The 72,089-nt window shown below is 37.0% G+C and overlaps 1 protein-coding gene and 2 pseudogenes across 1 annotated transcript; all 3 read right to left on the bottom strand.

The window, feature by feature from the left end:
* Positions 1 to 11,880: 11,880 nt before the first annotated feature.
* Positions 11,881 to 38,631, bottom strand: LOC131659378 (F-box/LRR-repeat protein At4g14103-like; annotated as a pseudogene).
* A 6,745-nt stretch (positions 38,632 to 45,376) lies between these two features.
* LOC131659379 (F-box/LRR-repeat protein At4g14103-like) lies at positions 45,377 to 46,680 on the bottom strand (annotated as a pseudogene).
* A 24,079-nt stretch (positions 46,681 to 70,759) lies between these two features.
* LOC131659380 (uncharacterized) lies at positions 70,760 to 71,413 on the bottom strand. Its single transcript, XM_058928582.1, has one exon. It carries the CDS (start codon positions 71,411 to 71,413, stop codon positions 70,760 to 70,762), a length of 654 nt encoding a protein of 217 aa, XP_058784565.1.
* Positions 71,414 to 72,089: the final 676 nt, after the last annotated feature.

Genomic DNA, 72,089 nt, shown 5'->3' on the forward strand with positions numbered 1-72,089 from the left:
TCAGCTATACCAAAAGCGTATGATCAAAGCCTTCAATAAAAAAGTCAAAAGTCAAGCATACCAAACTGGTGGCTTGGTTGTCAAACGCATCATCTTACCACAAGGTGATCCCAGAGGCAAATGGACTCCCACCTACAAGGGACCATTCATAATCAAGAAAATATTCTCCGGCGGCGCCATGTTGCTTACCACCATGGATGGTGAGGATTTCCCACACCCTGTGAATGCTGACATAGTCAAAAAATACTTCGCTTAAAAAGAAAAAAAGTAGCTCGCTAAGTTGAAAACCTGAAAGGGCAACTTAGGCAAAAAATGAGCGTCTCGGTGGATTGAAAACTCGAAAGGGCGGTCCAGGCAAAAATTAGAGACTAAACAAATACTATCCCGATAGGCTGAAAACCTGAAAGGGCAGCCTAGGCAAAAGTTAGGGAATGAAGCATACAACTATGTTCCGTTCAGCTGCCTACTCACCATCAAGATTCAACATCTCAAAGACACCGATCAGTCCAATCACTTTCTTCCAACAAGTGAGGGATGAGATGCTCGAAGACAGATTGGCAATAGCAGAATTGAAACTTGACTGGATCATTTTCACATAGCTATTTATCTTCATAAATATTTTCCAAAGCTTTCTGACAATTTCCTACTTCTAGGATTGTTGTCTCCCTGTGCTAATCAGCCTATCATGGCTCTTTTTCAAAAATCAATGCAGCTTAGGCTCAAAAATCACTATTTTCACTTTTTCTGTTTTAAATACGTAAACGTCCCAATGATAATTCTGAATGAACATGTGCATTTGAATATGATTCATGTTTACCAGGAAAAACAGGAATAGCATTCAGGAAATGTCCCAATTATCTGGACATCATCCCATCAGAAGAAAATCCCCAAGAGAAACATTTCTCAGCAAATTCCTCAAAAAGATTTTCTCTTCAAAAGAAGTCTTATCCCCCAGCAGGGTTGTTCCAGATTGCTATCTTCAGAAGGTTTGATCCCTGCACCCGGACTTGGCCAGATAGTGCATCGGAGGATTATGCATCTTCCTCATTCCCATTTGAAAGGGCATCAGAACTTCCAGCTACCTTTCATTCCCAAGTGATAGTCAAAGATCCTTCAACAGAGTACCATGGTTCTCAAAGAATTTCCCCAGCCGAGGATACTCAAACAAGACAAAAGATCATCAACAATCACAATATAGTCATATCCAGATGACTGACGGAAATTTATTTTCCCAAATAAAAGCTTGACGTCACATTCATACATCACACATTCATATTCACATTCATACATCATGCATCATGTGCATATTCATACGCATATTCATACACAACATCACATGCATAATTCTCCGGGAATATCTTACATTACATGCATCATAAACATTGCATATCACTAACTTGATTTTTCAGGTAGACGGATATCTTCAACAAAGATATTCTCAATCACATGCAGTGTTCACCTGAATTCCATGAACGGTTCTCTCAGATATAATCAAGCCGAAGATTCATTCTGATCACTTATCAACTCAAAAACAAACATCGCAGATCTAAAGTTGATACCTCAGACGGTTCAAGAACGATCTAACATTGCAGATCTAAGTTGATACCTCAGACGGTTCCAGAACGATCTAACATCGAAGATCTAAAGTTCATACCTCAGACGGTTCCAGAACGATCTAACATCGCAGATCTAAGTTGATACCTCAGACGGTTCCAGAACGATCTAACATTGCAGATCTAAAGTTGATACCTCAGACGGTTCCAAAACGATTTAACATTGCAGATCTAAGTTGATACCTCAGACGGTTCCAGAACGATCTAACATCGCAGATTTAAGTTGATACCTCAGACGGTTCCAGAACGATCTAACATCGCAAATCTAAGTTGATACCTCAGACGGTTCCAAAACGATCTAACATCGCAGATTTAAAGTTGATACCTCAGACGGTTCCAGAACGATCTAACATCGCAGATCTAAGTTGATACCTCAGACGGTTCCAGAACGATCTAACATTGCAGATCTAAAGTTGATACCTCAGACGGTTCCAGAACGATCTAACATTGAAGATCTAAAGTCGATACCTCAGACGGTTCAAGAATGATCTAACATCAAAGATCTAAAGCTGATACCTCAAACGGTTCCACAATGATCAACTTTCAAAATCTAAAGCAGGAAAAACTTTGGACAAGTTCCGTAGCAATCATCCTCTTAGACTTAAAGCGGTAACCTTGGACGGTTCCGAAACAGTCAACACAAAGACTTTCAAATCCTTCATCCAGATATAATCAATGGATTCATTCTGATGAACAAACCATCAACCCATTTACCAGGTGGCATCTGAAAGCCCATCTCAGGTAATGTTTCAATCTGCCAACAACATTTCGCAGACGACATTCAAATGCAACTTCCAATATCTCTTCTGATCAAGGTAAGTGCAAATTTTCAGGGCATCTAAATATTCAATCATCTTCTACCTTCAGATTTTAGACAATCTCTTCAGGTTTAAGAAGATTGAATAGGGGCAACTGTTATACCCCAAAATTTGCCCGCATCTTTTTTCAAGAAAACTCCAATCTGAAAATTAAGAGTCTCATATAATCATGGATTTTTATTTCAACAAATATCCTGACATTTGAAATACTTAGTTTTTAGAATTTTTCTTATACAGTAATTTGGCTTGCAGTTGAATTTATTCTTACGCAAACGCCAAATACTGTTTATTACTTCACACATGCTATTTATTTATTTACAGATATATAGTACTGACACAATTGGTACAGAGTTAAAATCTTTTTGCAGGCGCAGAATCAGGAAACTCAGACTGTACTGGTAACAGTATATTAGTTATTTATTATGTATGTGTTTTTAACAAGTCATGTAAATAAACTTTCATTTTTCACATAAAACAAAAACAAAAACAACAAAAAAAAAAAGAAAATTAACTTTGACTGTTGATTTTTCACTCTAACTGCTACGTCAATACCTGAACAGTCAATTGACAGCCAAACTGCTGGCAGTACAATTCTCAGTGTTTTGTACCATCAATCAAATCAATCTTTTACAATTCAAAATTCCAAGATTTTTGTTCTAGAAGTCTTCTGAATATCACGCGATTAGCAGAGACTCAACACTGCACAAAAATCAGGTACGCTTAACTATCTCCTACACAAACAGTCCCTGACTAGGGTTTTCTTGTTTTTACAGGAGAAACAAGTTTTTGAGACCTCAAATGGATTTCATGCACATCCATATATCTCAAAGTACCATCATACAAATTTTCAAACTTCAATTCACTCAGACGCACCGTCAGCAGCTCAAACAGTCAACAGACGACCCGTTTGACCAAAAAGTCAACAGACAGTCAAAAATGAATTTTTTTTGTCAAAGTCCATATTTTGTTAAAGGATTCATCATTTGATCATTGGATGATCATAATTCATCAAGGAAAGATCAAAAATCAACAAAACCCTAAGATTCAAAATTAGGGTTTTTGCCTGAAAAGTCAACTCAACTTTGACTGGTCATAACTCTCTCATCCTTCATCCAAAAAATTCAAACCAAAGCTCATTTTGAAGGAAATTCAATTATCTTTCAAATGCAATTGATCCCATGGTCATTGCATTCACCATTTGAAAAATATGACCAAAGACATTACAGGTCATTTTCAAAGTCAACAAAAAGACACTTTTTTCAAAAGGACACACAAGGAGCATCAAATATCATTTTGACATGAGACCAAAGACATTGGTTAGAGGACTCTTTGAGGTTTCCAAAAAGTGGAAGAACTCCTTCATATGACAAAAATTGAGGGATTTACACCTTGTTGAAGTTGGCTAAATTTTGGGAAAATACATGAAATCAACATTGCTCAAAAATGTGTTTTTTCCAAATGGGGCCAAGTTTTCATGGTTCAAACATCATTTCCATAATATAATGGGCCTCCCACGACCAAGACAAAGCCCACATCATTTTTATCCATTTTTGATTTAATTTTATCACATATAAGATTAAATTTAAAAAGGAAAATGGAAGGATAATGCATAGCTTGAATTCCAAGCATGACTCATCAAGAGAATCATTCAACTCTGTCCCAAGCCAAAGTACAGCAGAGGGAGAGAAGAAAATCAAGCCATAATGGCTTAAATGCCAAGCTACACATGTGGAAAAAGTCAAAAATTCAACAAAGCACTTATTGCTTTCTAGCTTAGATTTTAAGCACTTCAATGCTTATATATAGGCTAGCATACTTCAGTAATGGAGAGACAAGTTCAGAAACAAAGCCTTGCTTGTAACACACTTGTAATCACTTGAAACTTTTCAAAGAAATCTCAAATTCGAATTTTGAATTCCAGTCACTTTCCATACAAACTAAACATTCTAATACCTTCCTCAAACATCACTGAACATATCTCAATCATTTCCAAGTCTTGAAACCTCATAAATCGAGCTACCTAGGCCACGGTTTGTTCAAACTAAAACTAACTTATATCTCATAACACACGCATATCTAGCAAGATGTAGACATATATTTGAACTTAGTGTGGTGTGTAGATCGTTTCTGGACATTTAATTAAGGTTTGGTTGCTTATATACGAAGTTACCATTTTAGGGTTCATACTCTCCAAATTAGGGCTTTCTGAAATAAGCAAAATTAAACGTTCTAAGTGGTACCATTGAATTCGTATGGACTAGACGAATTGAATGGGCATGTCGCGCCAAATTTATAAACACGTTTACCCCTATTCGCTATTTTGCAGGTTTAAGCATCACTTATTATAGCGTTTTTTTTACAAAAGCGCTGTTAAAGGTGTTGTCTGGAGGTTGAAGACGAAGACGTGTCTTCCCCCCATTGGTTCAGACGCGCGCGTGTTTTTTTAAATTTGTCTCTGATTCTGTGCTTTGCAGGTGTAACTTTTACCACGTGCCTCAATATCTGGGCCATTTGATCTCATTTAATGACTCATCCAACGCATCAGAATGAATCCCCATACCATGGACTCTCAGATTAACCACACATGATCATGTATCCTTTTATTTTCTATTTTATTTTAATTTTCTTTGCAAAATTAATTAAAAATAGTTTTAAAAATCCAAAAAATACACAAAAAAATATTTTTAGACTTCTAAAATAACATATTATTTTCTGAAATAAAAATATTTTATTTTTCTTCAAAATTTCAATATTTTGCATAATTAATTAGTATATATTTATATGTTTGCTTTTTAATTATTCTAACCAATCAAAAAATCATAAAAAAAAATTGTTCTTTATATTAAATACTGTTTATATGTTATAAACTAATTTTGTACATATTTAGGATAATTTTCTCTTTAAGTTTTAATTATTTGTATAATTATTTGCAAATTATGTTTTAATTAGCTAAATCAATTTCAAATCAATTTCAAAAATTCCAAAAAAATTAGTTTTGTTTTAAAATTAATTGACAAATATTTTGTACATTTTTAAACTTAATTTCTAGGTTTAAATTTATTTTCATCTTTTTTCTTCATTTTAATTTAATTAATCATGCATTAATTATAATTAAAATCAATCATAAAAAATCCAAAAAACATGCCTTTTATTTTTCTTGCAATTTAAATTCCTAGATAAATGTATAGGATGTCAAAATCATGTAAATAGGCTAGTTTACATTTCCTGCACAATCGATGTAATAGCGTAGATTTACTTTCCGCACTTTACATTTCCGCATTTTAATTTCCAGCAAATATAAACTGCGTGTATGTCAAAGATAAAATTGAACCGTTAGATCACTAACTTCAAAGATAAAATATCTGAATCCAAACACAATCACACTTGCACCTTTTAAGGTAATCCCTTCTCATTCTTTTCAAAATCAAAGTCAAAATTCTGCTGTTTCGAGTACAAAATCGAACCTTTTGTTTGTATCCGGTGAAAGGATAGATTTTTAAAGGAAATAGGATAAAGACCTTACAACTCAGGGTAGACCTCCTAGTTTGCTTGCTCAAATCAAAACAAACAAAATTCTCATACACTGTAGTTTTTCAAAACAAAACTTTCCAAAAAGACAATATTTTGTATACATCCAAACACGGATCATTACAAAGTTAACGTTCTTTTCAAAACATCTTTCGAAAGATAAACAAACATTTTGTATACATCCGCACAAGGATCATTACAAATTCAATTTACAAAGGTATTTGAAACCACATATGAGCATTCTAAAGCAATTGAAAAGTAATCGAAAAACAAGTGAGCTAAGCAAACTTAAGAGCCCATGGATAACCATGGATACAAAGGGTGCTAACACCTTCCCTTTGTATAACCTACCCCCTTACCCAGAATTTCTTAAAGTTCTTTTTTCTGTTTCTTTTATAAACCTTTCCTTAATTGGATAAAATAAAAGGTCGGTGGCGACTCTGTGAATTTTCAAAAATGCGAAAGCATAAGCGATAAAAAAGAGTCAGTTCACGTATCTCTCCCGCTCAGAGGTATGGCCCGAGAAAAAACGGAGGTCCACAGTAACTATCTTCCTTCGAATTTCAAACCTTCGAAGGATATTCTTCGCAAACGAAATCTTCAGCTAACAACAGGGTATTGCTGGTTACTCTGACCGATAGATTCGATCGTCGCGGGCAGCAAATGAAATGTGTTTTAGAAAATTTATTTTTTACCATCAACTCTCATAACCTATAAATTCAGTTATTACACGATGACGGATTCCATTAAGTTATATTTTTACCATCTCTTGTCTAATGCGACCAATAAATTCAGTCGGGTCGAGAAGAGAATTCAAACAAGGGTGAATATTAATTAATATTAATAAGTTAAATTAATTAAATTAATTAAATTAAATCAATTAAGTTCATCTCTCGTCAATGCGACTAATAATTATAATCGGATCGAGGAGAAAATAATATAAACAAACAATTAAACAATTTATTAAAATTATAAAATTAAATAATTAATCTTTATTTTATTTTCTACAGGGGGTGTGCATTGTTCAAGGCTAGTAATTTGGGGTGTGTGGATAGTAATGGGTTTGACCCATAAAGGTTGTGGTCCGTTATGATTGTATGTGGTGAGGGTATGCGTGTTGTGGTGGATTCGCTTAGATCTGGGCCGTTCGTTCCAATCTGATGGCTTGCATGTTGTCTTGTTTGAGGGAGTATGATAAGGGTTCTGCACCGAATCAAATCCAAATGCCAAACCATGTGGCCATCGGAGGGCCACATGGCAGTGATCAGGCGGATCACAAGGGAGACTAACCTCCCACTTTCTCCAATCCCACTCATTTTCCTCACTTCTTTCTCTCTCTTCATTTGCTCTCTCTCTAACCTCTCTCTAGTTCTCTATTCTATATCTAAAGGCAAACACAAAAAAACCCAGAAAAAAACACATAAACAGAATCAAACACGGTGTCCACCAAGAACACCCGCGACGGTGTTCAAGAACACGCGGTAGCTTCGACGAGTGTACGGCGGCCGGCACGGCGCCGCCGCCTCAAAATCTCATAAAATAAAAACAACAAAAAGCTAAGGATTGTTCGTTACCTCTTCGATCTCTCCTTCCTTCTTCGTTCTCTCTTCTAATTCTTCCTCTATGTTCGGTTGCAGGTTCGCCGGAAATGGAGAGGCGCGGTGGTAAGATGAAGATCGATGGCGCGGCGGAGAGATATGAAGATCGGCGTCGAGGAAGATTTTCCAGAAAAAAGTCACCGATTTCTTTTTGCTTCTCAATCTTTTCCTCCCCTTCTTCATCTAACTTCTTTTCAATTTATAGTTAGGTTTAGATTTAGAATAGGAAAAAATAGATGAGAGATTCAGATTTGATTTTCTGTAATATTGATTCTTTTTGCGTTTTCTAATATTAATGGAAATTATATGATTTCGTTTTAAGATTTGCTTCTGTTAAGAATTGATTCTTTTGCGTTTTGATTTGTTTTACTGAGATTTTGGTTTCGTTTGATTCACTGGGCCTGGGTGTTAATGGTTGGATTAGGGTTTGTGTGGCTGAAAGAGGGCGGCCGCCGCTGGGCTTGGGAAAAAGATTAATAGTCTTTTTGTGAAACCCTAATTTTGACCCATTGAGTAAGTCAACCTAATTAATTAATTAATTAAGAAAATCCAAATAAATATTATATTGAAATATAAACAATATTTAGTTAATCTTATTAATAAAATTAATGATAACACCTAATACTAACAATAATACTATCAACAAGTAATATTAATTAATATTAATATTAATATGATCTATTAACAATACAATGATGCTACTAATAAAATTGGTCACATGTTTTTTTTCTTCCTTTTTCGAATATATATATATATATATATATATATATATATATATATATATATATATATATATATATATATATATATATATATATATATATATATATATATATATATATATATATATATATATATATAATTGTAAAATTTAAAGAAAAAGAAGTATTAAAACAAAGTTTTTTTTCTACATGGGCTTAAGCTAACTGGGCTTGCCACACCCTTCCTATCTTTGAATGTACCCCCCTTTCTTTAGTTTAAAGGTTAATAAACCTTAATAATAACAATCCAAATAATCATCACACAAATATATAACGGTAGTGGAATATCTACAAAAATAAAAAAGAGAAATCATAAGATATATGGGCCATCAATTTGGGCCTAAGTGCCTGCTAATTACACACCTGAATTTTATTAAAGGTTTCATAAGAGGTTGGGTTTAACAATAGATATGTTAAACATCATGACTCTTAATTTTAATACCCTTACATAAATTAACAGGTGTAAATCGCATCGGGTAAATTTTGGGGTATGACACTGTGACCAAGTAATTTAGAGCGGTCCGTCAGATGAGTTTAGTGTGAAAAAGGTTAGAAGTTAATTAAGGATTAGAAATATGTCACATGAAAGTGTTGTTGAGAGGCTTTGAGCTTGTTTCCGGTTTGAAAGTCAACTTTCACAAAAGCAATTTTTTCGGAATTCATATTGGAGAGTGGCTTTCTTACTCGGCAACCTCTTTCCTTTCTTGCAAAAAAGGAACTTTTCCTTTTAAATTTCTTGGTGTGTGGGTGGGTGAAGGCGCTAACAAGAGGAGAGCGTGGAAGGAGGTAATTTCTAACATCAAAGCAAGATTGTCGATGTGGAAGGGGAGAAATATCTCCATAGGTGGAAGGGTCACTCTTATTGGTTCGGTGCTTAATGCAATCCCAATCTCCACTCTTTCTTTTTTTAAAGCTCCGAACAAAGTTATTCAAGAGATTAGAGGCCTACTTAGTAATTTCTTGTGAAAATGGAATGTGAACAAAAGAAGCATTCATTGGGTGAAGTGGGAGAATGTTTGTAAACCTAAGGAGAAAGGTGGGTTAGGAATTAGGGATGTTTGTGATATGAATAGATCCCTCCTTCTCAAATGGAAGTGGAGAATTTTGAAGGAGGACAAAGCCATTTGGAGTAGATTTCTTCTCTTGAGATATCAAAATCAGAAATTCAAAGTGTTAGCTTCTAGCGGGGAAGTTTTAAACCGTGATGATTCTAGTTGGTGGAGAGACATCATCCTTAACGATTTTAAAGAGGAGGATTCTGTTGGAGGCTTCAAAGGTTGGGTCAAATGTGAACTCAAAAGAGGTAATAACATTCTTTTTTGGCATAGTTGTTGGTTGGGTCATCAAACTCTTCGCGTTTCCTTCCCGCATTTGTTCGATCTTTCAACCAATAAACTTTCCAAAGTTAGTGATGTCTTCTCTTGGAATGATGGTGTCTTTAATTGGAACATTAACGGTCTATTCGAAATTGACGATTTCGTTCACTTGAATCCGGATTTCATTCATGACGCCTTAAATGGTACTCCGACGGTTTTTGTTCTTCAAGTAAGGGAGCTAAAAATGTTGCTAGAAGGAATAGTTCCGAACAATACGGAAGAAGACGACTTCCATTGGAAGCTAAACCCAAATGGTGTGTTCTCGGTTGCAAGTGTATCTAACTTGGTAGCTAATGCAATAGACATGGCTTGGTCAACCAATGTCATCAATTTGTTGGAAGCTATGTGGAAGGCTAAGATTCCGAAAAAGGTCAAAATCTTGTGTTGGAGATTTTTCATAGATAGACTTCCTCTAAAAGTCCTTTTGGCCCATAGAGGTGTCTCTAACTTCAACTCTATGGATTGTTTATTTTGCTCCAATCATCCGGAATCATCGGAACACCTCTTCTTTCAATGCCAAGTTTCGAAAGCGGTATGGGAAAGTATCTACACTTGATTGGGAGATGACTTGGAGTTTACCTTGGAGGAGTTCAAAAGTTTTGGTTACATCCAAGAAAAAGTGAGGAAATCCAACACTAGAGTTAAATTAAACTCAATTTGATTAGCTCTAATTTGGTGCATTTGAATAATGAGAAATGCCATTATTTTTTATAATGCTTCTTTTAGCTTTGAAGTGGTGATCTCCAACATTTTGTTCTTTTCTTGGAGATGGTTGTGTAATAGTGACTCTACTTCTAGGACTATTTTTTATGATTGGTACAAGTTACCTTTAAAATGTTTTAACTCTATTTAGAGTTCTTGTTGTAAGGATTGCACCCCTAGTGCGATATCTTATATCATTGCTTATTAAAAAAAAATTAAGGATTAGAAATGAGAGTACAATTAAAATTAAGAAGCTCCGAGAATTCATGAAAGGAGGAAATCTATCAACAAAGAGAAGTTGAAAGCTTAAGTAGGTACACAGACTGAACTGAAGCAAGTCAAGTGTTGACCTCAGATGGTGATACAATGAATGTTTCTTTCTTTATCGAAAGAAATTCGAGAACAAATTTCAATTTAAAGGGGAGAATGAAATATCCTATATCCTTTTAAATACTCTATTTGATGCATAGATGTCTTTCATTCACCTATATGTAGCCACATCATATGCAGCGAATATGCAATGCATCTAAACTCAGTATTGTAACAAATATATGATACTCAAATCAATGTCAGCCCAAATTAAATTAAGAAGGATCAACCACGTGAACACAAAATATATTCAAATATATAAATCCCTGAAACATAAAAAATCTATATAAAACATGCTATGTAGCTAGATGAAAGATTTCTCTCTTATGAGTGTTCTTGCTATAAGGACTCTAACTAATCCCAATCGGTGGCAAAACTTCTGCATCTTGATTCCTCTAGATTTTTATCCACTGTCCCCCTCTGCAAAACCCGGAATCTAAACTTAGAGGCATTATGTTGGCACATGAAACAAAAAATAAAAGCTTGCACCAATGAAAAGAAAATAAGAAGCAAGATTTCATAACTCGTCAACTTAACATTCTATCAAACATGTATGAGAGATAAAATATGTAAAGCAATTTGACATGATAATCAACATTATATAAAACCAATAAAAAAAAGGAACGAAATAAAATATGTAAAGCAATTTGACATGATAATCAACATTATATCAAACCAATAAAAAAAAGGAACGAAATAAAATAAGAGTTTTTAGTTTAGGGGACAGGACACTGTTGGTTATTTATCATAATTCATTGATATTTCTCATACATACGAAAGAATTTATATGCTCTGATAAACTTTACTTAATCTGTTCTCATAGTATTTAAATATATACTAGATTTCTATCCTATATTAACAGGGATGTCAAGAAAAATAATAATTATAGTAACCAATATACAAACTAAACAGTGGAGATAATCTAAGATATTCTAAGATGAGAAACAAATCCTATGAGATAATCTAAGATATTCTAAGATGAGAAACAAATCCTATGAGATAAACAAGAAAATGTGCAGGTCTGGGCAGGTCATCTCAGTGAAAATAAGCCAACAGTCATCTTATGGAATATGAGTTCATTGAAATAACCAGTAAATGCACATTTAGTATTTACCTTAATCGCTGTATGATATCGTCCTCTCTGCTGAAGGTGCATTTTGAAGCAAAAAGTTTACTATTTCATCTGATAATATAGGAGGGTTGTGCTTGTGCGCTTTTACTTTGAATGACTTCAAGTTATACAAAGAAGAGAACTCAAGTTTCAATAAATCAGGTACATTGGAGAGAACCTAAACAATGAGTGGTGACATAAAAAAATAAAGCAAAATAATAAAAATAGTGAAAACTAAAATAAAACTGGTAAAATATGCTTAAACCAAACATGGCCTAAAGTACCTGAAGAGTAGTTAAAGAGACCGTCAATGATTCAATATTAGAAAGTTCAACCAGCCAGTTGAGTAGAACCAAAGGAGTATCATTTAAAATTAACCACATGTCTACCTACATGAATATTTACATGTTTGATAGAAGAGAGATTGGTATTGCTCCTACTAAGTTTGTGAACAGGGGTGCCCTCAAAATCAAAGGTACTAAGACTTGGAGTATTAGATAACTCAATTTCGTGACGGATATAATATGACGATTTGATAGTTAAATTGACCAGTGTGGGACTTGATATGCAGAGCTTTTGTGCATCCAAAAGTTTACAATGGTCAATGATCAAACTATTTAACCTTTTGAATTTTGAAAAGGGCTCGAAACTGCCATCTTCATCGCTGCCACAAAAGGTAAAATGATGTAATGACAAATTGGTTAATGCAGGAAAATTCAGATAATTTGGATATAATGTTCCCCACCGACCATTTGTATGGCCAACAGACAGGTTTAAAGAAGTTAAAGTTTGACATGAACCAAAACAAGGAGGAAAATGTTCAACATAAGATTCAATATTGATTTGCAATTGTTGGACATTGTGTGAAAGTGCATATTTTAAAATTCTGTTGAGGACGTGAGGCTCGAGGATTCCCTTCCGTTTAAAATCGAGGACGTGCAGAGGTGTTGAGGCATCGCGGAGTGACAAAACTTGAGAGACGAATCCGGTGAAACTCTTGAGATGCTTAAAGTATGAAGAACAGAATGTTAGGGTTGTAAGATGCTTCCAGAGATGTTTCCATCTTGTCGATAGTATACAAGATTGAACTGCGGTTGTAGTTCTCAAGAAGGAGAGTATATGAAGGAGAACACAGTCTGGCAATTCACTGAGCCTGTCTCTATTTTTTTTCTTACGTGTTTGGCTTCTTGTATTCATTGTTGTCAATTGTGCCGCAGTAAAAATTTTGTGCTGCAACTTGTAAGTGATGATGATGAATAAGCAACTGTTAGGGTTTTAAACGACGAACCTGGTGGGATGGGCCAATGACTCTGATCTGGAGATATCTTCGGCATGGATTTATAAAATTAATTCTGGATATGTTAACAAATTTATAGAGTAATTTAAAATAAAATAAAAAAGTGTGTTATTAAAATTAATATAAAAATGTATTTACTTTTATTTAAATGGAATTTTTAACAATTTTAATATAAATATGTTACAATTTTTTTCACATTAATTCCTTTTGTTATTGTTTTCCATTAACTACACGTTGCTTTGGTTTTTCGTTAGGTTTGATTCCAGGAGAAAAACTTGCTTGGATACGAACATAAATCATGAGTGTTAGGAATAATCAATAAGAAAAGAGAAAATTTTAAATTTATTTAAAATTTAATTTTTTTTTTTTTAATTGGATTCATGGGGTGTTTGTGATTGAGTAGGAGAGAGAAACAAATATTTTTTATTTTTTAATTAATAAAAAATTGTGATTGGTTGTTTTTATAGTCACTTGTTATGTTTGTGCTCATGCAAGTATTTTTCTGATTCCAGATTTCCAAAATAGTTGCACTGAGATATGACACCTCGCATCGAAGGAAAACTCAAGAGAACAAACCCTAACATCTTATCTTCATCTTCCGCTGATGATTCACCTCCCACCCTTCCTTTTGATCTCATTCTAGAAATACTCTCAAGGTTACCGGTGAAGTCACTTCTCCAATTCCAATGCGTCTGCAAATCTTGGATATCATATCACTAATCTCTGGTCCAAAATTTGCAAAAAAAGCACCTTTCCCTGTCAAAGGTGCGCCGCCTCTACTGTGTAAGCTACGACAATCCCTCGTACCAGTTTATTTTAAATTCTTACTCACTTCAATCCATTTTCACAGACACAGACTATAACTTCACTAAATTCGAGTTTCCATTCAACATTATTTCTAAATTCCACTCACTTTACATTGTTGGCTCTTGTGACGGAATCTTATGTGTCGCTGATTATCGTTTTGCTAGCTATTTTAAACCTTTAGTTGTACTGTGGAATCCTTCTATTAGAAAATATAAGGAACTGCCCCCGTTTTGAAAACCCACCATTGGTCAATCAGCCTTTTGTGACACATGGTTTTGGCTATGATCGTGTGTCTCATGATTATAAAGTGGTTGTTCTTTACAAAGCCTTTAGTAGTGGTACTATTGAAGAAGACATAACTAATGGAAAGGGTTATACTTTGAGTACTGATTCTTGGAGAAGCATTCAACAGTTCCCTTTTGGCACTCTATGTGATTATCAACAGAGAATATAGGTAAGCGGTACAATTAATTGGTTGGCCTTTTTTAAACCGGGGTGTGAACTCTTTATTGTTTCTTTTGATTTAGGCAAAGAATCTTATCAAAAGATTTTGCCACATGAGCACGAAAGGATGTCTTGTTACTCAAAATTGTGCGTGTTGAGGGATTGGTTGTGCATAATTTCTGATCATGATGTTTGGGTCATGAAGGAATATGGATTTAAAGAGTTTTGGACTAAATTGTGAAGGATAGAAAAACACTTAGAAAGGGGGGGGATTGAATAAGTGTGACTTAAAATCTTGAGCGATAAAAATAAAATGCACAATTATTTTTATCCTGGTTCGCTGTTAACGAAGCTACTCCAGTCCACCCCCGCAGAGATGATTTACCTCAACTGAGGATTTAATCCACTAATCGCACGGATTACAATGGTTTTCCACTTAGCCGCAACTAAGTCTTCCAGAGTCTTCTGATCACAACCTGATCACTCCAGGAACAACTGCTTAGTTCACTCCTAAGACTTTTTCTAGAGTCTACTGATCAACACGATCACTCTAGGCTTAGTTCACTCCTAAGACTTTCTGCTCAGCCAACTGCCAAGACTTCCTGCTCAGCCAACTGCCAAGACTTCCTGCTCAGCCAACAGCTAAGACTTCCTAGAGTATACTGATCAACTGATCACTCTAGTTCCTTACAACTTAATGTAATCTATTCAAGAGTTTACAAATGCTTCTTAAAAGCGATAATCACAACTGTGATATTTCTCTTACAATTTAAGCTTAATCTCACTAAGATATTACAACAGCAATGTAGTGAGCTTTGATGAAGATGAAGATTCTGAGTTTAGATTTGAACAGCGTTTCAGCAAGTTTGATATGAGTTGTTTTGGTGCAGAATCGTTAACCTTGCTTCTCATCAGAACTTCATATTTATAGGCGTTGAGAAGATGACCGTTGAATGCATTTAATGCTTTGCGTGTTCCGTACAGCTTTGCATTTAATGTTATACGCTTTTGTCAACTACCTCGAGCCTTGTTCACGCTGTGTCTACTGACGTAGCCTTTAGTAGCTTTAACGTTCCTTTTGTCAGTCAGCGTAGTCTGCCACGTGTACTTCCTTCTGATCTGATGTTTGTGAATACGACGTTTGAATATCATCAGAGTCAAACAGCTTGGTGCATAGCATCTTCTGATCTTCTGACCTTGAAGTGCTTCTGAGCGTGATACCATCTTCTGATCTTCAGTGCTTCTGATCTCATGTTCTTCTGATGCTTCCATAGACCCATGTTCTGATTCTGCTTCGACCATCTTCTGATGTCTTGCCAGACCATGTTCTGATGTTGCATGCTGAACCATTTGAGACACATCTTCTGAGCGCTGAATTATGCGTACTCTTTATATATTTCCTGAAAGGGAAATTGCATTGGATTAGAGTACCATATTATCTTAAGCAAAATTCATATTATTGTTATCATCAAAACTAAGATAATTGATAAGAACAAATCTTGTTCTAACAATCTCCCCCTTTTTGATGATGACAAAAACATATATAAATGATATGAATTTGCGATCAGAAAGAGTAGACGGCAAAAGACAAATTACACAGCTATAGCATAAGCATATGAATATGTCTCCCCCTGAGATTAACAATCTCCCCCTGAGATAAATAATCTCCCCCTGAAATAAATACTCGAAGAACTTTGATAAAAGACTTCCCTGATTATTTCGGTAGAGACGATCATATTAGCTTCTGCTTTCAGAGAATTCATGGCTTCTGACTTCTGCTTCCATTGGACAGCTTCAGAACTTGAATTTCTTTGATCTTTTGGAGCATTCACATCTTCTGATTTCTGCTTCCCTCGGATAGCTTCAGAACTTTGAATGTCTACCAACATCACTTCATGCTAGATTTGTATCAGAACATTGTTGAATGTACCAGAGCATCATTTGAGCATCTCTACATCCTGAAATGTTACAGAACAAAAACTAAACGACAAAAGTCAGCATGAACGAGTTAGAACATAAAATGTATATTCAAATACATGATATGTATCAGAGCCAAATGTATCAGAGCATTTTAGGCTAAAAACATGTATCAGAGCAAATAATGTATCAGAGCCATAACATTATGTGTATCAGGGCAAATAGAATTTTGTCAGAACAGGATAGACAATGATATTCAAATTCTATTATCAGTGCTTCTGATTCATTCTTCTTTCTTGCTTCTGATCTCTGAAGCTTGATAGCACTCAGCTTGCTTCAGTTTCCATGGTTTTGCTTCTAGTGTTTGCCTTGAAGATTCACTTCACTTCTCTGTACCTGCAAAACACTTAAACCATATAGAACTTGCAGTTCTTGTTAGTGAATGTGTGGGAGCCTTTACCCAGCAACTGATAGATTTAATCAAATCATTTATCATTTATCTTCTCCCCCTTTTTGTCATAACATCAAAAAGAATATTTAAAAAGATTCAGATGTAAAAAACGACAAAAGAAAAACATTTACTGGTATGTAAAACACAAAGAAACTTTTTCATTGATCAGCAAAGGATATTACAAAAGGTGTGCAACAAAGAAAAATAAAACTACTGAGACCAAATCCTAGGACCCTAGCTAAGACCACGTCTGTGCCAGCATGCCATGAAGGAGTGAAACGCCTCATTGACTGCTTCTAGGGCTTTCAGGCGAGGGATCAGGGAGACTTGGTCCTGCAGCAGAACTTCCACCACCTTTTCCAGAGACAACATCCTCAGCGGGTGAAGATGAAGAGATGTCTTCAGAAGAGATTAAGGGAGAGGAAAAATCAGAGGAAGCTGAGTCTTGAAGGTCGAGAGATGAGGAAGAAGATGGAGATGATGGAGGGCTTTCACCAGGAGGATGAAACACACGTCTAGAATAATTTCCAGACAGCATTGCTTCGAAAGGATTCACCTTGAGAGGATCATAGGTGATTTTGATCTTTTTGGGTTTGGAAGGTGATGTTTCAACAGCTTTTCGTTTGTTGTTTTTATCATTTTCATTATTTGCTGGTCTTGAAGAAGAATTCATGTTGGGTTTGCAAAAAAAAATGACCAGGTAGGGTTTGATAAGGAAGAGAGGGAGAGACAATCTTTAAGAGGGAAACAAGGAGATAGGAAACCGAAAACCATTTTGAAGAGTATTTAAAGGAAAATAAAATGAAACGAATGATGAAAAGCATTTAATGTTACGTGACGTGAGGAGAGATAATAAAGACAAATGAAGTGACTGGCACAGTTACCTATGGTCGGCGTCCCTTCAACTGCACGCGCGCTTATCCATGAATAGTAACTACAGGTTTACCATCCCGAGATAAAGCGTAACAGCTGTTTTGCTTTAAAAGAGGTTCTGAATCAACTTAGACAATGAAACGTTAGTAATAACCGAATCATAATTTCTAAAAGAATTCAATCAGAACTTCTGATTAAAAAAAATGTTCCACATTCATTTCAGAAGATACTCATATATGAGAAATTCTCATCTTCTCATTCTGGGCATAAATCCATACTGATGTTCTTCAGAATGAACTTAAACCTATCTTCAGCCAGGGGTTTTGTAAAGATATCAGCCCATTGATGGTCTGTATCAACAAAGTTTAAAGAAATAACACCCTTCTGAACATAGTCCCTTATGAAATGATGTTTTATCTCAATATGTTTAGCTTTTGAATGAAGAATAGGATTCTTAGATAAACATATAGCAGAAGTATTATCACAGAATATAGGAATGTTACTCTCAAATATCTGATAATCTTCTAACTGACTTTTCATCCAGAGCATCTGTGTGCTACAACCAGCAGCTGCGACATATTCTGCTTCTGTGGTTGATAGAGCAATGGTTGCTTGCTTCTTGTTGTACCAGGAGATTAAGTGACTTCCAAGAAATTGGCAACTTCCTGAAGTACTTTTTCTTTCAATTCTGTCTCCAGCATAATCAGCATCGCAGAATCCTACTAAGTTGTATTCTTTAGATTTTCTGTAAACTAAACCAACATTAGTAGTACCTTTCAGATACCTTAGAATCCTCTTAACAGCAGTTAAATGAGATTCTCTAGGATCTGATTGGAATCTAGCACACAAACAAACACTGAACAGAATGTCAGGTCTAGAAGCAGTCAGATATAGAAGAGATCCAATCATACCTCTGTATAACTTCTGATCTACCTTCTTACTTACCTCATCCTTACCTAGGATGCATGTTGGATGCATAGGAGTTTTGGCTTCTTTGCAGTCTAGAAGATTAAACTTCTTCAGAAGTTCCTTCACATACTTGGTTTGGTGAACATACGTTCCTTCTGATGTTTGATTTATTTGTATTCCAAGGAAATACTTGAGTTCTCCCATCATGCTCATTTCAAACTCAGCCTGCATAGACTTAGCAAACTCCTTTCCAAGTGTAGCATTAGATGTTCCAAAAATAATATCATCTACATATATTTGACAAATTAAAATATCCTTTTCAAAGGTTTTACAAAAGAGAGTAGTGTCCACTTTTCCTCTAGTGAAACCATTATCTAGAAGGAAAGAACTTAAGCGTTCATACCAAGCTCTGGGAGCCTGTTTCAATCCATACAATGATTTCTTTACTTTAAAAACATGATTAGGAGACATAGAGTCTTCAAAACCAGGAGGTTGATGGACATAAACTTCTTCATCTATATAACCATTTAAGAAGGCACTCTTAACATCCATCTGATAGAGAGTGATGTTATGTTGAGTGGCAAAAGAAATTAATAGACGAATAGACTCTAACCTGGCCACTGGTGCAAAGGTTTCTGTGTAGTCAATCCCTTCTTGCTGACTATAACCCTGAGCCACCAGTCTGGCTTTGTTCCTTACCACTTCACCTTTCTCACTAAGCTTGTTTCTGAAGACCCATTTTGTACCAATTATATTGAATCCATCTGGTCTAGGAACAAGATCCCAAACATCATTCCTTGTGAACTGATTTAGTTCTTCTTGCATAGCAATTATCCAGTCTGGATCTTCTAGAGCATGATCAACAGAAGTTGGCTCGATCAAAGATATAAGACCTAATTGACAGTCTGCATTGTTCCTAAGGAATGCTCTTGTTCTGATTGGATCATCCTTCTTTCCAAGAATGACATCTTCTGAATGACCAGAGATGAGTCTGGATGATCTTCTGACAAATGGTTCTTCAGATATGCTTAGATCCTCCAGAGAAGCTGATACTTGATCTTCTGGTTCTTTGCTTCTGAGAAGCTCTGCTTCTGATGCGTTGCTTCTTGGCTCAACAACTTCTGATATGTCAATATCACAACCTGCAAAATTATCAACTTGCTTTGGTTTTTCAGAACCAAGCTTATCATCAAACCTGATATTGATTGATTCTTCTACAACCAATGTTTCAGTATTGTATACCCTGTAGCCTTTTGAGCGTTCAGAATATCCAAGAAGGAAACATCTTTGTGCTTTGGAATCAAACTTACCAAGATGATCTTTAGTGTTCAGAATAAAGCATACACATCCAAAAGGATGGAAATATGAAATGTTGGGCTTTTTATTCTTCCACAATTCATAGGGAGTCTTATTAAGAATAGGTCTGATAGAGATTCTATTCTGAATATAACATGCAGTGTTTATTGCTTCTGCCCAGAAATGCTTAGCCATATTGGTTTCATTGATCATGGTTCTGGCCATTTCTTGCAGAGTCCTATTCTTTCGTTCTACAACCCCATTTTGCTGTGGAGTTCTAGGACAAGAGAAATCATGGGCAATACCATTTTCTTTGAAGAATTCTTCAAAGGATTTGTTCTCAAATTCACCACCATGATCACTTCTGACCTTTATGATTTTACACTCTTTTTCAGATTGAATCTGAATGCAGAAATCAAAGAACACTGAATGAGTCTCATCCTTGTGTTTCAAGAATTTTACCCATGTCCAGCGGCTATAATCATCTACGATGACTAATCCATATTTCTTTCCTCTGACAGATGCTGTTTTGACTGGTCCAAACAGATCAATGTGCAAGAGTTCTAATGGCCTTGAGGTAGAAACAACATTCTTAGATTTGAATGCAGGTTTGGAGAACTTGCCCTTCTGACATGCCTCACAAAGAGCATCTGATTGGAATTTCAGATTAGGGAGTCCTCTGACAAGATTCAGTTTGTTAATCTGAGAGATCTTTCTCAAACTAGCATGACCTAATCTCCTGTGCCAGACCCACTGCTCTTCAGAGACAGACATAAGACAAGTCACCTTTTGACTCATAAGATCTTGCAGATCTGTCTTATAAATGTTGTTCTTCCTCTTGCCTGTAAATAGGATTGAGCCATCCTTCTGATTTACAGCCTTGCAAGACTCTTGATTAAAGATTATATCATAACCATTGTCACTTAATTGACTGATAGATAAAAGGTTATGTGTTAATCCTTCTACAAGAAGTACATTAGAGATGGAAGGAGAGTTACCAGATTTTATAGTTCCAGAGCCAATTATCTTGCCCTTCTGATCTCCTCCGAACTTGACTTCTCCTCCAGACTTAAGCACCAGGTCTTGGAACATAGACCTTCTTCCTGTCATGTGTCGCGAGCATCCAGAATCCAGGTACCATGACATGTTGTGCTTTGTCCTTCTTGCAGCCAAGGATATCTGCAATAGGAATAATCTTATCCTTAGGTACCCACATCTTTTTGGGTCCTTTCTTGTTAGATTTTCTCAAGTTCTGATTGAACTTGGGTTTAACATTATAAGCAATAGGAGAAACAGCATGATAATTCTTAATGTGAGTTTCATGATATTTCCTAGGTTGTGTCACATGCTTCTTAGTGTGTGTTATGTGAAAACTTTGTGCATGTGAGGTGTGCCTAATATCATGAGAGTGGCCATACTTGAACTGATCATACAATGGCTTGTATGTAATTTTCATTTCATCAACAGGTTCAAGTTTGTATGGGGTTTCACCCTCATAACCAATGCCAACTCTTTTGTTTCCAGACACAGCATATATCATAGAAGCTAGCTGACTTCTGCCAATACTTCTAGATAAGAACTTTCTGAAACTTAAATCATATTCTTTCAGAATATGGTTCAGACTAGGAGTGGATTTTTCTGAATCAGAAGGAGATCCAACATTATTGGATAATTTTAAAAGTTTTTCTTTTAATTCAGAATTCTCCAACTCAAGCTTCTTTGTTTCAAATTCAAATTGCTTTTTCAGCTTTTTGTATTTGAGACTAATCTGAGACTTGAGTTCCAGAAGTTCAGTTAGACCGGAAACTAACTCATCTCTAGTAAGTTCAGAAAATACCTCTTCAGAATCTGATTCTGATGTAGATTCTGATCCGTCATCTTCTGTCGCCATCAGCGCACAGTTGGCCTGCTCATCTTCTGAATCATCTTCTGACTCATCCCAGGTTGCCATAAGACCTTTCTTCTTATGAAACTTTTTCTTGGGACTTTCCTTCTGAAGATTTGGACATTCATTCTTGTAGTGTCCAGGCTCATTGCATTCATAGCACATGACCTTCTTCTTGTCAAATCTTCTTTCATCAGAAGATTCTCCACGTTCAAATTTCCTTGAACTTCTGAAGCCTCTGAACTTCCTTTGCTTGGTCTTCCAGAGTTGGTTTAGCCTTCTGGAAATCATGGATAGTTCATCTTCTTCTTCAGATTCTGATTCTTCAGGATCTTCTTCTCTAGCCTGAAAAGCGTTAGTGCATTTCTTGATATTAGATTTTAATGCAATTGACTTACCTTTCTTTTGAGGCTCATTTGCGTCCAGCTCAATCTCATGGCTTCTCAAGGCACTGATAAGCTCTTCCAGAGAAACTTCATTCAGATTCTTCGCAATCTTGAATGCAGTCACCATCGGACCCCATCTTCTGGGTAAGCTTCTGATGATCTTCTTTACATGATCAGCCTTGGTGTATCCTTTGTCAAGAACTCTCAATCCAGCAGTAAGAGTTTGAAATCTCGAAAACATCTTTTCAATGTCTTCATCATCCTCCATCTTGAAGGCTTCATACTTCTGGATTAAGGCTAGAGCTTTGGTCTCCTTGACTTGAGCATTTCCTTCATGAGTCATTTTCAAGGACTCATATATGTCATAGGCCGTTTCCCTGTTAGATATCTTCTCATACTCAGCATGAGAGATAGCATTCAGCAAAACAGTTCTACATTTATGATGATTCCTGAAAAGCTTCTTTTGGTCATCATTCATTTCTTGCCTTGACAGCTTCACGCCTCTGGCATTTACTGGATGTTTGTAACCATCCATCAGAAGATCCCATAGATCACCATCTAGACCCAGAAAGTAACTTTCCAGTTTATCTTTCCAGTATTCAAAGTTTTCACCATCAAATACCGGCGGTCTAGTATAACCATTGTTACCGTTGTATTGCTCAGCAGAGCCAGATGTAGATGCAGGTGTAGGTATAGTCCTTTCACTTTCATCAACCATCTTTTAAATGAAGCTTTTTTCTCTTCCTGAATCTTTTCTAAACACGGTTAAGTGCTTGCACCTTAGAACCGGCGCTCTGATGCCAATTGAAGGATAGAAAAACACTTAGAAAGGGGGGGGATTGAATAAGTGTGACTTAAAATCTTGAGCGATAAAAATAAAATGCACAATTATTTTTATCCTGGTTCGCTGTTAACGAAGCTACTCCAGTCCACCCCCGCAGAGATGATTTACTTCAACTGAGGATTTAATCCACTAATCGCACGGATTACAATGGTTTTCCACTTAGCCGCAACTAAGTCTTCCAGAGTCTTCTGATCACAACCTGATCACTCCAGGAACAACTGCTTAGTTCACTCCTAAGACTTTTTCTAGAGTCTACTGATCAACACGATCACTCTAGGCTTAGTTCACTCCTAAGACTTTCTGCTCAGCCAACTGCCAAGACTTCCTGCTCAGCCAACTGCCAAGACTTCCTGCTCAGCCAACAGCTAAGACTTCCTAGAGTATACTGATCAACTGATCACTCTAGTTCCTTACAACTTAATGTAATCTATTCAAGAGTTTACAAATGCTTCTTAAAAGCGATAATCACAACTGTGATATTTCTCTTACAATTTAAGCTTAATCTCACTAAGATATTACAACAGCAATGTAGTGAGCTTTGATGAAGATGAAGATTCTGAGTTTAGATTTGAACAGCGTTTCAGCAAGTTTGATATGAGTTGTTTTGGTGCAGAATCGTTAACCTTGCTTCTTATCAGAACTTCATATTTATAGGCGTTGAGAAGATGACCGTTGAGTGCATTTAATGCTTTGCGTGTTCCGTACAGCTTTGCATTTAATGTTATACGCTTTTGTCAACTACCTCGAGCCTTGTTCACGCTGTGTCTACTGACGTAGCCTTTAGTAGCTTTAACGTTCCTTTTGTCAGTCAGCGTAGTCTGCCACGTGTACTTCCTTCTGATCTGATGTTTGTGAATACGACGTTTGAATATCATCAGAGTCAAACAGCTTGGTGCATAGCATCTTCTGATCTTCTGACCTTGAAGTGCTTCTGAGCGTGATACCATCTTCTGATCTTCAGTGCTTCTGATCTCATGTTCTTCTGATGCTTCCATAGACCCATGTTCTGATTCTGCTTCGACCATCTTCTGATGTCTTGCCAGACCATGTTCTGATGTTGCATGCTGAACCATTTGAGACACATCTTCTGAGCGCTGAATTATGCGTACTCTTTATATATTTCCTGAAAGGGAAATTGCATTGGATTAGAGTACCATATTATCTTAAGCAAAATTCATATTATTGTTATCATCAAAACTAAGATAATTGATAAGAACAAATCTTGTTCTAACAAATTGTTCAACGTTTCTTACTTGTTAGATCCTCATAGTCGGTCTTTAAACTTGAAAAGTGTATTATATATTTTTGAAGACGATCAAGTGCTGCTGGTGTTTAAAAACGGTTCGAAAAGGAAGTTAATAGTTTACAATTCCAAGAATGACACTTCTAAAGTGACTTTTATGTTTGAAGACACCCCAGAAGTGTGTGTTGAGAGCTTGATATCACCTTGTTCTTAATGTTAGAATTATTTTTATGTTTATGTTTGTTATTTTATTATCGACTACTTTGTGGATTGTTTTTATTGGATTATTTTATTACGGACTGCGTATTTTGCACTGTTCTTAATTTATTCCTAGTTGTCTTTTTGGATCATTCATACATACATGACCTAAGGGGTTTCTTAAATATCTGCTAAATCTCATCAATAGTATTAAACCTCCTGATTTCTTGATTTAATTTACCGCAACTCTCTTACATAATTCATATATGTTTATATATTTTTACTGGCAAGTTGAAAAAAGTTTGACATTCACTCATTCTAACTTATAAATTTGAACACAGGCGATTTGTAACAAACTTGTTTATGTTATTCTAACAAATGAACTTATTAAAAGTAATTTCTCAAAATACATCGTTGAAATATACAGTTTAATATTTTTTGTTAGATCATTTTAAAATGACACAATAGTCTCATTCAGGCACAAAACCATGTATGAATTGTATAATTCCATACAAATGAGAGAATATGAGGTACTATTATGCTAATATCTTTTACAAGCTATTTACACTACTCAAAATATCAATTATGTTACATATATAAGTTTTTCCTTTCATCTTGCATGCCATGGGTATGAAGGAAAATGATGGATTGATATATGAATATGTTATTAACTTGCTTGATGGATTCATTTTTGCAGTGTGGGAATGATGTTTGACATATAAGGTGTATGTACTATTTCTTTTAATTTTCCTCTATCTACGTCATGGTCTCTTTGAGTTTACGCGATGCAGAATATATGACTTACAAAGTAAATGATGGATATTAACAACTTCTCTTAATTGATAGTTATTAACCTATGAAACCACCTAATTTTTTGTTTTTTTTAATCAAAATGATATTTGTAACGCCCCGAATTTAATTAATTAGTTAATTAAATTATGGAAGGAATTATTTATTGGATTTAGCTGAAATTGGATTGTTATGCTGATCGAAGATATTAAGTTTAAGTCGGATTTATTTAGTCGGTTTAATTGGAGGATAATAGTAAGAATACTATGATTTATTTATTGGAATAATTGATTTAAGTGAATTGGGTTGGATTAGTGTGTGGTAAATAGCAATGAGGAAGTGTGAATGATTGGCCCAATAAGAGTTATAGGAGTTATTTGGATTATTTGGAAAATAAAGAAAAAGAAAAGAAATAGGTTTTTGTTGTACTGTACGAAGAAAATAAGGGTTTGGAGGAGAGGTGAAGAAGAGAGCCATGGCGGAAGAGAAAATCCAGGGGAAGTCCAATTTTCGCAGCAAATTTCTTTGGTGAGACACCTTAGCAAAACAAACGTTTCTCCCGATCCAACCGTTGGATCGTCGCGGTTCTTGGACACAGCGTTCCAAACTCGTAGAGGTAACTTCTGACTGGAGCGATTTTCGTTTTGATGATTTGAAGTCCGTCTGACAAAACAATTTCCGAACAGGTTTTTGGTGCGTCTCTGCACGTTGTTAGAAAAGATTTTCGGAGAAAAGTTGGAAGCGGCGGCATAAGCTATGGCAACCGGGAGAGTAGAGGAATCTCCAATCCAAAGGTAAGGGTGGGGTTCTTACTCTATAACCGGGGTTATGATGAACACGTATGTGGGATGGGGTTTATGAATTTGCCTCAGTGTCGGTGTTTGATTATGTGGTTGATTCTGAGTCCTTCGTTGTTATTCATAATTGGTTGCTCCGTGTTGATTTGGGGATGATTTGTAGGTTGTTGTTGTATTGTGTTTTAGTGGTGGAAAATTGTTATGTTGCTGTTATAAATGTTGTGTTCCTGAATTAAGTTGTAGAAATTCAATCAAATGAATTGGTAGTAATGCTTATTATTAGAAATAGTTGGCATGTGGTATAAGTTGCAGAAAGTGGAAAATAACACGAAGGAGCAATGGCAGAAGTATAAAGTAGCAGGCTGAATCGGTAGCCTAATTATAATGCGATAAAAGTAATCGTAGCAATAACGATGGCTTATGTAGTGGTAATTCAAGTAACGGAGCTGTTGATAATTAACAAATAATAATAATTAAGTTGTTGGTACCTTAGTGGTAGATGTTGATAGAGAATATTAAGTTGATAGCTGTAGAGTTGTTACAACCTTGGTAGGAATAATTTGGTAGTAGTATAAGGACCGATGATGTAAGTTGGTGGACAATTAAGTATAAGTTGTTGAGCAGAATGTAGTATATGTTGCTATTAAGTAGTATAAATAAGACTTATAATAATAGTCGGTATGAGTAAGCGTTGTGTCGAGTTGTTGTTGTTATGTTGTTTCTAGTATGTTATTATTGAACATGATATAGTTGAATATGTTGTTAGTAAGTTGTTAGGAATATGTTGTCGTTGTTGAACAAATTGTTATTACTATGTTGAAATGTTGTTGTTATACGTCGCTGTTGAATTTTCGTTGATTACGTTGATGATGTTGTAGGCCTATGGCCAATGTTGAATAAGTTGAAAATTGATTATGTTGTTCAGCGTTGTTATTGTCCTGACTTGTGGGCATGTTTAAGTTGTAGGTCGTATGACCAATGTTGGATTAAGTTGATGCATCTGTTGCATGTTCAAGTTGTTGTTTACGTTGTTGTTGTTGTTTCGTTGTTGTTGTTATGACGTTGTGGTTGTTGTCGCATGCATACATTTGCATTGTTTACGTTGGCCTAGATGGCACCTGATTACGTTGGCCTTGATGGCACCCTGTTTACGTTGTTGAAATGCCTCGATAACCTGGCATATGTTTACGTTGGGAGTTTTACTCCAAATGGTACCACATGCATTTGCATAGTTGAGTCACATTCGATTTGTATGTCTGAGCTGTTGTTGATGTTTAAGTTGTTACCATTGTTGTTGTTGTTGATGTTTAAGTTGTTACCGTTGTTGTTGTTGTCGATGTTTAATTTGTTATCGTGTTGTTGTTGTTGTTGTTGCTATTTGATGAATTGTCGTTTGATATAAGTTGATGTGGTTATAAGTTGCTTTTCTGATTAAGTTATTGTTGGTTATAAGTTATGATTGCCATTAAGTTGTTATTGTTGTTAAGTTGTCATTACTGTTAAGTTGTTATTGTGATCAAGTCGTTGTTACTAAGTTGTTGTTATTAAGTTGTTGTTATTAAGTTGTTGTTATTAAGTTGTTGTTACTAAGTTGTTGTTATTAAGTTGTTATTAAGTTGTGGTTTCAAATGATCTCGCATACCTTCATCGGGCCTTTCGAAGAAAGCGTTCTGCTCTTCAACTGCACCGTTGTTCAGCACATAGTAACACACAGGTCTGTGTTTCGCCATTTCTTCCACGTCAGCTTCCTCACAATCTTCAACTTCAGTTTTTTGATTAAATTCATGAGGGAGTACAGATACGACATTGCAGTTGAGGTTTATAGATGACACTCCATCGGAGTCGAAATCATTTGTCATTTTATCATCTTCCTTCCAAGGACTGGAATGCATCTTTTCTTCCTCTTTCTCATTTTCAGAATCAAATAGTTTGCATTCCAACGGAGGTTTGCTGGCCCTTGCACCCTGATGTGGGACTTGGTTACTACTAGATTCTCCAGCTTCTGTTGGCCTGTATTCTCTTTGAGCCTTTTTCATTCTCTGGTGCCTTCTCCACTGGTATCTCGACATAGGATTTTTTCCTTTGTAGTTCTCCAACCTATACATCTCTCGATTCGAGGTTTGAAATTGCTTCCTATATGCCATTGCAGTCCTTCCCCCTTGGTCCCAACTTCTCCATTTGTTGGTTCTTGCACCAGCTTGCACCCATCTGTCCATGGGTACGTCTGCAGGGACTTTAAATGTTACCCTTCGAGCTCTAGGATGTGGGTTGTCTGGTCTCTTCGCTAGGGTCCATATATCTAACCCGTATAGGTTAGGACGTAGTCCCTGAGTTTCTCGACCCATGTAGCAGTACACCCTCTCGAACAACCGTTCCAGCATTTTGTCGTAGACTTCCCCACATCTGGGACACAGTGCAACTTCAGTGTTTTCCCTGTGACATTTGACCAAGAATCCCACTAAGCTTTCTTCCATCTTTGGGTACACTTTTAGAAAAGAGTTCGCTTCTCTCCCAGGTTGTGAAGGATAGAAAAACACTTAGAAAGGGGGGGTTTGAATAAGTGTAGCTTTAAAAACTTGACAGATAAAAATAAATGCACAGTTATTTTTATCCTGGTTCGTTGTTAACTAAACTACTCCAGTCCACCCCCGCAGAGATGATTTACCTCAACTGAGGATTTAATCCACTAATCGCACGGATTACAATGGTTTTCCACTTAGTCAGCAACTAAGTCTTCCAGAGTCTTCTGATCACACACTGATCACTCCAGGAACAACTGCTTAGATAACCTCTAAGACTTTTCTAGAGTCTACTGATCAACACGATCACTCTAGTTACAATCTGCTTAGTTCACTCCTAAGACTTTCCTAGAGTATTCTGATCAACACGATCACTCTAGTTCCTTACAACTTAATGTAATCAATTCTAAGAGTATTACAAATGCTTCTTAAAAGCGATAATCACAACTGTGATATTTCTCTTAATCGTTTAAGCTTAATCTCACTAATATATTACAACAGCAATGTAGTGAGCTTTGATGAAGATGAAGATTCTGAGTTTTTGATTGAACAGCGTTTCAGCAAGTTAATTTGAATTGTATTTGTTCAGGATCGTTAACCTTGCTTCTCATCAGAACTTCATATTTATAGGCATTAGAGAAGATGACCGTTGAATGCATTTAATGCTTTGCGTGTTCCGTACAGCATCGCATTTAATGTTATACGCTTTTGTCAACTACCTCGAGCCTTGTTCACGCTGTGTCTACTGACGTAGCCTTTAGTAGCTTTTAACGTTCCTTTTGTCAGTCAGCGTAGCTTGCCACTTGTACTTTCTTCTGATCTGATGTTTGTGAATACAACGTTTGAATATCATCAGAGTCAAACAGCTTGGTGCATAGCATCTTCTGATCTTCTGACCTTGAAGTGCTTCTGAGCGTGATACCATCTTCTGAGCTTCAGTGCTTCTGATCTCATGTTCTTCTGATGCTTTCATAGACCCATGTTCTGATTCTGCTTCGACCATCTTCTGATGTCTTGCCAGACCATGTTCTGATGTTGCATGCTGAACCATTTGAGACAAAGCTTCTGAGCGCTGAATTATGCGTATTCTTTATATATTTCCTGAAAGGGAAATTGCATTGGATTAGAGTACCATATTATCTTAAGCAAAATTCATATTATTGTTATCATCAAAACTAAGATAATTGATCAGAACAAATCTTGTTCTAACAATCTCCCCCTTTTTGATGATGACAAAAACATATATAAATGATATGAATTTGCGATCAGAAAGAGTAGTAGGCAAAAAAACAAATTACACAGCTATAGCATAAGCATATGAATATGTCTCCCCCTGAGATTAACAATCTCCCCCTGAGATAAATAATCTCCCCCTGAAATAAATACTCGAAGAACTTTAATAAAAGACTTCCCTGATTATTTCGGTAGAGACGATCATATGAGCTTTTGTCTTCAGAGAATTCATAGCTTCTGACTTCTGCTTCCATAGGACAGCTTCAGAACTAGAATTTCTTTAGATCCTTAGAACACTCACAACTTCTGATTCCTGCTTCCATCTAGGACAGCTTCAGAACTTGAATTTCTTTGATCTTCTGAACATTCACAGCTTCTGATTTCTGCTTCCATTCAGGACAGCTTCAGAACTTGAATTTCTTTGATCTTCTGAACATTCACAGCTTCTGATTTCTGCTTCCATTCAGGACAGCTTCAGAACTTGAGTTTTCTGGATCTTTTAGAACATTCGCAGCTTCTGATTTCTGCATCCCTCGGATAGCTTCAGAGCTTTGAATTTCTACCAACATCACTTCATGCTAGATTTGTATCAGAACATTGTTGAATGTACCAGAGCATCATCTGAGCATCTCTACATCCTGAAATGTTACAGAACAAAAACTAAACGACAAAAGTCAGCATGAACGAGTTAGAACATAAAATGTATGTTTGAACACATTATATGGATCAGAGCCATATAGGCTGAAATAATGTATCAGAGCAATTAATGTATCAGAGCCATAACATTATATGTATCAGAGCAAATAGAATTTTGTCAAAATAAATAGACAAATATAGATCAAATTCTATTATCAGTGCTTCTGATTCATTCTTCTTTCTTGCTTCTGATCTCTGAAGCTTGACCGCACTCAGCTTGCTTCAGTTTCCATGGTTTTGCTTTGAAGATATTCTTCACTTCTTTATACCTGCAAAACACTTAAACCATATAGAACTTTGCAGTTCTTGTTAGTGAATGTGTGGGAGCTTTACCCAGCAACTGATAGATTAATCAAATCATTTATCATTTATCTTCTCCCCCTTTTTGTCATAACATCAAAAAGAATATTTCAAAAGATTCAGATGCATAAAACGACAAATAGAATTACTGGAATGTAAAACAAAGAACGTTTTTCATTGAAGTAAAAAGGATTACAAGAAGATGTTTAACAGGCAGATGCAACAAGGAAAATAAAACTACTAAGACCGAATCCTAGGACCCTAGCTAAGACAACGTCTGTGCCAGCATGCCATGAAGGAGTGAAACGCCTCATTGACTGCTTCTTGGGCTTTCAGGCGAGGGATCAGGGAGACTTGGTCCTGATGCAGATCTTCCACCATCTTTACCAGAGACAACATTCTCAGCGGGTGAAGATGAAGAGACTTCTTCAGAAGAGATTAAAGGAGAGGAAAAGTTAGATGAAGAGGAAGCTGAGTCTTGAAGGTCGAAAGATGAGGAAGAGGATGGAGATGATGGAGGGCTTTCACCAGGGGGATGAAACACGCGTCTAGAATAGTTTCCAGACAACATTGCTTCGAAAGGATTCACCTTGAGAGGATCATAGGTGATTTTGACCTTTTTGGGTTTGGAAGGTGATGTTTCAACAGCTTTTCTTTTGTTGTTTTGATCATTTTCATTATTTCCTGGGCTTGATGAAGAGTTCATGATGGGTTTGCAGAAAAATGAACAGGTTTGGTTTGATATGGAAGAGAGAGAGAGAAAAACTTGATGAGGAGAGCAAAGGGATAGAGAGAGATGAGAGGGAAAGAGAAGAGTTTGAAGAGTATTTAAAAGAAAATAAAGTGAAACGAATGATGAAAAACATTTAATGTTACATGACGTGAGGAGAGATAATAAAGACGAATGAGGTGACTAGCACAGTTACCTATGGTCGGCGTCCCTTCAACTGCACGCACGTTTATCCATGAATAGTAACGACAGGTTTACCATCCCGAGATAAAAAACGTAACAGCTGTTTTGCTTTAAAAGAGGTTCTGAATCAACTCAGACAATGAAACGTTAGTAATAACCGAATCATAATTTCTTAAAGATTTCAATCAGAACTTCTGATATATAAAAAAATAATCCATTTTCATTTCAGAAGTTACTCATACATAAGAACTTCTCATCTTCTCATTCTGGGCATAAATCCATACTGATGTTCTTCAGAATGAACTTAAACCTATCTTCAGCCAGGGGTTTTGTAAAGATATCAGCCCATTGATGGTCTGTATCAACAAAGTTTAAAGATATAACACCCTTCTGAACATAGTCCCTTATGAAATGATGTTTTATCTCAATATGTTTAGCTTTTGAATGAAGAATAGGATTCTTAGATAAACATATAGCAGAAGTATTATCACAGAATATAGGAATGTTACTCTCAAATATCTGATAATCTTCTAACTGACTCTTCATCCAGAGCATCTGTGTACTACAACCAGCAGCAGCGACATATTCTGCTTCTGTGGTTGATAGAGCAATAGTTGCTTGCTTCTTGCTGTACCAGGAGATGAAATGACTTCCAAGAAATTGGCAACTTCCTGAAGTACTTTTTCTTTCAATTCTGTCTCCAGCATAATCAGCATCGCAGAATCCTACTAAGTTGTATTCTTTGGATTTTCTGTAAACTAAGCCAACATTAGTAGTACCTTTCAGATACCTTAGAATTCTCTTAACAGCAGTTAAATGAGATTCTCTAGGATCTGATTGGAATCTAGCACACAAACAAACACTGAACAGAATGTCAGGTCTAGAAGCAGTCAGATATAGAAGAGATCCAATCATACCTCTGTATAACTTCTGATCTACCTTCTTACTTACCTCATCCTTACCTAGGATGCATGTTGGATGCATAGGAGTTTTGGCTTCTTTGCAGTCTAGAAGATTAAACTTCTTCAGAAGTTCCTTCACATACTTGGTTTGGTGAACATACGTTCCTTCTGATGTTTGATTTATTTGTATTCCAAGGAAATACTTGAGTTCTCCCATCATGCTCATTTCAAACTCAGCCTGCATAGACTCAGCAAACTCCTTTCCAAGTGTAGCATTAGATGTTCCAAAAATAATATCATCTACATATATTTGACAAATTAAAATATCCCTTTTAAAGGTTTTACAAAAGAGAGTAGTGTCCACTTTTCCTCTAGTGAAACCATTATCCAGAAGGAAAGAACTTAAGCGTTCATACCAAGCTCTGGGAGCCTGTTTCAATCCATATAATGATTTCTTAAGTTTAAAAACATGATTAGGAGACATAGAGTCTTCAAAACCAGGAGGTTGATGGACATAAACTTCTTCATCTATATAACCATTTAAGAAGGCACTCTTAACATCCATTTGATAGAGAGTGATGTTATGTTGAGTGGCAAAAGAAATTAATAAACGAATAGATTCTAACCTGGCCACTGGTGCAAAGGTTTCTGTATAATCAATCCCTTCTTGCTGACTATAACCCTGAGCCACCAGTCTGGCTTTGTTCCTTACCACTTCACCTTTCTCACTGAGCTTGTTTCTGAAGACCCATTTTGTACCGATTATATTGAATCCATCTGGTCTAGGAACAAGATCCCAAACATCATTCCTTGTAAACTGATTTAGTTCTTCTTGCATAGCAATTATCCAGTCTGGATCTTCTAGAGCATGATCAACAGAAGTTGGCTCGATCAAAGATACAAGACCTAATTGACAGTTTGCATTGTTCTTAAGGAATGCTCTTGTTCTGATTGGATCATCCTTCTTTCCAAGAATGACATCTTCTGAGTGACCAGAGATGAGTCTGGATGATCTTCTGACAGATGGTTCTTCAGAAATGCTTAGATCCTCCAGAGAAGCTGATACTTGATCTTCTGGTTCTTTGCTTCTGAGGAGCTCTGCTTCTGATGCGTTGCTTCTTGGCTCAACAACTTCTGATATGTCAATATCACAATCTGCAAAATTATCAAACTGCTTTGGTTTTTCAGAACCAAGCTTATCATCAAACCTGATATTGATTGATTCTTCTACAACCAATGTTTCAGTATTATATACTCTGTAGCCTTTTGAGCGTTCAGAATATCCAAGAAGGAAACATTTTTGTGCTTTGGAATCAAACTTACCAAGATGATCTTTAGTGTTCAGAATAAAGCATACACATCCAAAGGGATGGAAATATGAAATGTTGGGCTTTCTATTCTTCCACAATTCATAAGGAGTCTTATTTAGAATAGGTCTGATAGAGATTCTATTCTGAATATAGCATGCAGTGTTTATTGCTTCTGCCCAGAAATGCTTAGCCATATTGGTTTCATTGATCATGGTTCTGGCCATTTCTTGTAGAGTCCTATTCTTTCGTTCTACAACTCCATTTTGCTGAGGAGTTCTAGGACAAGAGAAATCATGGGCAATACCATTTTCTTTGAAGAATTCTTCAAAGGATTTGTTCTCAAATTCACCACCATGATCACTTCTGACCTTTATGATTTTACACTCTTTTTCAGATTGAATCTGAATGCAGAAATCAAAGAACACTGAATGAGTCTCATCCTTGTGTTTTAAGAATTTTACCCATGTCCAGCGGCTATAATCATCTACGATGACTAATCCATATTTCTTCCCTCTGACAGATGCTGTTTTGACTGGGCCAAACAGATCAATGTGCAAGAGTTCTAATGGCCTTGAGGTAGAAACAACATTCTTGGACTTGAATGCAGGTTTGGAGAACTTGCCCTTCTGACATGCTTCACAAAGAGCATCTGATTTGAATTTCAGATTAGGGAGTCCTCTGACCAGATTCAGTTTGTTAATCTGAGAAATCTTTCTCAAACTAGCATGACCTAATCTTCTGTGCCAGACCCACTGCTCTTCAGAAACAGACATAAGACAAGTCACCTTCTGACTCATAAGATCTTGCAGATCTGTCTTATAAATGTTGTTCTTCCTCTTGCCTGTAAATAGGATTGAGCCATCCTTCTGATTTACAGCCTTGCAAGACTCTTGATTAAAGATTATATCATAACCATTGTCACTCAATTGACTGATAGATAAGAGGTTATGTGTTAATCCTTCTACAAGAAGTACATTAGAAATGGAAGGAGAGTTACCAGACTTTATAGTTCCAGAGCCAATTATCTTGCCCTTCTGATCTCCTCCAAACTTGACTTCTCCTCCTGACTTAAGCACCAGGTCTTGGAACATAGACCTTCTTCCTGTCATGTGTCGCGAGCATCCAGAGTCCAGGTACCATGACATGTTGTGCCTTGTCCTTTTTGCAGTCAAGGATATCTGCAATAGGAATAATCTTATCCTTAGGTACCCACATCTTTCTGGGTCCTTTCTTGTTAGATTTTCTCAAGTTCTGATTGAACTTGGGTTTAACATTATAAGCAATAGGAGGAACAGCATGATAATTCTTGATGTGAGTTTCATGATATTTCCTAGGTTGTGTCACATGCTTTTTGGTGTGTGTTATGTGAAAACTTTGAGCATGTGAAGTGTGCCTAATATCATGGGAGTGGCCATACTTGAACTGATCATACAATGGCTTGTATGTAATTTTCATTTCATCAACAGGTTCAAGTTTGTATGGGGTTTCACCCTCACAACCAATGCCTACTCTTTTGTTTCCAGACACAGCATATATCATAGAAGCTAGCTGACTTCTGCCAATACTTCTAGATAAGAACTTCCTGAAACTTAAATCATATTCTTTCAGAATATGGTTTAGACTAGGAGTGGATTTTTCTGAATCAGAAGGAGATCCAACATTATTGGATAATTTTAAAAGTTTTTCTTTTAATTCAGAATTCTCCAACTCAAGCTTCTTTGTTTCAAATTCAAATTGCTTTTTCAGCTTTTTGTATTTGAGACTAATCTGAGACTTGAGTTCCAGAAGTTCAGTTAGACCGGAAACTAACTCATCTCTAGTAAGTTCAGAAAATACCTCTTCAGAATCTGATTCTGATGTAGATTCTGATCCATCATCTTCTGTCGCCATCAGCGCACAGTTGGCCTGCTCATCTTCTGAATCATCTTCTGACTCATCCCAGGTTGCCATAAGACTTTTCTTCTTATGAAACTTCTTCTTGGGATTTTCCTTCTGAAGATTTGGACATTCATTCTTGTAGTGTCCAGGCTCATTGCATTCATAGCACATGACCTTCTTCTTGTCAAATCTTCTTTCATCAGAAGATTCTCCACGTTCAAATTTCCTTGAACTTCTGAAGCCTCTGAACTTCCTTTGCTTGGTCTTCCAGAGTTGATTTAGCCTTCTGGAGATCAGGGACAGTTCATCTTCTTCTTGAGATTCTGATTCTTCAGGATCTTCTTCTCTAGCCTGAAAAGCGTTAGTGCATTTCTTGATATTAGATTTTAATGCACTAGACTTACCTTTCTTTTGAGGCTCATTTGCGTCCAGCTCTATTTCATGACTTCTCAAGGCGCTGATAAGCTCTTCCAGAGAAACTTCATTCAGATTCTTTGCAATCTTGAATGCAGTCACCATAGGACCCCATCTTCTGGGTAAGCTTCTGATGATCTTCTTTACGTGATCCGCCTTGGTGTATCCCTTGTCAAGAACTCTCAATCCAGCAGTAAGAGTTTGAAATCTTGAAAACATCTTTTCAATGTCTTCATCATCCTCCATCTTGAAGGCTTCATACTTCTGGATTAAAGCTAGAGCTTTAGTCTCCTTGACTTGAGCATTTCCTTCATGAGTCATTTTCAAGGACTCATATATGTCATAGGCCGTTTCCCTGTTAGATATCTTCTCATACTCAGCATGAGAGATAGCATTCAGCAAAACAGTTCTGCATTTATGATGATTCCTGAAAAGCTTCTTTTGATCATCATTCATTTCTTGCCTTGACAGCTTTGCGCCACTGGCATTTACTGGATGTTTGTAACCATCCATCAGAAGATCCCATAGATCACCATCTAGACCCAGAAAGTAACTTTCCAGTTTATCTTTCCAGTATTCAAAGTTTTCACCATCAAATACCGGCGGTCTAGTATAACCATTGTTACCGTTGTATTGCTCAGCAGAGCCAGATGTAGATGCAGGTGTAGGTGTAGACTTTTCACTTTCATCAACCATCTTTTACTGAAGCGTTTTTCTCTTCCTGAATCTTTTCTAAACACGGTTAAGTGCTTGCACCTTAGAACCGGCGCTCTGATGCCAATTGAAGGATAGAAAAACACTTAGAAAGGGGGGGTTTGAATAAGTGTAGCTTTAAAAACTTGACAGATAAAAATAAATGCACAGTTATTTTTATCCTGGTTCGTTGTTAACTAAACTACTCCAGTCCACCCCCGCAGAGATGATTTACCTCAACTGAGGATTTAATCCACTAATCGCACGGATTACAATGGTTTTCCACTTAGTCAGCAACTAAGTCTTCCAGAGTCTTCTGATCACACACTGATCACTCCAGGAACAACTGCTTAGATAACCTCTAAGACTTTTCTAGAGTCTACTGATCAACACGATCACTCTAGTTACAATCTGCTTAGTTCACTCCTAAGACTTTCCTAGAGTATTCTGATCAACACGATCACTCTAGTTCCTTACAACTTAATGTAATCAATTCTAAGAGTATTACAAATGCTTCTTAAAAGCGATAATCACAACTGTGATATTTCTCTTAATCGTTTAAGCTTAATCTCACTAATATATTACAACAGCAATGTAGTGAGCTTTGATGAAGATGAAGATTCTGAGTTTTTGATTGAACAGCGTTTCAGCAAGTTAATTTGAATTGTATTTGTTCAGGATCGTTAACCTTGCTTCTCATCAGAACTTCATATTTATAGGCGTTAGAGAAGATGACCGTTGAATGCATTTAATGCTTTGCGTGTTCCGTACAGCATCGCATTTAATGTTATACGCTTTTGTCAACTACCTCGAGCCTTGTTCACGCTGTGTCTACTGACGTAGCCTTTAGTAGCTTTTAACGTTCCTTTTGTCAGTCAGCGTAGCTTGCCACTTGTACTTTCTTCTGATCTGATGTTTGTGAATACAACGTTTGAATATCATCAGAGTCAAACAGCTTGGTGCATAGCATCTTCTGATCTTCTGACCTTGAAGTGCTTCTGAGCGTGATACCATCTTCTGAGCTTCAGTGCTTCTGATCTCATGTTCTTCTGATGCTTTCATAGACCCATGTTCTGATTCTGCTTCGACCATCTTCTGATGTCTTGCCAGACCATGTTCTGATGTTGCATGCTGAACCATTTGAGACAAAGCTTCTGAGCGCTGAATTATGCGTATTCTTTATATATTTCCTGAAAGGGAAATTGCATTGGATTAGAGTACCATATTATCTTAAGCAAAATTCATATTATTGTTATCATCAAAACTAAGATAATTGATCAGAACAAATCTTGTTCTAACAGGTTGTTCCCATCTTTCACGCAGAGCCCTTTCGAAGTTAGCTTGGACCCTTCGATCTAGCATGATCGAACACCTTGGACACATCCATTGTTTTCCGCCATTCATTTCATGGCAATTCCAGAGATAATCCTTCAAGCTTTCCCCTCTTGGAGGAATTTCAATATTTCCCTTTTGCCTTGTCAACCATGTTTCTAATTCGTCAATTTCAGACACAGGTCGTCTAGCACTGACCATGTTAACAACTGCTGGAGGGACTTCAGAAATCTGGATTTGCTGAAGCTTTACTCGGAGGTCTTCAGTGGCCTCACTGGTTCTTCCTTTCGAATCTTCTGTTATCTCTGTGTTGGAGGATTCTTCAACATCAGTATTGGAGACTGTAATGTCATTTAGGCCTTCAGTAGCCTGCTTTCCAGTTAACATCGTTTCAGTTTCCGCAACTTCGACTTCAGACACCTCTACCATGTTGACATCCAGTGGTTCACACGAGTTAGTGTCAGCAATGTTCAAAGGGTTTGTGTCGACCTTCATGTGACTCTTGGTCTTATCAGCAAATTTCAAACGTCCATCCTTGATAGCATTCTGAATTAGATCCTTGAAAAGAAAACATTGTGAGGTTTTATGGCCCAAAAAACCATGATATTTACAAAAGCCCCTCTTCTTCCGTTGTTCTAACGGAGGAATTTTGGAATTAGGAGGCAGTATCATTTGGCCATCTTTCACTAGTAAATCAAATATTTCGTCACACTTAGTGACATCGAATGTGTAGGTTTTCTTAGGAAATCTATCGTTCTTATCGTTTTCTATTGGATTTTTTCCATTTGTAGGATTGAGTAATTTGCAAGCATAAGGCGGCGCTTCTTTCAGTTCGGCTAGGTCTGTTTCGACCTCTTCTACGCCGTATGAGTCATTGAAAGATTCGTCATCAGCGTCTTCCGCTTCGACATACGCTACCCTTTCTTTTTTATAGCCCTTGTTTGCTCAGGCTTTTTCTGCTTTTAAGCGTTCGAGTTGTCGAACCCTGTCTGCTAACTGAGCCATGTCCCTAAGGTATTGAGTATCTAGTTTCTTTCTAATTGAATAATCCAAGCCACCAGCAGCCATTTCGACCAGTTCATGCTCTGGAACTGTTGTGAAACACCTTGATTTCAACAATCGGAACCTATTTAGGTAATCATCTATTGGTTCTGTAAACTTCCTCTTGATGCTGGCCAATTCTTTCAAACTTATCTTAGTTTGGCCCATATAAAACTGTTCATGGAACAACCTTTCCAAGTGTGTCCAAGCATCTATCGAATTTGGGGGTAAAGTAGTGAACCAAATAAAAGCATTTTTTGTTAGCGAACTAGGGAAATATTTGATCCTTAAATCTTCGTTCCCTGCTAAATCTCCTGCTTCTGTCAGGTATCTGGCAATATGTTCCACAGTTGAATCGCTAGTTTCACCTGAAAACTTTGTGAACTTGGGTACTTTGGTACCCCTAGGCAACTCTATTTGCATGATATAATCTGCTATGGGGGATATATAATTTGGACGTCGAAGTCCAGTACTAAGGTCGTTATTCGCCATAACTCTTTCTATCATGGCAGTTAAGTTATTTTCTGTAGCCAGATTATCTCTTCTGACTCTCTGAATGATTTCATCTGGATGTTCGTTCCTACCCACTATCCTTAATCTGGGCCTAACTTCCTCCGTTTCTTGCTGGACGGGAAAAGTTCTCTGATTCGAAGACTCTAAATTTATTACTCGGTTCCCTTCGATTGCTGTTGTTCTTTGTGGGGTAACTACGTTATTAGTGGCTGTCCTATATGAAGGGACCGCATTTTGGACACGTTCTATAATGGGATCTTCTTCTTGATGCAAGGGTTGTTTGTCCTTTTGTTTAGGTGGTGGAACTCCCATGAAATCTGCCATTCGATTCATTTGAGATGATATCTTTTGGAAAGTTTCCACATTCTCTCGATTCGTATTAGCAATATTTGTTGCTAATGGATTCAAGATTGAAGCCAATTCCTTGGCCAAGACCCCCAGCATATCATGGTTGCTAGCATCCATTTCTTGTCGGAATGCTGCCTGGTTACTTGTGGAAAAATTGGGCATTTGGGTAGAGAAGCCAGTATTTTGAGTGCTTCGACCCATTGAACCAACGTTCGGCGAAAACGCCGTTGTGTTAGTTGTAGTGTATGTAGGTCCTGCCCCTCGTGTGCCTGTTCCGTATGGATATGGCATTTCGTATGGACTGTTCTGTCTCCATTCGAACGTGGAGTTCGACCCTGGGTTAAATAAATTATTTGCAGCATTTGTCGAGGAAAGCGGTATCTCGTTTGCGCTTGTGGATGGGGGCACGGTAGTCGATACTGAAACTGGAATAGTCCCTGATGTTCTTGTATTATTTTCAGGCATAGCCTGTGATCCAGTAGAACCCGATATATCTCGCTCTCCTTGAGTAGAAGTCGAAACATGCGCAGAATTTGCCGCCGCTGCTCCTGACCCTTGTAGGGGGATCTTGATCTCCCCCTGCACTGGCCGTAACGACCATTCTCTTGTTGGACCTTCGCTTGGGAATCGGTTGTGCACTGTTGGTTAATTTACTGTTCCTAAGGTTCATACAAGGTCTTGATATTTTCTAGACAAAATAAAACAATTGATTAATAACAATCTGCTTGACACTGTCCCACTGGGCGTGCCAATTTGTTTACGGTGATTTCCGGTAAACAACCGCTAGTCTTCCAAACTATAATAAATATGATTTGGTTACTCGCAGGATCGACTAGATTGATCCTAGGACATAGTCAAAGAGGTTGTTATTCATGATGATTTGAACCATGTTTGTAAATGATTTGTCTTGAAAATAAGCAATACTTAATCGAAACAATAAATATTAGCAATCACTTTGTTATACGTATGAATATAACTTTAGCGAAAAAAGTAAGTTTCGAACAAAATGCATAAAACGAAGAAAACTATAAATGTGCAAGAAAGTTAAAGTGCACAAATGTTAAATACTTTGAAGATAAATAACATGAAGTTAAAGAATGCAGGAATGTAAATAGCAGAAAGTAAATGAAATGCAGTAATATCGAAAGATACTAAAATAAAGGAAAATACACTTGTATTGAAATGGGGTTGGTGTCATACGTACATTTCTCAACGAACTCTTTCTCTTAACACTTGATACTTGAGCAATATGTGAGTGATTTGTACAAAATGAACACCCTGAATCCTAACATTAGAACCCTTATTTATACTACTTTCGACCTTAACGGTCCTACGCTAATCTAATGCCACGTTTCTCATGAGAATCCTCGGAACGCCATCTGTCTTTGGGTAGTTATATAAACTACTTCGAATTTCAAATCCTCCCGCCTGAATCCTCCTTCGACGCGTGGCAATGTATTGACAAATACCACAAAAAATACGATAAGCCTCAGTACTTAACATATTTCGTAAAATGCTTAAGTCTCGAAGATATGTTTATTCTTACTAGCATCAGCACTCAATATCTTCGTTATAACTTAAAAACTTCGTTAGGAGCCATTTTTATCTTCAAAGATGGTCATCAGTAACCATCCTCCTAAGAGTCTTCAACCTTCGAAGGATTATATTTGCAAACGAAATCTTCAGCTAACAGTGTGATTCTCGATCAATAAGCGAAAGGTTGAAGATGAGAAGAAGCTGAGTCTATATTTCACGTTTCTTGTTATTTTTGCTTGAGAATGATCACTTGAGTATTTATACCACATACAATGCATAGATCAAAATGAACACAGCAGAAAACCAGAATTATTAGCGACAGGTCGACCTGCTCTCTACATAGGTCAACCTATGTAATGCTTTGCACCTGAAAAATGAGCCAAGTGTGACACTTGCGTCGACCTAAAGGGTCGGCGCGCGCATTCCCGTGGATTCCCCAAAAGTCCATGCGTCGACCTAATGAATTAATGCGTCGACGCATTCCATTCTTGCACTTGAGCAGCCAAACTTTGATGCGTCGACCTGAAGGGTCGGTGTGCGCATTCCCTTAAATTTCTCAAAAACCAATGCGTCGACCTAAGAAGGTGATGCGTCGACGCATTCATCCTTCACCTGACTTTCTTCACAAAGGGCTTGCAATAGGTCGACCTATGATGCGTGTGAGTCGACCTATTGGTGTTTTGTGTCCAAAAATGCTTGTCTTGGTTGCATGTGCTTGATTTTTATGTTTCCACTTAAGTTACGGTTGATTCACAATATTTTGACAGCATGAAAACAATACCTTGCGCTCACATTTATCACCTGTAGAGATGTCTGGGAAGTGTGGTTGGGCCTAACTCAACCCTAGAAAACCGGCTTGTAGGGTGAGGATTGCCCCCACTTATAAGGACATGTTAAGGCCATATATTGTCCAATGTGGGACTCTTAACACACCCCCTCACGCCCAAGAAGTGTGGTTGGGCCTAACTCAACCCTACAAAACCGGCTTGTAGGGTGAGGATTGCTCCCACTTATAAGGACATGTTCAGGCCATATATTGTCCGATGTGGGAGTCTTAACATGGGGAGCCTACCTTTTGAACATTATTTAATGTGAATAAGTCTTAGGAATATAAATATTATGACTAATGAGAACCATAAGGAGGAATCGAGGATATCGGTTCAGTATCCTAGTAATGTGTTGGTAAGGCATAAGTGGGTAAATCATGGCATGACATTGGATAATTTCCTTGGATACATGGCCTCGGATGTAGACCCCCATCAGAGTATTACTTGATGTGTGCAATGATACTCCACCATATCTAAAGGATTTGTGTGTTATAATTGAGAATGAGGAATTTCAAAAGTTAAGCATGTAAATCAAATTATGTACGTGTTAAGACGTGAGATTAAATTATTTTCCCGGGATAGAGTAAGATGATCCAGATGAATGATTTGGTCAGGGAATGTAATGTTATCTCTAGACGAGTAATCAAGTGGTGTGCATCTGTGAATATTATCGAAAACTCACAGTTGCATTGCATCCTCGATTAGTTAAGGTTCATTGATGGTGCATAAGGTGAAAGGTTTGGATATTAGGGACACCCTAGCGGTTATATGGTTGGCAACGGTGTGGGGCGTTTGGTTATCTAGAAACGCTATCATTTTCAAGCGGGATACATTTAGTTTTAACGAATGTTGGGGGGGGTGGTTTCTAACTCGTGGAATTGGCTTTGTTCCTATTATAGGACAAAGTCTTGTTGTAATTTCTTTTCTTGGAATATTCTTCCGCTTTCTTGTTTTGAGCGGTAGAAGTTTTCCGTTGTGTATCATCGGGTGAGCACCCCTTATGCTCTTTAGTAATACCATTGCCTATTCAAAAAAAAAATTGATGGTATTACTACATCATTTGGTTGGAATTTCATGCCAGTTGAAGCGGAAAATGGGTCAGAACCTATAAAGTGTTTGACATGGAATATAGCAGCAAGAACGGGGTATTTTTTTGGACTAAATTGGATTAAGAGCAACCAGTACATGATATTTCTGAAGGTTCCATGTTCTCATGGTCGTAGTCGCGTGGCTCTTACGTATCCATCTTTTGACAAGTGTTGGTTAGATTCTCCACCTTTCATTGTGTCAATGAGGAGTTGTTCTACCTATGAAAGTTAGAGTGATGAATGTAAGAGCACGATACAGTTTTGATGGAGAATAAAAAAGGTAACCACTTGTACGACTGAAGTGAGGAAATCCCGTACAAGTGCATGATATGATACCTTGTTGGAGTAGTGCGCAGAAAGTGAATCAATTGTTTACGTTTGTAGTATATAGTATCAAGTCAAGTGAGGTTGATAAGGTTATCAATATGTTGAATATAAACTTGTAGAATTGTTGAAGAATTTATAAGAAAAACAATATGTTATCTCACGAAGTTTTGAGAGTGTTGGCTATCCAATCAGAATAAGGTGTTGTGGTTATGAATCTTGGTTAACTCGATGCAAGAAAGGGAAGTCGTGGATTCTAGAGGAATTTGTGACCAAGTAGTTTATAGCGGTCTGTTAGAAGAGTTTAGTGTGAAAAAGGTTAGAAGTTAATCAAGGATTAGAAATGAGAGTACAGTAAAGATCAAGAAGCTGCGACAATTCACGAAAGGAGGAAATCTATCAATGAAGAGAAGTTGAAAGTTTAAGTAGGTACGAAGACTGAACTGAAGTAAGTCAAGTGTTGGCATGAGATGGTAATGCAATAAGTGTTTCTTTCTTGAATGGAAGAAATTCACCTATGCAGCGAATATGTAATGCATCTAAACTCATAGTTTTGTAACAAATATATGATACTCAAATCCATGCAACCACAAATTAAATTAAGAAGGATCAAACGCGTGAACACAAAAAACCATTTAAATATATAAATCCCTGAAAGATTTCTCCCTTACACGTGTTCCTGTTAAATGCAAAAAAAAAAAAAAAAAAAACTATATAAAACATGGTATTTAGCTAGATGAAAGATTTCTCTCTTATGAGTGTACTTTGTTATAAGGACTCTAACTAATCCCACTCGGTTGGCAAAACGTCTGTATCTTTGATTCCTCCAGATTTTTGTCCATCGTGCTCTTTCTGCAAAACCCGGCATCAAAACTTAGAGGCATTATGTTGCGCTTGAAACAAAAAATAAAAGCTTGTACCAATGAAAAGAAAATAAGAAGCTAAGATTCCAAATTCGTCAACTTAACATGCTATCAAACATGTATGAGAGATAAAATATGTAAGTGAAATTAATCAAAATAAAAGAGTTTTTAGTTTAGGGGTCACTGTTTTGGATATTTATCATAATTCATTTAAAAATCTTCAAGTATGATAACAGTGAGAATAATAACGTAGACCCCAAAAAGTGGTATATGTAATATGTGGCTTTCAAATGCATAAACAGATTAACTAAATGTTTCTAAATTCTATAATTCATGTAACTTGTAAAAATGGTACTGGCAATGAGTGAAGCTTTGTTAAAGTCTGGAAGGCCAATATTCCTCTCCTTGTCTGAATGGTGAGTCATATTGTAATAATATTCATAAAAGGTAGTGCTTTTAAAGACTTCATTTTCTTATACTTGCATTATTCTTTCATTTCTTCATTGCACATGAGAAACTTATCATATTATTCCCATAGTATTTAAATTTATACTAGATTTCTCTCCTATATTAAGGGAAGTCAAGAAAAATAATACTTATAGTAACCAATATAGAAACTAATCGGTGGAGATAATCTAAGACACTCTAAGATGAGAAACAAATCCTATGAAATAAGCTAACAGTCATCCTATGGAATATGAGTAGTTCATAGAAAGAAACAGTAAATGCACATTTAGTATTTACCTTAATTAATGTATGATATCGTCCTCTCTGCTGAAGGTGCATTTTGAAGCAAAAAGTTTACTATTTCATCTGATAATATAGGAGGGTTGTGCTTGTGCGCTTTTACTTTGAATGACTTCAAGTTATACAAAGAAGAGAACTCAAGTTTCAATAAATCAGGTACATTGGAGAGAACCTAAACAATGAGTGGTGACATAAAAAAATAAAGCAAAATAATAAAAATAGTGAAAACTAAAATAAAACTGGTAAAATATGCTTAAACCAAACATGGCCTAAAGTACCTGAAGAGTAGTTAAAGAGACCGTCAATGATTCAATATTAGAAAGTTCAACCAGCCAGTTGAGTAGAACCAAAGGAGTATCATTTAAAATTAACCACATGTCTACCTACATGAATATTTACATGTTTGATAGAAGAGAGATTGGTATTGCTCCTACTAAGTTTGTGAACAGGGGTGCCCTCAAAATCAAAGGTACTAAGACTTGGAGTATTAGATAACTCAATTTCGTGACGGATATAATATGACGATTTGATAGTTAAATTGACCAGTGTGGGACTTGATATGCAGAGCTTTTGTGCATCCAAAAGTTTACAATGGTCAATGATCAAACTATTTAACCTTTTGAATTTTGAAAAGGGCTCGAAACTGCCATCTTCATCGCTGCCACAAAAGGTAAAATGATGTAATGACAAATTGGTTAATGCAGGAAAATTCAGATAATTTGGATATAATGTTCCCCACCGACCATTTGTATGGCCAACAGACAGGTTTAAAGAAGTTAAAGTTTGACATGAACCAAAACAAGGAGGAAAATGTTCAACATAAGATTCAATATTGATTTGCAATTGTTGGACATTGTGTGAAAGTGCATATTTTAAAATTCTGTTGAGGACGTGAGGCTCGAGGATTCCCTTCCGTTTAAAATCGAGGACGTGCAGAGGTGTTGAGGCATCGCGGAGTGACAAAACTTGAGAGACGAATCCGGTGAAACTCTTGAGATGCTTAAAGTACGAAGAACAGAATGTTAGGGTTGTAAGATGCTTCCAGAGATGTTTCCATCTTGTCGATAGTATACAAGATTGAACTGCGGTTGTAGTTCTCAAGAAGGAGAGTATATGAAGGAGAACACAGTCAGGCAATTCACTGAGCCTGTCTCTATTTTTTTTCTTACGTGTTTGGCTTCTGGTATTCATTGTAGTCAATTGTGCCGCAGTAAAAATTTTGTGCTGGAACTTGTAAGTGATGATGATGAATAAGCAACTGTTAGGGTTTTAAACGACGAACCTGGTGGGATGGGCCAATGACTCTGATCCGGAGATATCTTCGGCATTGATTTATAGGAGTTTCATGCGTCTTTATTACTGCTTCTTGTAGAAGTCTAAAAATAGAAATTAATGTAAATTAATAAAATAAATACTGAATATGTTAACAAATTTATATAGTAATTTAAAATAAAATAATCAAGTATGTTATTAAAATTAATATAAAAATGTATTTACTTTTATTTAAATGGATTTTTTTACAATTTTAATATAAATATGTTATAATTTTTTTCACATTAATTACGTTATTGTTTTTCATTAAATTAACTACACGTTGCTTTAGTTTTTGGTTAGGTTTGATTCCAAATTTCCAAAATAGTCACACTGAGATATGACATCTTCCGCTGATGATTCACTTCCCACCCATCCTTTTGATCTCATTCTAGAAATACTCTCAAGGTTACTGGTGAAGTCGCTTCTCCAATTCCAATGCGTCTGCAAATCTTTGACATCACTAATCTCTGGTCCAAAATTTGCTAAAAAGAACCTTACCCTGTCAAAGACGCGCCTTCTCTAGAGGTGTCAATTTATGGGGCCAATTAATTTAAGCCCCAGCCCCATAATAATGGGGTCTAAAAAAAATTCAAAAATAAAAGGCCCTTAAACACATAGGGCCCAAACTTAAAAGGCCCCAAAATTTAAAAGAGGGCCATTAGGCCCCAAATCAAATAAAATTAAAATTTTAATTTAAAAAATAAAATAATAAAAAATTCAAAAAATAATAACTTTTAAACAAAATAAATATATTAAAAATTAGAAATAAATAAAAAGGTTTTTAAAAAAGTTTTTTTAAAAAAAATTAAAAAATTGCATTAAAGAAATTCTAAAACTAGAAAAACAACTTTTTAGAAAAAACTAAAAAAGTTTTTTCAACAAAAAAAAAATTAAAAAATTCGTTTAAAGTGAAGGAAGAGGATTACAAAGATAAAGCTCACTATTAAAAGTGAAGTGAGAATGCAAACTAATCCATATTAATAATCCATATTGGTACTAGAAATGAGTTTTATCTACTGTGCTAAAAAAAAAAAAACTCTATGGATTACAAAGATAAAACTCACTAATAAAACCCATTAAAACTCATTAATAAAACTCACATTTATGGATTACAAAGATAAAACTCACTAATAAAACTCATATTTATTATTCTTATATCTTTGTTTACAAGATTAATAATTCATATTGGAACTAGAAATGAAATTTTTGAAACAAAATAAGGCCCCTCAATAGGGCCCAAAAATAACACATTAATTAAGGGGCCTAAAATTATGGGGCCTAAAAAATTTCTCATTAACAAAGGGCTTAATAAAGTAAGGCTTTAGTGGGGCTAAAATATTGGGGCTTTGAAAAATTGGACTTATTTGACAGCTCTAGCCGTCTCTACTGTGTAAGCTACGACAATCCCTCGTACCAGTTTATTTTAAATTCTATCCATTTTCACAGACACAGACTATAACTTCACTAAATTCGAGTTTCCATTCAACATTATTTCTAAATTCCACTCACTTTCCATTGCTGGCTCTTGTGACGGAATCTTATGTGTTACTGATTATCGTTTTGTCGGCTATTTTAAACCTTTAGTTGTACTGTGGAATCCTTCTATTAGAAAATATAAGGAACTGCCTCCTTTTGAAAACCCACCATTGGTCAATCGGCCTTTTGTGACACAGGGTTTTGGCTATGATCATGTGTCTCATGATTATAAAGTGGTTGTTCTTTAGAAAGCCTTTAGAGTGTGTTTAGATGAGGTAATTAGAAATTTTAAAGGAATTTAAAATTCAAAGTAATTCAAATGATTCCATTGAAATCCATTCATTTTAAATTATTTTGTTTGGATGAAGTATTAGGGTAATTCATTGTTAGATTTTTGGGGTCATTTTTTATAAAATATAATTTTTTTGACCAAATTAAAAAATTGAAAAGTAGGGACCAAATTGCAATTTTCAAAAATTTGAAGGACCAAATTGTAAATATTAAAAATTATTAAGGACCAATTTGCAATTTTTAAAAAATATTAGGGTCAATTTTGTAATTTTGGAAAGTACGAGGACCAATTTGCAAAATTTGAAGAAATAATGGTAATAAATACATTTTATGGAGTATGAAAGAATTTCAAATTCTTTGGTTTTTGGTGTCATTTCAAAATGATTAAATTTAACTTAGATAAAATACTCCATAAATTTCCATCATTTTAACAATTCTTCATTTTTGTATCCAAACAATAAATTTTGTGCAAATCATTTTAAATTTCCTCAAAACATTCCATTACCTCATTAAAATCCTTCATCCAAACACACTCTTAGTGTTGTTACTATTGAAGAAGACATAACTAATGGAAAGGTTTATACTTTGAGTACTGATTCTTCGAGAAGCATTCAACAGTTCCCTTTTGGCACTCTATGTGATTATCAACCAAGAATATATGTAAGCGGTGCAATTAATTGGTTGGCCTTTATTAAACTGGGGTGTGAACGCTTTATTGTTTCTTTTGATTTAGGCAAAGAGTCTTATCAAAAGATTTGGCCACATGAGCACGAAAGGATGTCTTGTTACTCAAAATTGTGCGTGTTGAAGGATTGGTTGTTGATCGGTCACCATTCTACACTCAATTTCATCATAAATTCGACACACGATCATCATGTTTGGTAACACTTTATGGTTATTTCCAAATGTTTTCTTTAATTTATCTAGTTTCAAGTTTATTTGTGTGAAGTTTGTTTTTGTGTCATTCTCATTGTAAATTAGATGCTTTTGATCTCGTTTGGTAATGGTTTCAGGTTAGCTTCGGATTTATGGAAGATCGCATAGCCAAGAGGTGTGAGAAAAGGGAGCAAAAAGCAAAAAAAAGAGCATATGGGCAGAGGCGGACACGGTCTGACCGTGTCACCTGACACGGCCGTGTCAGACCCCCTGAAGAAACTCAGCCCTAAGACCAGAAGCTGATACGGTCTGCCCGTGTCAAGTGACACGGCCGTGTCAACTGTGCGGACAGAATTTCTGAATTTTGGTTTTTCCAATCTTTTTAAAGTTCAGGGGCAGTTTGGGTATTGCGGCGGAGATCTGAAAACCTAGAGGGATTAAAAGAGGATTGAGAGACAATGAGAAGAGACTTTTGATCGTACGAGAGAATTCCAGAGCAGAGAAAAGATAGCTTCATCAAGGTGCTGGAAGACGAAGAGATTCAACGGTGGACACCATTGAAGATCCGAGTTCTCCTAATCTTTGTAAATGTCTAAACATTGTGATTTTGGTTTCTTGAATACTATGAGAGGCTAAACCCCCCAATGCCAAGGGGGTGTCCCTGATTTGCATTGTTATGACTTTGAATATTGTTGATCTTTAATCAAGCTTTCATATTTTGCAATTTAATTGTTTAATGTTTTTAATGCTTTCTTTGTCGGCAAAACAAGATTGATCCACGGTTAACAATCTGTAGGACTACGGTTGTTAAGGTTTTTAAACAATTAAATCTTACTGTTATCACCTAGGCCTAGGGGTACCGTAAGGTTATTTGAACAATTCTTGATTATCTACATCTTTGGTTTACAAACCTTTGTTTCTAAGGACTTAGGCATTAGGATTGCAAACCAAAAGGTTTTCACTAAGGACTTAGGAAAACACCCTTGAGAACAAATAGTTGCATCATATGAACTTGTTAAAGAGATCTTTTTACAGAGTCATTATAAAGCTGATCATACACCTACCTTGGCATTATTCTAAATTTATACACAAAAGTCCATTTTAACTTCAGCTTATTTATTTTAATTTACTTATTTCATTATAACAAAAGAAACACTCCTTTGCTATTTTGTTTAGTTGACTAGTTACAATAACTTGTATTTCTCACGCAATCCTCGTGATCGATACTTGGGGTGAAACCCATTATTACTACATCGGTGAAAATAGTACACTTGCTATTTTTTTTCCGATCAAGTTTTTGGCGCCGTTGCCGGGGATTGCCAAAATATAAGTTGTTAAATAGTCAATTAAAATTTTATTGCTCTGCAATTAAAATTTTATTTTTGCTGAATTTATATTTGTTTAGTTTTATTTTTCATTTTATTTACTTTAAACTAATTAACTTCTAATCTTGTATGCGAGGTAAGGCCTCAGCTGAACTTCTTTTTGACGCAGAACCATAAAGGCTATTGCGAGCAAGACTCCGAGAAGTTAAACGGAAAAGACTGGCTTCAAAAGGAGAATCTCCTATAGTTTCAGAATCAGAAGACGAAGAAAGAATATCTATTTCATCCGAACAGTCAGAATCTGAACCTGAAACTATGGCAGCTGATCCGCCTCCCCCAGAGAGACTTTTAGGAGACTATGGAAGGGCTAATGCCCCGCTTGGAAGAATGACCATCGTCAACCAACCGGTCAATGTAGCACACTTCCAACTCCATCCTTCAACTATCCGACAGTTGGAAAGCAAGCCGTTTGCGGGAAGAATCAATGAAGATGCAAATAAGCATCTACAAAGATTCCTCACCACAACAACATCATTAAAAATAGAAGGCCATTCTGAAGAAGCCAATAGACTTGTGATGTTCCCATTTACTTTATCCGAAGAGGCAGAAGAATGGTTTTACTCACTTCCAGCTGGAAGCATCACAACATGGCAACAGATGGAAACCGCTTTCTTGAATGAGTATTTCCCAGCTTCAGTCTTCATTCGAAAAAGATATGATATAGTGAATTTTAAGCAGAAAGAAGGGGAATCGTTGGGAGATGCATATAAAAGGTTCAAGAGGTGTTTGGTTGCTTGTCCTACTCATAACATGGATCCAACCGAGCAAATGCAGACTTTTGTTAATGGTCTCCGACTTAAGACAAAACAGCTTATCGACACTGCTGCCGGTGGCTCAACTAACTTTGCAACAGCCACTGGTATCAAGAGAATCATAGAAGCGATTGCCGCCAATGAGCACATTGAGTTATATGACCGCGCTATGAGTCAACCAGAAGGAAAAATTGATTTGAAGCTTGCTGATCAGGTGGTTAAAATGGAAGAACATATTGCAGCTGAAGTAGAAAGAAGATTGAAGAAAATGAATCTCGGTGAACAGAAGGTAGCACAGGTTGAGCCAACCACCTCAGTTATATGTGAAATATGTAGTGGACCGCATTTTGCCATGCATTGTGTGGCAACGCAGGAACAGGTGGAACAGATTCATATGTTGAGGCAAAACAATCCTTACGCCAATACATATAATCCGGGTTGGAAAAATCATCCAAATTTTGCATGGAAGGACCAACAAGGAAACTTTCAAAAGCAAGGACCAACCTAATATCAATCTCCAGCTCAGTCACAACAATACAGACCTCCTCAACAACAAGTTCCCTATCAGCAACAATTTCAACATCACCCGCAACAGTTCCAATCTCAAGCACCTCAACAATTGCAGCAACAGGTACCGAAGAAGGCAGAATGGGAGATAGCTATTGAAAAAATGGCAGCTCAAAACTCTCAATTTCAGGAAGAAACTAGGAGCAACTTGAGAAACACAGGGGCATCAATCAAAAACTTAGAGATTCAAATGAGTCAGATTGCCCAACAAATGACCAACACTTAACCACAAGGCGCTCTCCCAAGTGCCACGGTTACAAATCCCAGAGACAACAATCATGTGAACGCTGTAATTACCAGAAGCAATAAATCCAATGACAAACCGGAGAGGAATTTCGAGGATGAGGATATGTTGATTGAAGTGGATGTCGAGATTAAAGAGAATGAGGGTATAAGTCAAGAAGTCAAGAGGGACGAAAGGGTAGTAAAAGAAAAGATAGTTACACCAAAACCGGCAGTTAAACTCCCTTTTCCCACGAGAAATAGGAAGAAAGAACAACATGAGAAGAATTTCGAGAAATTCTTAGAGATGTTCAAGAAACTTGAGCTGAACATTCCTTTCTTAGAGGCACTCGAGCAAATGCCCACTTATGCAAAATTTATGAAGGATATCATTTCAAAGAAGCGGACCATTGAGAGTGATCTGATTATTCTAACTGAAACTTATAGTGCTATTTTGCAGGGAATGAAGATTCCGGTTAAAAAGAAAGACAGAGGTTCATTAACTATACCATGCACTATTGGTGATAGGTCTTTCAAGAAAGCACTGATAGATTTGGGAGCAAGTGTGAGTCTTATGCCATTATCCATTTACAAAAGATTGGGGATAGGTAAAGTACAGGACACACAAATGAAACTCCAGTTTGCTGACCAATCAATTAAAAGACCTTACGGAGTTGTAGAAGACGTGTTGGTGAAAATCGACAAGTTCGTATTTCCGGTAGACTTTGTTATTTTAGAGATGCCCGAAGATGAAGAGATACCAATCATTTTGGGGAGACCATTTCTAGAGACCGGGAGGTGTTTGATCGATATAGAGGAAGGTACAATGACCTTGAAAGTCTATGATGAAGAATTGAAGATTGATGTGTGAAACACTATGAAGTACAAGGATGATGTTGCCACAAGTCAACATATTGAGGTAATTGAGCAAATTTGTGATGAAGAAAACTCTTGGACAAAACAGAAGTTACCCTTGGAGAGAGTTTTAAGTCTATCAATCTTCGAAGAAGAGGAGGTAATTGATGAAAAAGATAGTGAAGTTTTAGCCATGATGGAACTACCGTTGTTAAGAACGAAAAGAATGAGTTGATTCCCACAAGGACAGTTACAGGGTGGAGAGTCTGTATTGACTACCGAAGACTAAATCAGGCAACAAGAAAAGATCACTTCCCGTTGCCTTTCATCGACCAGATGTTAGAAAGGTTGGCGGGTCATGACTACTATTGTTTCCTCGATGGTTACTCGGGGTTTAATCAGATAGCTGTTGTTAGAACAAGATTTTTTCTGATCAATTATCTTAGTTTTGATGATAACAAATAATATGAATTTTGCTTAAGATAATATGGTACTCTAATCCAATGCAATTTCCTTTTCAGGAAATATATAAAGAGTATGCATAATTCAGCGCTCAGAAGCTTTGTCTCTCAAGGGTTCAGCATGCAACATCAGAACATGGTCTGGCAAGACATCAGAAGATGGTCGAAGCAGAATCAGAACATGGGTCTATGGAAGCATCAGAAGAACATGAGATCAGAAGCACTGAAGTTCTGATGGTATCACGCACAGAAGCACTTCAAGGTCAGAAGATCAGAAGATGCTTTGCACCAAGCTGTTTGACTCTGATGATATTCAAACGTTGTATTCACAAACATCAGATCAGAAGGAAGTACAAGTGGCAAGCTACGCTGACTGACAAAAGGAACGTTAGAAGCTATTAAAGGCAACGTCAGTAGACACAGCGTGAACAAGGCTCGAGGTAGTTGACAAAAGCGTATAACATTAAATGCGATGCTGTACGGAACACGCAAAGCATTAAATGCACTCAACGGTCATCTTCTCCAACGCCTATAAATATGAAGTTCTGATGAGAAGCAAGGTTAACGATTCTGAACAAAACAACTCATATTAACTTGCTGAAACTCTGTTCTATTCAAAGCTCAGAATCTTCATCTTCATCAAAGCTCACTACATTGCTGTTGTAATATATTAGTGAGATTAAGCTTAAACGTTAAGAGAAATATCACAGTCTGTGATTATAGCTTTTGAGAAGCAATTGTAATACTTTTAGAATTGATTACATTAAGTTGTAAGGAACTAGAGTGATCGTGTGGATCAGAATACTCTAGGAAGTCTTAGAGGTTATCTAAGCAGGTTGTAACTAGAGTGATCGTGTGGATCAGAATACTCTAGAAAGTCTTAGAGGGTATCTAAGCAGTTGTTCCTGGAGTGATCAGTGTGTGATCAGAAGACTCTGGAAGACTTAGTTGCTGACTAAGTGGAGAACCATTGTAATCCGTGCGATTAGTGGATTAAATCCTCAGTTGAGGTAAATCATCTCTGCGGGGGTGGACTGGAGTAGTTTAGTTAACAACGAACCAGGATAAAAATAACTGTGCAATTTATTTTTATCGGTCAAGTTTTTAAAGCTACACTTATTCAAACCCCCCCCTTTCTAAGTGTTTTTCTATCCTTCAATTGGCATCAGAGCGCCGGTTCTAAGGTGCAAGCACTTAACCGTGTTTAGAAAAGATTCAGGAAGAGAAAAACGCTTCAGTAAAAGATGGCTGATGAAACTGCAAAGTCTACATCTACATCTGGCTCTGCTGAGCAACACAACGGTAACAATGGTTATACTAGACCGCCGGTATTTGATGGTGAAAACTTTGAATACTGGAAAGATAAACTGGAAAGTTACTTTCTTGGTCTAGATGGTGATCTATGGGATCTTCTGATGGATGGTTACAAACATCCGGTAAATGCCAGTGGCGTAAAGCTGACAAGGCAAGAAATGAGTGATGATCAGAAGAAGCTTTTCAGGAATCATCATAAATGCAGAACTGTTTTGCTGAATGCTATCTCTCATGCTGAGTATGAGAAGATATCTAACAGGGAAACGGCCTATGACATATATGAGTCCTTGAAAATGACTCATGAAGGAAATGCTCAAGTCAAGGAGACTAAAGCTCTCGCTTTAATCCAGAAGTATGAAGCCTTCAAGATGGAGGATGATGAAGACATTGAAAAGATGTTTTCAAGATTTCAAACTCTTACTGCTGGATTGAGAGTTCTTGACAAGGGATACACCAAGGCTGATCACGTAAAGAAGATCATCAGAAGCTTACCCAGAAGTTGGGGTCCTATGGTGACCGCATTTAAAATTGCGAAGAATCTAAATGAAGTCTCTTTGGAAGAGCTGATCAGTGCCCTGAGGAGTCATGAAATTGAACTGGATGCAAACGAGCCTCAAAAGAAAGGTAAGTCTATTGCATTAAAATCCAATATCAAAAAATGCACTAACGCTTTTCAGGCTAGAGAAGAAGATCCTGAAGAATCAGAATCTGAAGAAGAAGATGAACTGTCCTTGATCTCCAGAAGGCTAAATCAACTCTGGAAGAACAAGCAAAGGAAGTTCAGAGGCGTCAGAAGTTCAAAGAAATTTGAACGTGGAGAATCTTCTGATGACAGAAGATTTGACAAGAAGAAGGTCATGTGCTATGAATGCAATGAGCCTGGACACTTCAAGAATGAATGTCCAAAACTTCAGAAGGAAAATCCCAAGAAGAAGTTTCATAAGAAGAAAGGTCTTATGGCAACCTGGGATGAGTCAGAAGATGATTCAGACTCTGAAGATGAGCAGGCTAACTGTGCGCTGATGGCGACAGAAGATGACGGATCAGAATCTACATCAGAATCAGATTCTGAAGAGGTATTTTCTGAACTTACTAGAGATGAGTTAGTTTCCGGTCTAACAGAACTTCTGGAATTCAAGTCTCAGATTAGTCTCAAATACAAAAAGCTGAAAAAGCTATTTGAATTTGAAACAAAGAAGCTTGAGTTGGAGAATTCTGAATTAAAAGAAAAACTTTTAAAATTATCCAATAATGTTGGATCTCCTTCTGATTCAGAAAAATCCACTCCTAGTCTAAACCATATTCTGAAAGAATATGATTTAAGTTTCAGGAAGTTCTTATCTAGAAGTATTGGCAGAAGTCAGCTAGCTTCTATGATATATGCTGTGTCTGGAAACAAAAGAGTCGGCATTGGTTTTGAGGGTGAAACCCCATACAAACTTGAACCTGTTGATGAAATGAAAATCACATACAAGCCATTGTATGATCAGTTCAAGTATGGCCACTCCCATGATATTAGGCACACTTCACATGCTCAAAGTTTTCACATTACACACACTAAAAAGCATGTGACACAACCTAGGAAATATCATGAAACTCACATTAAGAATTATCATGCTGTTCCTCCTATTGCTTACAATGTTAAACCCAAGTTCAATCAGAACTTGAGAAAATCTAACAAGAAAGGACCCAAGAAAATGTGGGTACCTAAGGATAAGATTATTCCTATTGCAGATATCCTTGGCTGCAAAAAGGACAAAGCACAACATGTCGTGGTACCTGGACTCTGGATGCTCACGACACATGACAGGAAGAAGGTCTATGTTCCAAGACCCGGTGCTTAAGTCTGGAGGAGAAGTCAAGTTTGGAGGAGATCAGAAGGGCAAGATAATTGGCTCTGGAACTATAAAGTCTGGTAACTCTCCTTCCATTTCTAATGTACTTCTTGTAGAAGGATTAACACATAACCTCTTATCTATCAGTCAATTGAGTGACAATGGTTATGATATAATCTTTAATCAAAAGTCTTGCAAGGCTGTAAATCAGAAGGATGGCTCAATCCTATTTACGGGCAAGAGGAAGAACAACATTTATAAGACAGATCTGCAAGATCTTATGAGTCAGAAGGTGACTTGTCTTATGTCTGTTTCTGAAGAGCAGTGGGTCTGGCACAGAAGATTAGGTCATGCTAGTTTGAGAAAGATTTCTCAGATTAACAAACTGGATCTTGTCAGAGGACTCCCTAATCTGAAATTCAAATCAGATGCTCTTTGTGAAGCATGTCAGAAGGGCAAGTTCTCCAAACCTGCATTCAAGTCCAAGAATGTTGTTTCTACCTCAAGGCCATTAGAACTCTTGCACATTGATCTGTTTGGCCCAGTCAAAACAGCATCTGTCAGAGGGAAGAAATATGGATTAGTCATCGTAGATGATTATAGCCGCTGGACGTGGGTAAAATTCTTGAAACACAAGGATGAGTCTCATTCAGTGTTCTTTGATTTCTGCATTCAGATTCAATCTGAAAAAGAGTGTAAAATCATAAAGGTCAGAAGTGATCATGGTGGTGAATTTGAGAACAGATCCTTTGAAGAGTTCTTCAAAGAAAATGGTATTGCCCATGATTTCTCTTGTCCTAGAACTCCACAGCAAAATGGAGTTGTAGAACGAAAGAATAGGACTCTGCAAGAAATGGCCAGAACCATGATCAATGAAACCAATATGGCTAAGCATTTCTGGGCAGAAGCAATAAACACTGCATGCTATATTCAGAATAGAATCTCTATCAGACCTATTCTAAATAAGACTCCTTATGAATTGTGGAAGAATATAAAGCCCAACGTTTCATATTTCCATCCTTTTGGATGTGTATGCTTTATTCTGAACACTAAAGATCATCTTGGTAAGTTTGATTCCAAAGCACAAAAATGTTTCCTTCTTGGATATTCTGAACGCTCAAAAGGCTACAGAGTATACAATACTGAAACATTGATTGTAGAAGAATCAATCAATATCAGGTTTGATGATAAGCTTGGTTCTGAAAAACCAAAGCAGTTTGATAATTTTGCAGATTGTGATATTGATATATCAGAAGTTGTTGAGCCAAGAAGCAACGCATCAGAAGCAGAGCTTCTCAGAAGCAAAGAATCTGAAGATCAAGTATCAGCTTCTCTGGAGAATCTAAGCATTTCTGAAGAACCATTTGTCAGAAGATCATCCAGGCTCATTTCTGGTCATTCAGAAGATGTCATTCTTGGAAAGAAGGATGATCCAATCAGAACAAGAGCATTCCTTAAGAACAATGCAGACTGTCAATTAGGTCTTGTATCTTTGATCGAGCCAACTTCTGTTGATCATGCTCTAGAAGATCCAGACTGGATAATTGCTATGCAAGAAGAACTGAATCAGTTTACAAGGAATGATGTTTGGGATCTTGTTCCTAGACCAGATGGATTCAATATAATCGGTACAAAATGGGTCTTCAGAAACAAGCTTAGTGAGAAAGGTGAAGTGGTAAGGAACAAAGCCAGACTGGTGGCTCAGGGTTATAGTCAGCAAGAAGGGATTGACTATACAGAAACCTTTGCACCAGTGGCCAGGTTAGAATCTATTCGTCTATTAATTTCATTTGCCACTCAACATAACATCACTCTCTATCAGATGGATGTTAAGAGTGCCTTCTTAAATGGTTATATAGATGAAGAAGTTTATGTCCATCAACCTCCTGGTTTTGAAGACTCTATGTCTCCTAATCATGTTTTTAAACTAAAGAAATCGTTGTATGGATTGAAACAAGCTCCCAGAGCTTGGTATGAACGCTTAAGTTCTTTCCTTCTGGATAATGGTTTCACTAGAGGAAAAGTGGACACTACTCTCTTTTGTAAAACCTTTAAAAGGGATATTTTAATTTGTCAAATATATGTAGATGATATTATTTTTGGAACATCTAATGCTACACTTGGAAAGGAGTTTGCTGAGTCTATGCAGGCTGAGTTTGAAATGAGCATGATGGGAGAACTCAAGTATTTCCTTGGAATACAAATAAATCAAACATCAGAAGGAACGTATGTTCACCAAACCAAGTATGTGAAGGAACTTCTGAAGAAGTTTAATCTTCTAGACTGCAAAGAAGCCAAAACTCCTATGCATCCAACATGCATCCTAGGTAAGGATGAGGTAAGTAAGAAGGTAGATCAGAAGTTATACAGAGGTATGATTGGATCTCTTCTATATTTGACTGCTTCTAGACCTGACATTCTGTTCAGTGTTTGTTTGTGTGCTAGATTCCAATCAGATCCTAGAGAATCTCATTTAACTGCTGTTAAGAGAATTCTAAGGTATCTGAAAGGTACTACTAATGTTGGCTTAGTTTACAGAAAATCTAAAGAATACAACTTAGTAGGATTCTGCGATGCTGACTATGCTGGAGACAGAATTGAAAGAAAGAGTACTTCAGGAAGTTGCCAATTTCTTGGAAGTCATTTGATCTCCTGGTATAGCAAGAAGCAAGCAACTATTGCTCTTTCAACAACAGAAGCAGAATATGTCGCTGCTGCTGGTTGCAGTACACAGATGCTCTGGATGAAGAGTCAGCTAGAAGATTATCAGATATATGAGAGTAACATTCCTATATTCTGTGATAATACTTCTGCTATATGTTTATCTAAGAATCCTATTCTTCATTCAAAAGCTAAACATATTGAGATTAAACATCATTTCATAAGGGACTATGTTCAGAAGGGTGTTATATCTTTAAACTTTGTGGATACAGACCATCAATGGGCTGATATCTTTACAAAACCCCTGGCTGAAGATAGGTTTAAGTTCATTCTGAAGAACATCAGTATGGATTTATGCCCAGAATAAGAAGATGAGAAGTTCTTATGTATGAGTATCTTCTGAAATGAAAGTGGATTTTTTTTAATCAGAAGTTCTGATTGAAATCTCTTAGAAATTATGATTCGGTTATTACTAACGTTTCATTGTCTAAGTTGATTCAGAACCTCTTTTAAAGCAAAACAGCTGTAACGTTTTATCTCGGATGGTAAACCTGTCTTTACTGTTCATGGATAAGCGCGCGTGCAGTTGAAGGGACGCCGACCATAGGTAACTGTGCTAGTCACCTCATTTGTCTTTATTATCTCTCCTCATGTCACGTAACATTAAATGCTATCCATCATTTGTTTCATTTTATTTTCTTTTAAATACTCTTCAAACGCTTCTCCTTCCCTCTTATATTTTCTCTATTACACTCTGTCTCTGTTTTCTTTCTCTATCTCTTTGCATTCCTCATCAAGTTTTCTCTCTCTCTCTCTCTCCTGTTTTTTTCTCTTGCTCAAACAAAGTTTTTCTTTCTTTAAAAAAATCCTAGTTCAAACCTAGCGTTCATCTTGAATCCTTTGTCTGGATCTCTTAATCATGCTCTAAGCCTGTTGAAGATCTATGACTCAAAGGCGGCAGATCTCTGCATATCTCGGGATGGCTCTCCTAATACCTTTCAAGTCAGACCTCTTCCTTGATGTTGTTATCAACTTTCATCCAAAGGCAGAAGACTTTCTTGAGTATGGGAAGAGGTTAAGAATGATATTCTTAACTTCTATGTTAAGAGAAAGCCCCGTTTGCAACAGCAGTTCTCTGTCTGTGAACTATCCCTCTCTTCCTCTTTGGTCTCTTGGATCTCTCCTACAGTGGAGGTTCTAGTCTGGAAAGACAAGAAGACCACAGGGATTCTTGATGGGTTGACACAGAACGTGTCTTGCTAGGGTTTTGTTTTTAATTTTTGTAGTCATTTCCTCTTGGGATGACTTTTTATGTATTTGCTAGGAATGTTTCTCATCTTGTTAAACATAAGAACCTTTTGTAATATCTTTTGATTATCAATGAAAAGTTTCTTTGTTTTTACATTCCAGTGATTTTATTTGTCGTTTTATTCATCTGAATTTTTTTTTGGAATATGCTTTTTGATGTTATGACAAAAAGGGGGAGAAGATAAATGATAAATGATTTGATTAATCTATCAGTTGCTGGGTAAAGCTCCCACACATTTACTAACAAGAACTGTAAGTTCTATATGGTTTAAGTGTTTTGCAGGTATAAAGAAGTGAAGAGAATCTTCAAAGCAAACACAAGAAGCAAAACCATAAGAAGTGTTATTCTGTAAAAAGAATAAGCTCATGGAAACTGAAGCAAGCTGAGTGCTGTCAAGCTTCAGAAATCAGAAGCAAGAAAGAAGAATGAATCAGAAGCACTGATAATAGAATTTGATCCATATTTGTCTATTTGCTCTGACAAAATTCTATTTGCTCTGATACATTATTTTAGCCTATATGGCTCTGATACATATCATGTGTTATAATATACATTTTATGTTCTGACTCGTTCATGCTGACTTTTGTCGTTTAGTTTTTGTTCTGTAACATTTCAGGATGTAGAGATGCTCTGATGATGCTCTGGTACATTCAACAATGTTCTGATACAAATCTAGCATGAAGTGATGTTGGTAGAAATTCAAAGCTCTGAAGCTATCCGATGGAAGCAGAAATCAGAAGCTGTGAATGTTCTGAAGATCAAAGAAATTCAAGTTCTGAAGCTGTCCTAGATGGAAGCAGGAATCAGAAGTTGTGAATGTTCTGATGATCAGAGAAATTCAAGTTCTGAAGCTGTCCTAAACGGAAGCAGGAATCAGAAGCTGTGAGTGTTCTAAGGATCTAAAGAAATTCTAGTTCTGAAGCTGTCCAATGGAAGCAGAAGTCAGAAGCTATGAATTCTCTGAAGACAGAAGCTTATGTGATCGTCTCTACCGAAATAATCAGGGAAGTCCTTTATTAAAGTTCTTCGAGTATTTATTTCAGGGAGAGATTATTTATCTCAGGGGGAGATTGTTAATCTCAGGGGGAGACATATTCACATGCTTATGCTATAGCTGTGATCCACTATTTTTGTTATTTGACAGTTTGCTTTGTTTATTTGTTTTTGTTTGTAGGTTGTTGTTGAAGCAAAGCTATCAAGGAGTGAAAAGAGCAGAAAGCTCAAAACGGAGAAATTTTTTTGCAGGCAGTACCTGACACGGTCTGGCCGTGTTGGCAGACACGGCCGTGTCACCATGCTCCAGAATTTTGAAAGAGAAATTTGGTACTCCAGACTCGGACACGGTCTGACCGTGTCACCTGACACACCCGTGTCATCTGGATTTAATTTTTTAAGGGACAAGGATGGAATTTCCAGACTCAGACACGGTCTGGCCGTGTCACCTGACACGGCCGTGTCAGCGAGTCAGATTTGAAATTTTTTTAAGTTGTGTTTGTGGGTCCCGCACGCCCCACCTCTCAAAACCCTACTTTTCCCTTCTCTTTCCTCACTTTATCTCTTTCTTTCTCTTTCTTTCTTCTTCTTCCCCAACAACAACTTCCCTCCTCCATTAACCTCCCATCAAAAACCTTCATCCACCTCTCCAGATTTTCAATTTTTCCTCACACCCACTTCACAAAAAGTGCTCCATTCACCGTTCTCCATCTTCCTACGGTGGCCGTTTTCACTAATTCCACTTTTGAGTTTTTGTGACTTTTTCAGGTACCCAAAATGCCCCCGAAGAATGCTTCTAGACAAAGGGCAGCCGAGGATAGACCTTCGAGACCTCCAACTCGACCACGGAGGAATGCTGAACCGGTGGCAGAACCGCGTAACGAGAATGCGCATGGGTTCACCTTCGCTCAACCCGCCCATGAAGTCCGGTATGCAAAACATGTGAGCCGACGGTTGATTCCGAACAGGTATATGTGTCCTTCTACTTTGGCTGAATTGGGGTTGTCTGAAGATGTTCATAGACTGTTGGGAAAAATAGGGCTGCTAGATTTTATGCTGCGTACAACACCTACTTATGAACGGATAACATTGGAGTTCTTAAGTACGGTGGAGTACGAGGTCCATACGGAATGGGAAAGGAGACTCCCTATGTGTACCGGTGCAATCACTTTTCAATTGTTTCAGATTGAGCACCGGTTAACTCTAGAGGAATTAGGTGCTATCCTTGGTATACCCACTGATGGACCGGGAAAATTGCCTAGTGATTTTGAACCCGGAAGGTTTTGGGGTAAGATCACAGGAACTGAATATATCGCAAAAGACGCGAAGGCCTCCCGGATTCATAATCCATGTTTTCGTTATGTGCAAAAATGTCTGGCTTATTCTATGTTTGACAGGGGTGATAGTCAGGGCGTTATCTCACAAACTGAACTTTTTCTGATGTCTTCTATGATTTCGGAGACTCCGGTTAATGTGGCGGCCTTTGTGGCTGCACATCTAAGCAAAGTGGGAAAAGCAGTTTCTGGTGACATTTGTGTTGGGGGTATCATCACTCAAATAGCTAGATTTCTCGGCTATGACCCGGTGGCACATCATCATGAGCCCGTCGCAGGTATGACTAAACTTGATATGCTTGCTTTGATTAACCAACTTGTGATACAGATGAATGGTACTTCTTATGAATACAAAGTTGGGAAAACGGTGGTCATGAATCTCCCAAATCCTGAACGGACGTCCACCCTCAACGAGGAGAATTGGCGCTATCGGGAAATCTTTAGGAGCAGTTATCAGTTTCAGCGGAATGAAGAGAGTGCACACCTACAAGGAGAGACGGGTCAATCATCACATGGTGGTACCCAATCTACCTCTTTCACAAGTGAAGAATGGAATTGGATACATGGCGAATTCGCCGATCTAAGAGGTGAGCAAGCGCGCCAAGGTCTAGAGCTACACCGTCAAGGAGAGGAACAAACCCGTCAAGGCGTGATGATGACGGAGATGCACAGCATGATGCAACAATTGATGTTGCATTTCCCTCCTCCTCCTCAGTAGGATGTTCGGTAAGTCCTCCCCGGCGAGTACGAAAACATTGAGGACAATGTTTAGTGCAAGTGGGGGAGGGATTTTATTATTATTGTTTTCTTTTATCAGTATTGTTTTCGTATTTTAGTATTTCATTTTAATTTTCTTTTATCAGTATTGTTTTCGTATTTTAGTATTTCATTTTAATTTGTTTTGTCTGAAGTTTTCTTTCTAGTTGTATCAAAAGTGTAACAGGATGAAGATTGGTGTCGAAGGCATGAAGTGATGAGTGACAAATGGAAGGACGACACAACCAAAAGCTAATATCTCAAGGCACTTTGAAAGTAGATGTAGCCAAAAAGAAAATGTCGGACGCAATGTGGTGAACGGAATTGAGCAGTTGAGGGACGAAATCAAGCCGGAAAGAGAAGTCACACGACATTGAGAGTGTGCGGAAGCTGCAAACTTAACCTACCTGGTGAGGATTATAAAAAGCCAAACACTTAAAGAGATCACCATGAGAGTAAAATCAGGTATGTTTTTATCTCCCTAATTTTGCGTCTATTCTATCAACATAACACAATTGAGAAATCACACAAGAGGCAGTTGCTTGTTGTTTATTTGTTTCATCTCCCAGTCATTGTTTTCCACCATCGTTGTTTTGTCTTGTATGGTCATATCCCTCGTGTAACCCGTTGAGCCATTCTTCCTTGTTTTGTTCTGTCATTTCTCCATCTTTTATTATTACCACTTCCGGGTAGCACTTATCGTTTTTCTCTTATGTACAACTGTGTGAAAATTGTAAGTTTGGGGTGGCCGATATGTGTGTATGAAAGTAAAGGGGCAAAGAAAAGAAAAAGAAAGAAAAAGGAAAAAAAAACAACAAAAGAAAAAAAAGATTGAACACACTTGCCCAAAGAAAAGTGAAAGACTCGTGAAAACGGGGAATATAAGAAGAACACCCCATACGTACAAGAAAAATGATAAGAGTAACATAAGTGCGGAAAAAACATTTGTGTACCCGTTCACTGTTTATCCAACCTCCACCTCAGCCCCATTACAACCCATAAAGACCTCAAATTGTGTGATTCCTTTTTATTGTGTAGTGAAAGTAGGATACTCGCAAAGTCAAGGGTTGATATCGCATACTATGATCTGAGCGAAAAATAATTTAACCAAGAGAGAAATTGTGAGAAGAGTGACAAGTTTGCAGGTGAAACACATTTTGATTTAAAGTGTGACGGACAACAAGGGGCGATGAGTTTCAAAAGCTGACTCAAGGAAGAGATTCAAGTTGCGAATGATATCGGCTATGTTGTGGTACAAAATGGAAAATTCAAGGTGACCTTTGTTTTGTTCGCTTGCATCGCTTGAGGACAAGCAATGAGATAAGTTTGGGGTTGTGATCGGTCACCATTCTACACTCAATTTCATCATAAATTCGACACACGATCATCATGTTTGGTAACACTTTATGGTTATTTCCAAATGTTTTCTTTAATTTATCTAGTTTCAAGTTTATTTGTGTGAAGTTTGTTTTTGTGTCATTCTCATTGTAAATTAGATGCTTTTGATCTCGTTTGGTAATGGTTTCAGGTTAGCTTCGGATTTATGGAAGATCGCATAGCCAAGAGGTGTGAGAAAAGGGAGCAAAAAGCAAAAAAAAGAGCATATGGGCAGAGGCGGACACGGTCTGACCGTGTCACCTGACACGGCCGTGTCAGACCCCCTGAAGAAACTCAGCCCTAAGACCAGAAGCTGACACGGTCTGCCCGTATCAAGTGACACGGCCGTGTCAGCTGTGCGGACAGAATTTCTGAATTTTGGTTTTTCCAATCTTTTTAAAGTTCAGGGGCAGTTTGGGTATTGCGGCGGAGATCTGAAAACCTAGAGGGATTAAAAGAGGATTGAGAGACAATGAGAAGAGACTTTTGATCGTACGAGAGAATTCCAGAGCAGAGAAAAGATAGCTTCATCAAGGTGTTGGAAGACGAAGAGATTCAACGGTGGACACCATTGAAGATCCGAGTTCTCCTAATCTTTGTAAATGTCTAAACTTTGTGATTTTGGTTTCTTGAATACTATGAGAGGCTAAACCCCCCAATGCCAAGGGGGTGTCCCTGATTTGCATTGTTATGACTTTGAATATTGTTGATCTTTAATCAAGCTTTCATATTTTGCAATTTAATTGTTTAATGTTTTTAATGCTTTCTTTGTCGGCAAAACAAGATTGATCCACGGTTAACAATCTGTAGGACTACGGTTGTTAAGGTTTTTAAACAATTAAATCTTACTGTTATCACCTAGGCCTAGGGGTACCGTAAGGTTATTTGAACAATTCTTGATTATCTACATCTTTGGTTTACAAACCTTTGTTTCTAAGGACTTAGGCATTAGGATTGCAAACCAAAAGGTTTTCACTAAGGACTTAGGAAAACACCCTTGAGAACAAATAGTTGCATCATATGAACTTGTTAAAGAGATCTTTTTACAGAGTCATTATAAAGCTGATCATACACCTACCTTGGCATTATTCTAAATTTATACACAAAAGTCCATTTTAACTTCAGCTTATTTATTTTAATTTACTTATTTCATTATAACAAAAGAAACACTCCTTTGCTATTTTGTTTAATTGACTAGTTACAATAACTTGTATTTCTCACGCAATCCTCGTGATCGATACTTGGGGTGAACTCCATTATTACTACATCGGTGAAAATAGTACACTTGCTATTTTTTTTTCCGATCAGTTGTTCATAATTTCTGATCATGGTGTTTGGGTCATGAAGGAATATGGATTAAAAGAGTCTTGGACTAAATTGTTCAACGTTTCTTACTTGTTAGATCCTCATAATCAGTCTTTTAACTTGAAAAGTGTATTATATATTTTTGAAGACGATCAAGTGCTGCTGATGTTTAAAAACGGTTCAAAAAGGAAGTTAATAATTTACAATTCCAAAAATGACACTTCTAAAGTGACTTTTATGTTTAAAGACACCTCAAACGTGTGTGTTGAGAGTTTGATATCATCTTGTTCTTAATATTAGAATTATTTTTATGTTTATGTTTGTTATTTTATTATCGACTACTTTATGGATTGTTTTTATTGGATTTATTTTATTACCGACTGCATATTTTGCGTTGTTCTTAATTTATTCCTAGTTGTCTTTTTGGATCATTCATACATACATGACATAAGGGTTTTCTTAAATATCCGCTAAATCTCATCAATAGTATTAATCCTCGTGATTTCTTGATTTACCGCTACTCTCTTACATAATTCATTTATGTATATATTATTTTACTGGCAAGTTGAAAAAAGTTTGACATTCACTTATTCTAATTTTTAAATTTGAACACAGACGCTTTGTAACAAACTTGTGTATGTTATTCAAACAAATGGACTTATTAAAAACAATTTCTCAATATACATCGTTGAAATATTGCAATTTAAAGTTATTTCAGTGTAACATTTTTTGTTATTTTTTGTTAGATCATTTTATAATAACACAATAGTCTCATTCAGCCACAAAACCATGTATGAATTTTATAATTTCATATAAATGACAGAATATGAGGTACTATTACGCCAAAATCTTTGACAAGCAATTTACACTACTCAAAATATCAATGATGCGACATATATGTGTATTTTCCTTTAATCTTGCATGTCATGGGCATGAAGGAAAATGATGGATTGATGTACAAATATGTTATTAACTTGCTTGATGAATTCATTCATGCAGTGTGGAAATGATGTTCGACATATAAAGTGTATGTACTATTTTTTTTTTAATAAGCAATTGATTGAAAAGCTCGCATTAGGGGTACAACCCTTAAAAAAAAACAAGGCACTATGGATTGCGAGTGTCGGATAAAGGAAGTTTAAACCATTCATAATAGGTTGGTTTAAACTTAGTATATCCACAATACATCCATCTCCAAGAAAGGAAAACTATGTTAGTACAAATAACATCAAAACAAAACACCTCCCCCTTAAATATAATGGCATTCCTCATAAGCCAAAGGCTCCAAATAGTAGCTACCCAAACAAAGTTTATTGGAATTCTACACTTGCTACACTTCACCTTGTCTTGAATAACTTCGAAACAAAACATATCCTCTTCATTAATCTCCTCCGAAATACCGAGCCAACTAAAAACGTGTTTCCAAATTGCTTTCACCTCTAGACAATTGAAGAAAACATGGGAAGAAGATTCAAGAGAAGAACCACACAACACACAATTCGGACACGAAACATTAACAACACCTCTTTTTAACAATTGATCTCTAGTAGGAAGCCGATCAATAAAGAATCTCCAAGCAAAGACCTTGATCTTGGGCGGGAGATTGAGATCCCACATCAATTTCAACGAATTGATCAATTGATAATCCCACGCAATTGATTTGGCACTATCAATCACGAAAGTAATGCTCACAACGGTGAACACCTTATCGTCGGCAATGGACCACAAGAAAGTGTCGCATCCGTTCGCTCTAGGAATGAAGCCACGAATACGGTCACAAAACCGAAGCCATCTGCTGCTAGCTGCTACCGCGGCTGTGTAAGAGAAGTTGGGAGAAGAACCGGCTGAAAAAAGGCCGTCGAAGTCCCACCTAAACGATCCGCCGGTCCACTCTAAAACCTCCGCCACCGTACAATACTTCATGATTGATAAATCGTACAAATCCGGAAAGTCCAAGCAAAGAGATTGTTCACCCAACCACCTATTATGCCAAAAGAGAGTATCCTTACCATTCGTGCAATAACATTTGAAACATCCAGAAAAACCATTGTCAATAATGTCGTCCAACACATTGTTCTTACACATATCTCTCCACCAAATGGAATCGTCGCTTCTATGTAAAACGCCCCGGTTATCTTGAATTCTAATTTTAGGACATAAATACCTCACCTTGATAAATCTATTCCATATAGCATCGTTATCATGGAGGATTCTCCACTTCCATTTCAAAAGAAGAGCATTATTCATCTCTTTAATATCTCTAACCCCCAAACCAACCTTCGCCTTAGGCTTACATGCTACCTCCCACTTAACCCAATGAATACACCTTTTATCAAGTTTACCGCTCCATAAAAACTCACTTTGAATTTTCCTAATTTCTTTGGCAATTTTTCTGGGAATCTTGAAAAAGGAGAGAGTAAAAATAGGAATTGAATTCAAAACCGAATTGATAAGCGTGACTCTACCTCCCATTGAAATATTTCTTCCCTTCCACGAGGAAAGACGCCTCTTTATGTTGTTAACCACATCCAACCACACTTTCTTCCTTCTAGGATTGTCCCCCACCATAATTCCAAGAAATTTGAAAGGAATCGCTCCTTTCTTGCAAGAAAGAAATGTCAAGGCGGTATTGATGTACCACTCTCCTACATTCACTCCTATGATGTTGCTTTTGGAAAAATTAATCCTCGACCCGGAAACCAATTCAAACCCTCTCAAAATCACCTTCATATTCCAAATGTTATCGCAAGACGCTTCTCCTAGAAGAATAGTGTCATCCATGAATTGAAGGATGTCCATACTATCGTTCTCCTCATAAAATGGCTTGAAGTTCCCCACCTCTACCGACTTCTTCACTAAAGCGGTCAATCCTTCCATGGCAAGCACAAAGAGAAAGGGAGACAATGGATCACCTTGTCTTAAACCTTTGTGAACCATAAACTCTTTAGTTGCACTTCCATTAACCAAGACGAACATATGATTGTTAAAAATACAAGCTTCCATCCACCTCATCCACCTAACACCAAACCCCATCCGCAACATAGTTTCTCTAAGATATTGCCAAGATACGGAGTCATATGCCTTTTCAAAGTCCACTTTAAGCCAAAGACAACTTCTTTTCTTCCTTCTTGACCAATCTATAATTTCGTTGACCAAAAGAACACCATCCATCATGTTTCAACCCGGGACAAAAGCGGTTTGGTTGGTAGAAACTAAACTCCCAATGACCTCCTTCATTATAGCCGCTAGAATTTTTGCAATAATTTTGTAAATACTACCCACCAAACAAATGGGTCGAAATTCACCTAAAGATTGTGGATTGTTGGATTTTGGGATCAAAGCAATGAAAGATGAAGTGATAGATTTCATAAGAGAACTTTTAAGATAAAAATCATTGCACATCTTCAATACGTCAAACTGAATCACAACCCAAAATTTCTTGAAAAATTCTAAAAAGAACCCATCCGGCTCGACACTTTTGTTGCCATCACACGACCAAGTAGCTTCCTTAATTTCCAACTCCGTGAACGGCCGCTCTATACTCAACCCCTCCAACACATGAAGCCTCTTCAAATCCAATATGTTAATGTTCGGCCTCCCCACCTCCGATTCCTCGAAAAAAGACTTGAAGTGGTTGTTAGTGAATTCTTTGACCTCATTAACATCCTCAAGCACACCCCTACTTGACAAAAGGGAACACAAAGAATTCCTCCTTCTCCTCTCTTTAAGGTAATTATGAAAGTACCTTGTGTTGAAACCACCTTCGGCAAACCATAATTGTCTCGACTTTAGCCGAAGAAAACCTTCTTTTTTATAAAGATTGTCCCAAAACACAATGGTCGGCTTAGATCTTTTGGCCACTTCCTCCTCCGGGACATTACCTACAAAATGAGCAAACTTGTTATCTAAAAAGTGCATCTCTTTTCCCGCCTCCTCTATATTAGTATCGATCCACCCAAACACCTCATTATTCCACAAAGAAATTTTGAGTTTAAGAGCCTTCAATTTTTCAACAAGACAAAAGTCCCCTCTACCCTTCACCTCCAAAGAATTCCACTCCTTCTCCACAAAGGAATAAAAGTCCTTGTGGCTTAACCAAAGATTATTGAATCTAAAAGGTTTAGGATCCCAATTCATTTTGTTGTCTCGAATCCAAATAGGAGCGTGATCCAACACATCTCTAACTCCTAGAGAGTTTGACCTTCCACCTTCCAATCGTCAATAAAGGATGAAGACAAGAGAAATCTATCCAATCTACTCATCGCACTACCACACCTATTTGACCAAGTGAATTTCCCTCCAATCGTGGGTGGATCCACCAACTTTATCTCTTTAATAAAGTCAATGAAATCGGCCATCTCCCTTTTATAATTCTTCTTCGAAATACCAACTCTCTCCTCCGATGATGTGACAATATTGAAATCCCCACCTATGCACCAAGATCCATCAATACTCCTCCTCTTCAAATCCACAATCTTTCTCCAAGAGTTCATTCTAACCTTGTGGTCACATGAAGCATAAATGTTGACAAAATATATTCTTTTGTTATCCTTTTCCACACAAACGCCTAAGAATCCCTCTCCGCGGAAACTATAAATAAGTTTGAAGAAATCTTTCCTCCACATAATGAGAATACCTCCCGAAGCCCCCTCGGCCTCTAGGTGAGACCACTCCACCCACTCATCTCCCCACATCTCCTTAACATATTGATGTTGAACATCCCTCAACTTCGTTTCTTGTAAAAAAGCTAAATCAACCCTACCTCTCTGAATATTGTAACCAATTCTCTTCCTCTTCACCCTCTTGCCACCTACTCTAATGTTTAGGGAATAAATAATCATTTAAACCCATTGAAAGTCTCCTTCAAAACCACCTTCCCTTTGTGTCCACGAGTCTCCATCTCCTCCAGATTTTTAATGGGGTTGCAAAACTCCGAAGAATTTGTAATTCCCAACAGTTTCATTGATTTCCATAACCCCTCAGACGATGCTCCTATACCCCTTTTGATCACTCTAGCATTGCAGTTCCTCACATCCGAATGTGTAAGAGAGTTGTTCGAATAAGATTGTTCCTCGAAGTTATCTCTCTTGGCAGACCTTTGCTCTAGTTCGGAATGCAAAGGAAACAACAAGTCTGGAGGGTATGAGAAATTATCGACCCTTTCACCCAAATTAAAAATCTCCCTCATTTGCTTTCTCACCTTCATTGAATTTTTCAATTTAAAGCATTGATCATCAAAATACAGAACCTCGCCACTCCTTTATCCCTTCCTACGTGCATGGGAAAGCCATCTTCCAAGAAATCAGCGCCCTTCTCCAATATATCGGGTCCCACCAAAGAAAATTCAGATTTATTATTAAAAATATCTGCACTAGATGACAAAACCGCACCCTTGTCTCTTTTAGTTGAAAAGCCTATTTTTCCTGAATCCAAATTAAGATGATGGGCCTCCCCCAAAATAACGTTAGGCCCATTACAAATGGGGCCCTCAGCTGCCATTCCCTTAAAGCAAGATTT

The sequence above is a fragment of the Vicia villosa genome, linkage group LG3 (genome assembly GCF_029867415.1).
Source record: "Vicia villosa cultivar HV-30 ecotype Madison, WI linkage group LG3, Vvil1.0, whole genome shotgun sequence".
Taxonomy (NCBI): domain Eukaryota; kingdom Viridiplantae; phylum Streptophyta; class Magnoliopsida; order Fabales; family Fabaceae; genus Vicia; species Vicia villosa.

Bases quoted from the DNA above. Each gene is read 5' to 3' on its own strand.
- LOC131659380 (XM_058928582.1), bottom strand. From the start codon at position 71,413: ATGATTATTTATTCCCTAAACATTAGAGTAGGTGGCAAGAGGGTGAAG.